This window comes from Sminthopsis crassicaudata, chromosome 2 (assembly GCF_048593235.1).
Source record: "Sminthopsis crassicaudata isolate SCR6 chromosome 2, ASM4859323v1, whole genome shotgun sequence".
In the NCBI taxonomy this organism is placed as follows: Eukaryota; Metazoa; Chordata; class Mammalia; order Dasyuromorphia; family Dasyuridae; genus Sminthopsis; species Sminthopsis crassicaudata.
In genome coordinates, this window is record NC_133618.1 from 144140735 (window position 1) to 144207418 (window position 66684).

The following is a 66684-nucleotide window of genomic DNA, read 5'->3' on the forward strand; positions in this document are numbered from 1 at the left end:
ATGTACAAAAATGTTTGCGGCAGCCCTTTTTGTAGTGGAAAGAAACTGGAAACTGAGTGGATGCTCATCAGTTGGAGAATGGCTGAATGTTATGGTATATGAATGTTATGACATATTATTGTTCTATAAGAAACAATCAGCAGGATGATTTCAGAAAGGCCTGGAGAGATTTACATGGACTGATGCTACATAACAACAGCAAGATTATACAACAATCAATTCTGATGGACATGGTCCTTTTCAACAATGAGATGATTCAGGCCAGTTCCAATGATCTTATGATGAGGAGAGCCATCTGCACCCAGAGAGAAGACTGTGGGAAATGAGTGGATCACAACATAGTATATTCACTCTTTTTGTTGTTTGCTTGCATTTTGTTTTCTTTTTCATTTTTTCCATTTTTTGATCTGATTTTTCTTGGTAGCATGATAATTGTGGAAATATGTATAGAAGTAATACACATGTTTAGCATATATTGGATTACTTGCTATCTAGGAGAAGGGATAGGGGGAAGAGAAGGAAAAACAATTGGAACACAAGATTTTGCAAGGGTGAATGTTGAAGATTATGTATATGTTTTGAAATTAAAAAGCTTTAATAATAATAAAAATTCAAAAAAGAATATTACCAATGAAAACAACAATAAAATAAATATAAAATATGGAAGAAAATTTTATATAAAACCCTTAGCATTTAACAAAATTGATAGACAATAAAAAAGGTATTCATTGCTCCTCCCTTCTTTTCCTCACCCAGGTATCATTCACTGATTCCTCTTTATAATAGATTTTAATTTATATTTTCTTAGCTTTATATATTACTAGAATTTCTCCCAGGTCCTCTGCCCCTGCCTCCTCTCATATACCTATACTTTTTAGAGTCTTTAGCATAAATAAGTATCTATTGATATTTTTTTCTGTATCTATTGAGAATCATGTGGATTGTTTGTTGTTGTTATTTTTAATATAACTGATTATACCAATTGTTTTCTTAACATTGAACCATCCTTGCTTTCTTGTATAAATCTAACTTGATCATAATGAAGTTTTTCTTTTTTTTTTGCTGAGGCAATTGGGGTTAAGTGACTTGCTCAGGGTCACACAATTAGGAAGTATTATGTGTCTGAGACCAGATTTGAACTCACTCAAGTCTTCATGACTTCAAGGCTAGTGATCCGTCCACTGCACCACCTAGCAGCCTCATAATGAAGGGTTTCTTAGATGAACTCCTATAGTTTGGCAGGATTTTATTTGAAATGTTTGAATTAGTGATATTAGTCTTTAGTTCTTTATTTGCTTTATTTGCTTAACCTTTGGTTAGGTATTAGAACTACATTTGTCCCACAAAAGGAGTCTATATTAGAGTATTTCCTTTCTGAGGTCTTATTATAGTTTAAGAATAATTTGTATTGTATTGGAACTGACTGTTCTACATTTTTTCTCTTTTCAAATTTTTTAATTTGTTTTTTTGTTAATCAGAATGGCTGAAGATCTGTCAATTTTACTAGTGTTTTCAAAGAACCAGTTTTGGGTTCAACTTTGATTTGTCCAAAACCAAAAAAGGATTATTAAAATTTTCTGTTATTGTAGTACTGTTTGTGTTTTCTTGAAATTCAATTAGTTTTTCTTTTATGAATTTAGATACTCAGTCTTCTAAAGCATGCATGTTTAATATCAATATTGGTTTGTTGTATGTGGTTCTTTTTGGCATAATATAGTTACTTTGTTTATTTTTTAATGTTACAAATATTTGTTTTTGCTTCATTTTATGGCATAATTTTAACTCCTGCTTTAAATAAAAATTCATTTGATATGTAGTAAATTTTGTTCTAGCCCCACATTTTATTTTGCCTATATCTTTTTAAAGCTGAGATTCTTGTAGGTGACAGATTGTGGGTTTTGTTTTCTTATCCAATCTGTCACTTTTGCAGATTTTAGTTTAAAGTAGGAGGAAAAACATCCCAACCACTGGTACTGTTCAGTGGTGGAAAGAATTGTTCCATGAACTCATGAGCTTTTCCAGTGTAGACTAAATGACCACCTGTTGAGGATATTGCAGAAGGAATTTCTGCTCTGCCAAAGGTAAGACTAGAAGGCTTATGAGGTCCTTCCCAACACAAATTCTGTGGTAGGGAGTTTGGGCAGCTGGATCTTTCAGTGGATAGAGCACTGAGCTTGGAATCAGGAAGATGATTCATAAGTTCAAATCCAGATAGTCTGCATACTTGTAGTTTGCCTCAAAAAGCAAAACACTCCAGTATAAGATCACAATAGGACTGGAGTGAAAAACAATTGAATTGAGAGGAGTAGATTGGGAGCAGAGTTCAAAAACTAACATAGAAGGGTTAACTATAAATAATGAAAGGGGAATATACATCAGGTGCTGGTCCTAAAGACTATAATCATGTTAATACATTATGTAATCATGTATTAATTACAAAGAATATAATTCTTGTGCTATGAGATACATTTTCAATTTTCATTACAATTTCTACTTGTTCAAAATATGATTTCTTTTGAGGCTGGAGCTATAGCTCTAATTTGAAAGTAAGTTTGTTTTTTTTTTTTTAAGTATAGTAAAAAGACTGATTCTGCTAAGTAGATCTTGGGTAAGTTACCGGAATCAGTTCTATTAAAAATTATCTATTAAGCACCTTCTAGATATAAGGTATTGTTTTAGGCAGCCATTATATGTTTAAATTTTGGGGTCCTCAGTTTCCTCATCTATAAAATAATAAGATGGAATTAAATGATTTCCATGGTCCCTATTCTAGAAAAAAAAATTAAAATGTTACAAAAACGGACTTCACACTTTCCCAGCTGTTCCCTGGTAACAGAAACCTCCAGTTTCAAGTGTTACATAAATAAACGCCATCTGAGCCCTTCTGATTAGTAACTACCTGGAGTTTATCTTGAATCTGAAGCTTGTTGACCATCTTATCTCACTTAAAACCTAGCAGAATTATTCAAGTCAACACTGGAATATTTTCCACTCAAATGAAATGGTACACTACTGATGCATTAGGTGAGAGAGCTAGCAGAGCTCTAGGCATCCTTGCTTCTGCCAAGATACAGAAGGAAGACATCTAGCATTTCTCTAATGTGCTGTATGTCAGCACAGTTCCATTAGTCCCATTGCACAATTCTGTTTGCCAAGAGATAAGCATGAGCTCCATAACAGTGACTCTGATGTTGATTCTCCTTTTCTTTGCCTGTCCAAAACCAGAGGCAGGAGACATGATGGCAGAGACTATCATTTAATGGATGCCCATTTCCTTCTTAATGTGTCAATGTTTCTACATTTATCCCTAAAGAGCTTTCTCTCCTATTCAAAGCTAATGATGAAGTTAAGGGTTAGTTCATACCTGAGCTACAATGTTGGATTTGGTCTTGGAAAAAATAGCTTGGGGCGAGGGGTGGGGGGGCAGGGGGAGTGGAGAGGTAGGAAGGCTACATACAAATACTTTGTAAATTCTTAGTTGCTTTTATTTGCTTCATCCCTGGGGTTACTCTGGCCCAAAAGAGTAACCCCAGGGATGGAAGCAAATTAAGGCAACTGCAACTAAGAAGTTACAGAGTTCTTGGGGCAAATTGGAGGATTCAGGAGTATCCAGCAAAAACAATAATTGCTAGTGTTAATAGATCCAGATCAGGTCCTTGGAACAGTAGGATCTAGAATCAAGAAGGAATAATGGTGATTTTGCACCCTAAGGATCATGGGGCCTTTGCATCTGACTTGAGGCTGAAATCTCCTATATCTGCTGTCCCCCCAATTAGGATGTAAGCTCCATGAGAACATGAACTGTCTGACTTTTCTCTTTGTGACTCCAGTGCATTTAATAAATTATATTTTACTCATCCAATAAGGCACAAATTCATAAGCACCTACAAGAACAAATTTGTTTGCTGCCCTTCACTGAGGACTTTAAGTGTTGTGTGCTCTGCATAGGATCAGAGAAAGCAGGTGGTGAAATATTAGCATGCATTTGAAGCTTCAGATCTTTATGACAATCTGAGGAAATGGGGGCTATTATCTCTATTTAACAGATCAAGAAACTGCGGCTGAGTTGGAAGGAGAGATGGTTATGATCAAAGAAGGGAATTTCAGAGTTAAGGATTAAGGTGGCTGAGCTATTGGCCATGGGAAGATGGAAGGTACAATCATCTCTATGATTGCTAAAGTAAAGATACTGGCTAAGGGAACAATATAAAACATCTCTCAGATGTGAGATGAACTTCACCTTCTGTTCCAGTCATCCCACAGGAATCAACTAAAGAGCTATTCTTCATGTTTGTCAGGGAAGGATGGATAACTTGGGAGAACTTCTATTTGTTTCAGTGTGATTGATAAATTGTTAATTGAAGAAGATATCTATGAACCTTAAATATCATCTAGTTCAAGCCCTTTATCTACAAATAAGAAAGCTGTTGGGAAAGTGATTTTGAAGAAGTCACACAACTCTTGGGCAGCAGTGTCCAGACTGAAGTCTTCTGATGCTGAATGGAAAGAACCTTTCCCCTTGCTGGAGGGAACTCTGAAATAAGATGGGTTCAAGACCTCTTTGGGAAATTATCTCTGGACTTTTCTTGGCAAAGATAATGGAATGATTTGCCATTTCCTTTTCCAGCTCATTTTACAGATGAGAAAACTGGGTTAAATGACTTGCTCAGGATCATTCAGTAAGAATCTGAAGTCAGATTTTAATTCAGGAAGAGGAATCTGACTTGCTATCTGCTATAGCTTTTGAAGAATCTGTCTTTCCTCAGAAAACATATTAGAGAAAATAAGAGAGCTCAGTAGCTGGTGTTTCCTACCATCTGGAGATGGTTATCCTTTTCCCACTGGAGAGAATATTATAAACATGTTTCAGCTTTAATCAGTATATGCTCTGGGATTTGCCCGATCTCTGTCTCTGGGAGCAATTCCAGCTGTTTTGTGAGTGCTATGGAACATAGTGACCTTGATTGTAGCTCCCTTTGAGTTAAAAAATAAGTAAACAAATCTGCCAGTCCATTAATTTCTACCAGTCTCCCTCAACTCAGTAATATCAGATCATAAGATTCAGAGCTTCTCAGGGGAAGTCAAAGATCAAATCCAATTCTTAATTTACAGCAAAGGAAACTGAGGCTCAGAGAAATTAAGTAATTTGCTTTGAATTACACAGCTATTGTGTGAGCTCTGTAACCCCAAGCACTAGAATCTCTAAATAACAGGCTTCAAACCCAGGCTCTCTGCTTCCAATCCATCACTGTTTCTACTATTCCTCATTAATGTAGGCAATTCATAAATGGCTAATATGGAAATATATTTTATGTGACTTCACACATTTCATTGATATATACTTGCCTTCTCAAGGGCTGGAGGAAGGGAGAGAATTTGGAAAATAAATTTTTTTAACTTATATTAAAATTTTTTTCACATAATTGGGAAATATTTGATGAAAAACATAAAAAGTGATATAAAAATTAAGGCAATCTCCATTTTTTCCTCCTTATCTGACTTCAATTGTTCTATACTCTTTAAGTCAGGATGAAAGCATAGTAGGCAATGTTGTTCTTCAGTTGTTACAATCATGTTGGAATTTTAGTGACTTCCATTTATGATTTTCTTGGCAAAGGTACTAGAATGGTTTGCCATTTTCTTCGCCAGGCCAATTTACAGATGAGGAAACTAAAGGCAAACAGGATTAAGTGACTTGCCTGGGGTCACACAGCTAGTAAGTGTCTGAGGCCACATTCGAACTCACAGAGTTCTTTTACTAGGCTACTTAACAATGTGGTGAATAGTGCTAGCTTTGAAGTCAGAGACTCCAAGTTCAATATCTTTCTGTTCCTCAGCATCTATTTGACCTCCTCAAGCTATTTAACATTTTTGGTCTCAATTTTCTAATCTAAGAAAATAAGGGGATTGAAAAATATAGTGTCTAAGTCCCTGACAACTCTAAATTTCATGAACAAAATCTAGACAAGGAGTCCTGGAGGTGTCATTCTCTAGAGAAGCATTCTTAACCAAAACAGTTCAGCTCCCTAGGCTTGTTTCATTCATTAATAAAGGAATAGACGGAATCAAGGTTAGATGATGAGCTGAAGGTCACATGGGTAGGAAGAGTTGGAGTTGGGTTCAAACACCTTGCTTCCCACTCCAAATCCCAGCTCCCTTTCCAATATACAATATGATACAATAATCATTCATGGAGTACCTTCATCCAATCAGTCCCTTTCAATCTCAAAGAACATTCATGTTAAAATGGAAGGGATCTCATTTTTTTTTTTTTATTCTCTATTCAATTTGCCCCAACCTGCTCTGAGATCCAGGAAGAAGTGAACTATTTGGTAAAGATCAGTGATAACAGGGTGCTCTGATAATTGTGGGGTGAGAGAACCAGGGGCTCTTTGAAAAATTCACTGAATCATAATCTGAAGAACTTTAAATGTGGGTGTATCCTAGAAAATAATCCTAGGCAACTAGGAAGGAAGATATTCTTTCTTTTCTTCAAAATGTATCCTATTCATGTCCATATTTGTTCAATGCTCACTGCTGGTCCCCTTAGGTTAGTAAGAACCAAAGGAGAGCCCTTTGATCTGACAGAAGATGTAAACTAAGTGATAAATCTGAGGAGAAGGTAACCTGCTGACAGGATGAAAGGCTCTTAAAGCCTTTTGGTCTGCCCCTAAAGATAACAAGACAAACTCTCCTTAAGGCTGGGAAATCTACAGCCAGCTTCATACAAACCTAACATGATGCCTTTGACAAAAGAATCAATATTTTGTTAACATTCAAGGTCTAAGCCAAGCCCTTGGGGCAAGAACTGAGCAAAGAGAGATGTTCACGGTCCTGTGTTGCCAATTTATTTCAGCTACTGTAAAACCCTTCATTCTCTCTGGCCTGTACCATTTGGGTACTGTGATGAACAGCTTCCTACCTGGGGAGGAAGTGCCCTAATAATTACTGGGTACCAGTTACTGGGGAGTAGGTCTATGGTGATATTCTCAGCACCAATGAGTGGAATGTAATCTCTCCTTAATTCCATAAAATCCATAACTTCCTTCAGAGCATAAACCAGTGCCATCTCTAGATCTTTCCTTGATTCCCATCGCCCCCCCCAAGTCATTCGTACAGTTTCTTTCACAAAACAGGTAGATGTAACCTTACCTGTAGATATCTTGTATTTCTCACCACTGCCACCCCAGTGAAGTACAATCTTTCTGAAGACAATTAAAACTTCTTCACAACTACATCTAAACAAAAGTGTAATGGGCTACTTAGTAGTAATAAATAATAACAATAAAATATCAATAACAAAAACTCCATTTGGTATAACTGATGGTTCCATGTATGGATGGTATGGTGCTGACTGATAATACTTGTATTTTTTTGGTGTTAACTTTTTTTCCTATAAAAAGTATTCTATGAAAGCATTCTGAGCTCATATTGGTCAGATCAGCCACAGTTGGACACACTAACTTGATTCTAATCTGGTGATGTCGTTTTAGTCTCTTTGAGAATGAAGAACAACAATAAGCATCAATAACATTTATATAGCATCTAACTTTGTTTCAGAAACTGTACTAAGCTCTTTACAAAGCTCTTTGAAAATCACAATAACCCTGCAGGATAGGTGCTATTATAATTCCCATTTTATAGTTGAATTATTAAATAAAGCAAATGTGCCTCACTTATGGCAACTACTGAATGGCATTATCAAGGTATATAGATATTTGAATATCCCATGATCCTTTACAAAAATATCCTAAGGCATGAAGGAAGCACAAATAAACATTAAAAAGCAGATATATAAACATCTCCTTTATAGAATATAAGGAAATAAAAATATTAACAATACTTGCTCAGTTAAATGATCTTATTTTATGAATACAAGTTTTCAGAGATATAATATCATAAAAATAATTATTTTAATGATAATAATGAAACAACGTACCAAAACTTACAGGACACGTAGTCCTCAAGGAAATTTTACATTTCTGAAAAATTGCATTTGTAAAGTAATTGAGATCATTTGATTGGGAGAGCAACCAAGAAGACTAGACAATAAATAAATTAATGACCCTAAAATAATTATAAAAGTTTTGAAAATTAGAGAAAAAGAAAAACTTGAAAAGAAAAAGAACAAAACAGAATTGGGCTGTTACTGAAAGTGAAAAACTGAATTTAAAAAACCATTAACCTGGTTTTTAAAACAGAATGAATTGGGGCAGCTAGTTGGTGAAAGAGATAGAATGCCAGCCCTGAAGTCAGGAGGACCTGAATTCAAATTTGACCTCAGATACTTAACATTTCCTGGCTGTGTAACCCTGGACAAGTCACTTAACCCCAATTGCCTCAACAACAAAAAAGAGAGAGAGAGAGAGAGAGAGTTATTTGTTACAAGAGTCTTTTTACCTCTGGTTTTAATTTATATGTATAATTTGTGTGTGGGGGGGGGGGAAGTTTGTAAAAGTACGAACCAAAAGAATAAGGCCATTGACTCACTTTTTTTAGATGCACAGAAGAGAAAAGAGAGATATTTGGGAGATATAAATAAGAACAGTTTTGAAAGTCACAGGTGAAGTACATTATATATATTTTTTAAAAATCAAGTGCTATGAAATAAACAGGCTTCTTTTTGTATCTTGATATAGCTATAGAAATCCTCCCTTTTTTGTCTTTTTAAGTTCAGAATTTTTTTTTTGATTTAAACTCAAAAGAAGTAAAACTCCAAATTTAAAAAAAAAAAAAAAAAAAAAGATGGTCACCTAAGAAGAGATAGTGAAATATACTCCCTCTTTCAAAGCAGAGGAGCAAAGAATTACTAGAATAATATATTGTATATACTATCCTATGTATTCACTCTTTAAGTTGTCTGTGCTCAAAGAAAGGTCCCAAGATTGAGGGGTAAGTTTGATATGACTAATATGAAGACAAACATCAGTAAAACATACTTAATCCAGAAACCTGAACCTATCTCATAAAAGATAAAAAAGATAAAAAGAAATACTCCATACACAACAAAATATTTATAGCAGCATTTTTTGCAATAGCAAAGATCTGGTAATAGATGTCCATCCATTGGGAAATGGCTAAACAAACTGTGGTACGTGAATATAACAGATTATTATGAATATAAATACAGAGATGATGTCCAGCCAAGTATTATAGAAAGCAGATTCATCCAATAAATTCATGCAATAAACATTTATTAAGCACCTATTATGTGCCAGGCACTGCACTAGGTATACAAAAAGAGACAAAAAAAAAAAAAAAAAAAAGCCAGACACAGACCTTAGGGAGCTTACAATCTAATGAATGAGCAAACATTCACAAATAGAACCCATCTATATCAACAGAAGCCTTCATGGTTCTGTAGCACACAAAATACAAATAGGCCTCAGCCCATATGTGTTCTCTGATAACTTGTGATCTCTCCATAAATGCCCTTCTGTGCATGTCCCTATGGGTACTGTCCCTATGAGTATCTCTTCCTCTCCCATGAAAACCAGTGAGAGAGCTTCCTCTATCTTTTTGGAGGTTCTTTTCACTTATTTGCTATTTTATTTTCAATACAAATTCAATTCAAAGCCTTTTGCTTTGAACTAATGTGTCTTCTAGTTAAACCAGGAAGAGAAAACACCTACAGGGAGTCATCAACTATGTTTTGGATTTGCTAATCCACAAACTGTGTGAGAACCAGAATAATTGGGGACTTATTAGTGAGAGTGCTTCATTACATCTGCATAAAGGAAAAGCGGGAAGCTAAAGGGACCACTACATCATTTTCAGGTTGGGTAATCTTCTAGCATATCCAGAGGTTCACTACAAACTAAGCTTTGCCTCTCAGTTAAAGTAGGTTTGATCTATACTGAATAGAGAACATCACCACCAGACCATCCCCACCACCCTCTCACCATGTTCATATTTAATCTCACCTACCTCCCCAGTTCCTGGGCCTAACAACCACTTGTTTATCTGCTTGCTGCAATTCCAAATAGTTCTTAGTTATTCTGCCTGTTCAGATAATTGAATAAGATAAAATTATGCTTCAGAAGTGGAGCTTCCTCTGAATTCCCAGATGGTCCACCTCTCAGTAGCTGCTAAATAGGTCACAAGAGACTAGATTTAGAAAGGAGGTCATTTGGCCTGAGGCTTCTTGTTGTGCCAATATTCATTATTTAGCTGAAGCTGTGAGAGGAGGTTCCCTGAAGGAAGAGCTCATAATCTAACTCTTTTTTCCTCTTCTTTTTATTTTTGTTTACTAATATGTGGTGTAAGAGAAGTTAGATTTCCACAAATATTGTCAAAACAGTTTGAAGAAAGAAGTGAAATATCTTGTAAAGATATCTCCAACCAAATCCATGTGTGAGTCAAAGAACTGGCTAAACAACAAAGTTTCCAACAAGGGGACCCAAGCCTAAACTGGCCCATCATCTAAGGTCACTAACTGGACACAAGCCTTTTGACTATAAATGGGTGAATAAAAAGGATTGTAAATCTGACCAATTGTAACTAATTATGATTATAAATCCGACCAATTCGAACCTTGAAGGGAGAGGTAAGGAACTGCACTAACAGTATAAAGCTGGCTCCTGCTTCTGCATTGGGATGTGTCACTCTCATGAACATACCTGCTTTTCAAGAGAATCATTGAATAAAGGATTTTTCTCTCAATCTAAAAGTGCATTGGTTGTTACACTACTTCTGGATTAGCTTGTGACTGGGGGAGCTGTGGGCAGTGGCAGTTCATCCCGACTTCTGGATTTACTCCCCAAGCCTGCTGAGTTCCATGGGGTCTTTTGATAACAATTTGGGGGCTCATCTGGGATCCCTCTCCAAAATTTCCCACAATGGTTCACTGGGGAAAAGATAAAATTAGGGCTGAGTAAATATTTGAGTGGTCTGAGATCATGGGAGTGTGGAAGATTTCCATACAAGAGTGCAGGAAAGATCTGCACATGGATATTTATAAGAAACTCTAGAGAAGGAGTAAAGAAGTGGGGCCCCAAAAGACATTCTTCTTCAAGAAATATTCCTCTGAAAGGTGAAAATAGGGAAGGAACAAATATTCTAGACAGAAAGAAAAGAAATTTAAAAGCAGTTTGTGTAGTTCTCAGTCAGCTAAATTACAAATGAAAAGATCTGACCATCTAGGATTTTTAAAAAGCACTATTTCTCTGTTTCAGTTCTTTGTCTCTATTTGCCTGTCAGACCATCCTCTGTAAAAATTCTTTCTCTTTGTGATTCAGACTTAAATTGATTTTTTTCTTAAAATTTAAGCTTTCAAGAGATAAAAATAGCCTCTAAACTTCTGTCCTTTGAAGGGACAGGGAAGTGGCCAAGGTCCCTGCTTATGAGATGGCATGTCTAGTCCAGCTTCTTTGAGAAATGGTAGGCTCCCCAAAATCCCCACCCTGAGTCCTGGAGTCAATCTCAGTTTCTCTCTAAATGGGGACCCCCTGTGTTTCTGATTACAGAATCCTAAAATCCTCATGGGAAATCAGGACTCTAGAAGGGCATTGTCTTTTAAGATAAGAGACATTCCCTATTTTCTCTCTCTCTCTCTCTCTCTCTCTCTCTCTCTCTCTCTCTCTCTCTCTCTCTCTCTCTCTCCAAGAGACAGTCTCCATAAGGCATGGGGAAAGAAGTTTTGCCCAAAATTATTTAGATATTACCTATATTCTGAATTTTTAGGTTTGTCTTGCTTCTCTCTTTAACAAAGAAATACATTTAAAAGGTAGAATTTATAAAATTTTATGGGAAATTAAAAAAAAAAAGAAAAGAAAAGTATACCTCACTAAAGGTTCGGGGCTGATCTCTACTAGCCTGTTTAGTGTGGTCAGTCGCAGGCTGGCTAATAAATGATGCTTTAAATTGAATAATCTGGTCTGAGCTGTCTACCTTGTGTTGGTCCAGTTCAAATGTTAAAATTAGAAACTGGGCGGAGCCAAGATGGCGGAGAAGAAACACACGTCTCTGTGAACGTCCTCACTCCCTCACAACCAATTAGATAAATTAAGTCTCAGAATTAGCTCAGGACTGACAGATACCACAAGGACTGGAAGCACGACTTACCAGCTGAAGAGAATCTGGAGTTTCAACAGGAAAGGTCAGTTCCCAGGGGAGTAATAAGAGAGACCAGCACAGACGGTGGGGTAGTGGCACACTGCGCCCATTGCGCTGGGAAGGGCTCTGGGATCAGAGAAGCCACTGAGGTAAAGGAATCTGGCACAGGCTGTTGGCTCTTCTCTGCTAATTATTTAGCAGTTCAGAAGAGAAAGCCAAAATATTTTAAAACTCAGATTGGCTTTCCCCCCTCCCCCCCACCCTGGAGGTGACTCAGCAGATCTCAGCACCAGGGGGTGTGGCCTCAGCTACCTCCTGAGAATAGTTAAGAGATTGACAAGTGGGCGGATACGGCCCAAGGCAACACACACTGCCTAGCTTAGCTGGAGGGAGTGGAACTCAGCTCCAGGAAGTCCCAGAGAAGCGGAACCTTTGAACTAGGGACCGCGGTTTCTGGCAGACACTTCCAGTTTGAGCACAGGGGCTTTTCATTTCACCTGCTGCAGACATCCACGCCCCACCCGGACACATAGGCTGGGCTTTGTGCTGTCTTATTATTCTACGCCCTCGGGCACAACAGTGCTAATCACCTCTGAGGCACTTCCAGGGAGGGGGTGGGGAACTCTCTCCCAGAGCTCTATCTTAGCTCAGGCACAGGGGCCGCTGCATCCATCCGGTCTGGGAGGAAGCTGGTAAAGAAGTAAATAATTTCTTACCCCAGGGACAGACCCCAAAAGATTTTTTAAAATATGAGCAAAAAAGCTAGAAAAACCATAGATTCCTTCTATACAGAGAAAGAGCGGGTATCCAACCCCGAGGAAGTTAACAGCAGAGAGACAGCAGATAACAACCTAAAGGGGAACGATCCCTGCCCCCCATCACATAACTCTCTCCTAGAAGAATCTCTTAAAAAATTGAGGGAGATTGAAGAAAAATGGGGAAAGGAAAGGGAAGCTATGATAGAGAATAACAACGTCCTGAAATTGGAGTTGGAAAAAATAAAGAATTCACAGGAGATGCAGGGAAACAAAATTTATGAATTAGAAAAGGTTAAAAAAACACAGGAAAGTAGGATTTCTGAATTGGAAAAGATAAAAAAGTCTCAAGAAAATAGAATTTCTGAATTGGAAAAAGAAAATAATTCTCAAAAAAAAAATTAGGGAAATGGAAAAAAATTCAATAGAGCAAAATAATTCATTTAAAAACGAAATTGGGCATTTACAAAAAGAACTAAAAACTGTGAAAGAAGAAAATAACTTCTTAAAAGTCAGGATGGAACAAATAGAAATGAATGATTCACAGAGAACCCAAGAATCAGTCAAACAAAACAAAAAAAATGAGAAGCTGGAGAACAACGTCAAATACTTACTGGGAAAATCTATAGACCTGGAAAATAGATGTAGGAGAGATAATCTGCGGATCATTGGACTTCCAGAAAACTATGACCAAAAAAAGAGCCTAGATTCTATTTTACAGGAAATTATCAAGGAGAACTGTCCAGAGATAATAGAAACAGAAGGGAAAGTAGATATGGAAAGAATTCATCGAACTCCTTCTGAAATAGACCCTAAAAAAAGAATACCACGGAATATAGTGGCTAAGCTGCAGAATTACCACACAAAGGAGAAAATCCTGCAAGCAGCTAGAAAAAAACAATTTAAATACCAAGGTGCCACAATAAGGGTCACCCAAGATCTGGCTGCCTCCACATTAAAAGATAGAAGGGCCTGGAACCTGATATTCCGTAAGGCAAAAGATCAAGGACTGCAACCAAGAATGAACTACCCAGCTAAGTTTAGCATCTTTTTCCATGGAAGAAGATGGTCATTCAATGAAACAGAGGAATTCTATATGTTTCTAAGAAAAAAACCAGACTTAAACAAAAAATTTGATCTACATCCACAAGACTGAAGAGAAACAGAAAAAGGTACACAGAACCCTTGAGAACTGTAACTCTGTTGTGGGTATATAAAAAATACTCAAGGATAATTTGATTTTACTGATATAAAAGAAAAAAAGGGGGGTGTAGTAAAGGGAAGGAGGTCGGTTCAGAAAAAGGGGAAAGAGTGATAAAAAGAGGGAAACTACATCCCAGGAAGAGGCATAGAAAATACACCATATCTGAGGGAACTTAGTGAGGGGGAGAATCATTGTGTGAATCTTACTCTCATCAGAAGAGGCTCAAAGAGTAAATAATTAACATATTTGTTTTTCAGAGAATTTTCTCTCACCTCATTAAAAGGGGGGAGAGGAAAAGGGAAAAGGAAAAGGAGAATAAGTGAAGGGACTTGGAGGGAGGGGGGAGGGATCCTAAAAAAAAAAAAAAAAAGAGGGAGGGTTGCGCGTCACAAGGGGGGTCTGTAAATTAAATATCGGGAAGGGGGATCAGGGGGGTCAAGGGAAAAAAGCATAATCTGGGGATAATACGATGGCAGGAAATACAGAATTAGTAATTTTAACTGTAAATGTAAATGGGATGAACGATCCCATCAAACGGAGACGGATAGCAGATTGGATCAAAAAGCAGAACCCTACAATATGTTGCCTACAGGAAACACACTTAAAGCAGGGAGATACATACAGAATAAAGGTAAAAGGTTGGAACAGAGCCTATTATGCTTCAGGTAAAGCCAAAAAAGCAGGGGTAGCTATCCTTATCTCAGATCAAGCAAAAGCAGAAGTAGATCTCGTTAAAAAAGATAAGGAAGGAAACTATATCCTGCTGAAAGGTAGCATAAATAATGAAGCCATATCAATACTAAACATATATGCACCAAGTGGTATAGCATCTAACTTTCTAAAGGAAAAGTTAAGAGAACTGCAAGAAGAAATAGACAGTAAAACTATAATAGTGGGAGATCTCAACCTTGCACTCTCAGATTTAGACAAATCAAGCCACAAAACAAACAAGAAAGAAATTAAAAAAGTAAATAGAATATTAGAAAAACTAGGTATGATAGACCTTTGGAGAAAACTGAATGGCAATAGAAAGGAATATACTTTCTTCTCAGCAGTTCATGGATCCTATACAAAAACTGACCATATATTAGGACATAAAGATCTCAAAATTAAATGTAGGAAGGCAGAAATAATAAATGCCTTCTTCTCAGATCACAATGCAATAAAAGCTACATTCAGTAAAAAGTTAGGGGTAAATAGACCAAAAAGTAATTGGAAACTGAATAATCTCATCTTAAAGAATGACTGGGTGAAAGAGCAAATTATAGAAACAATTAACAATTTCACCCAAGATAATGACAATGATGAGACATCATATCAAAATCTTTGGGATGCAGCTAAAGCAGTAATAAGGGGAAATTTTATATCTTTAGAGGCTTATTTGAAGAAAATTGAGAAAGAGATTAACGAATTGGGCTTACAACTTAAAAGGCTAGAAAAAGACCAAATTATAAACCCCCAACCAAAAATTAAACTTGAAATACAAAAATTAAAAGGAGAAATCAATAAAATTGAAAGTAAAAAAACTATTGAATTAATAAATAAAACCAAGAGTTGGTTTTATGAAAAAGCCAATAAAATAAATAAACCTTTGGTAAATTTGATCAAAAAAAAGAAAGAGGAAAATCAAATTGATAGTCTTACAAATGAAAAGGGGGATCTTTCCACCAATGAAGAGGAAATTAGAGAAATAATAAGGAGTTACTTTGCCCAACTTTATGCCAATAAATTTGATAACTTAAGTGAAATGGATGACTTCCTCCAAAAATATAGGCTCCCTAGATTAACAGAGGAGGAGATAAATTGTTAGGATTACTAAGTGAGAGTTATTCCACAAATTTACTAATCCCTGGACCTCAGCCGACTCAACCTCAGCCCCAGACGCAACCTCAGCTCCATTCAGGAGTGGTACTATAGAGAGTATAATCAAGATAATTGAGGAGCAGAGTTTACTTGTAACCTGGGTACAGATTGCTAAACTCTTGGCTGCATTAAGACGCACATCCCCTTGGTTCTTAGAGGAAGAAAAGATAGATGTAGATAAATGGAAGCTAGTGGGATATGAAATGAAAGAATTTCAAGCAAAAAATGGGCCTCGTTCAATTTCTGCAGAAGTATTTTATATCTACAACATAGTTCAATTAGCCTTAAACTATCAAGCAAGTTGTAGGAGAAGGAAAAGTTCTAAAAATGAACAGAGGAGGAAGTGTGAGGAAAAAAGGAAAGATCAAGATCTTTCCCTAGAGCAAGAGGATTTAAATGAGGAATTATGGTATGATTCTCTTGAAGAAGCTTCAACCCTGCCTAGAGAACAGATTATTGACAGGCCCACATCAACCCCACCTTCAGAGATGGAGGAAGAAAGAGGGGAAGAGGCAGAAACACAAACAGAATTGCCTGTGAAGAAGCCTAAGCCTATGACAAGATTAGAAAAAGCATTGGTTAAAGCTAAGAGAGAAGGACAGGATATAAGTGATTTTATACATGCATATCCTGTGATTGAAAATACTGACTCTGTAGGTAAAAAAAGGAGAAGATATGCACCTTTAGATTTGAATACAATTAAGGATTTGAAAAAAGGTTGTACCCTTTATGGGGCTACATCAGCTTATGTCAAAATGTTACTAGATGGTTTGTCTTATGAAGTCCTAACCCCGAATGATTGGAAATCCATAGCAAGGACATGTCTGGAACCTGGAGAAAATTTATTATGGCTTGCGGAATTTCATGAATTATGTAAAATTCAAGTCAGATGCAATTTGGAAATAGGAGTTAACACACAATTCACTTTTGAGCACTTAGCTGGTGAAGGTCAGTATGGAGAGAATTCGGAACAGATTAATTATACCATGACAATATATGAGCAAATTGCTAAGGCTGCAATAAAAGCTTGGGGTGTCCTTCCTGGACAGAAAGATCGTGGAGAGGCTTTCACTAAAATACAGCAAGGTCCCAATGAACCTTTTGCAGATTTTGTGGGACGTTTGCAAACTGCTGTCAAAAGAACTATTGGAGAAAATTCAGCTACAGAAATAATGACCAGACATCTGGCTAAGGAAAATGCCAATGAGATTTGCAAAAGAATTATATGGGGATTAGACAAAGATGCTCCTTTAGAGGAGATCATAAGACGCTGTGCTACAGTGGGAACAAATGCTTTTTACACCCGGACTATGATGAATGTGGAAAGGCAGGGTCCCTCCTGGCAAGGGACTTCTAGAGAAACTCGGCGATGTTTTCAATGTGGAAAAATTGGGCATCTAAGAGCTCAGTGTAGATATGGAGATACAGTGAGAAGACAGGGGGAGAGAAGACCTAAAACTCCATGTCCAAAATGTCACAAGGGCCTCCACTGGGCCTCCGAATGTAGATTGACCCAGGGAAATGACAGGTGGGACCCAGCTTCAGCCCCCCAAGTGGGGCATGATGGCAGCCGAGGTTACATCCAGAGAATTTTAAGACACGATCAATCAGCCAAAAGGCAATCAGATGGAAGAAAGGGATTGAAATTAGGAAAAATAGAGTTGTGTGCAGTAGAGACTACCGAGATACTCCCTGGAGAAGTGAAATCTGTTCCTGTTGAGCCTATGGATCCTTTGCCTCCAGGCACAGTAGGCTTGACCATTTCACCTTCTGAGAGTACCTACAAAACAGTGTCCATCCATACACTGATGTGGGAGACTGGAGAACGTGTATCTAATATCCCAGTCACTAACACAGGCAGACAACGTGTGATTTATCAACCAGGAGAAGTAGTAGCATCAGGCTTATTGTTACGGACCCCTAATAAGCAACCTAGTGATAGTCGCCTAGATTTTGACTCCAATGAACAAAATCCAGGAATATATTGGACAGCAGCTGTGACAGCTGACCGACCTATGCTTACTATTTATATAAACGGAATACCATTTGAAGGATTGGTAGACACGGGTGCAGATCGTACAGTTATTAGAGGTGCCAATTGGCCCGTTCACTGGCCAAAGATTAAAGCAGACACCTATATGTCTGGGGTGGGAGGATCAATAGCAGCAGAAGTTAGTGCTAGACCTTTGAGATGGGTATTTGAAGGAGAAACAGGAGCTTTTACTCCTTTTGTGGTTGAAAAAATCCCCATCAATCTGTGGGGAAGAGACATTTTACAGCAGATAGGATTACAAATAAGCACTTCGGCTTTTTAGGCAGGGCTGCTGTTGAAGGCCTACCTGCACTTTCACCAGTTCCTATTCAGTGGAAGACTGATTCACCAGTGTGGGTAGAACAGTGGCCCTTAAGAAGTGATAAAATTCAGGCCTTATTAGACATAGTGCAAGAACAACTTGACCAAGGACACTTGCGGCCTTCTCTAAGTCCTTGGAATTCCCCAGTATTTGTGGTGAAAAAGAAATCTGGAAAATGGAGGATGATAACTGATCTAAGAAGAGTAAATGAACAGATGGAAACTATGGGAACTCTTCAGCCTGGACTTCCATCTCCTACTCAGTTGCCAAGAGAATGGCCTCTATGGGTTATAGACATTAAGGATTGTTTCTATTCTATTCCTCTAGATAAGGAGGATATGAAAAGATTTGCTTTTTCAGTGCCTAGTGTTAATTTGGCTGAGCCTTATAAAAGATATGAATGGACAGTTTTGCCACAGGGAATGAAAAACAGCCCTACTATGTGCCAAATGTATGTTGCAGCTGCTCTTGCTCCAGTAAGAAAAGCCTTTCCAAAAGTAATATTGTTACATTATATGGATGATATTTTGGGATGTGCACCTGAGGAACAAATGTTAGAGGCATGTCTACAAAGGACCATGGAAACATTAAAGTACTACAAACTGCATATAGCTACAGAAAAAATTCAAAGACATGCTCCTTTTCAATATTTAGGATATGAAGTATATCCTAAGACACTCACAGTACAAAAGCTTTCTTTAAGAACAGAGAAGTTGAACACCTTAAATGACTTTCAAAAATTAATAGGAGATATCCAATGGATGCATCCAGTGTTAGGCTTAACTACCAATCAACTACAACCACTATATGACATTTTAAGGGGAGACAGTGCTTTAAATTCACCACGCCAGCTTACAAAAGAAGCACAAAAGGCTTTGAGAGAAGTTGAACTGGCTTTATCCAATGTGGTTGAAAGAGTCACTCAAAAACCCTTGGAAATATCAGTTTTTGCTACAAAAGAGGCACCCACAGCAGTCCTTCACCAAGGAGACAGAGTGATTGAGTGGGTGAACCTCCCAGCACAACCAGAACAAAGCCTTACACCTTACCCAGTGCTTGTGGCTAGGATTTTATTAAAGGCTATTAAGAGAGTAACACAATTATCTGGGATAAGTCCTGAAAAAATATACACATTCTATACTAACACACAGATTAATGTATGCTGTGAGACCATCCCAGAATGGCAAATTTTATTAGCCACCGCTCCAAATTTTGCACATGGATCTCCATTAAAGATTACCCGGCTACTACATAATTGGCGATGGATTTTTGAAGAAAAGGTTTCTAAGGTTCCTCTTAAAGGACCAACAATCTTTACAGATGCCTCCAAAGAAAATATTTGTGCCATATACTCTCATGATTTAACCATAAAGAGAGTAATCAGGACTCCTTTTCAATCCACTCAACAGAATGAATTATTTGCTATCATGCTAGCTCTCACTTATTACCCAGGAGACGTAAATATAATTACTGATTCAGCCTATTCAGTAGGTGTAGTACAAAGAATTGCCACAGCCCAAATAAAATTTGCAGCCTCCAATATTTATCAGCTCTTTAAGGAACTTCAAGAGCAAGTGAGAAAACATCCAGGCAAGATTTATATCTTGCATGTCCACTCACATAGTGGACTTCCAGGTCCCATTTTTGATGGAAATTCAAAGGCAGATAGCCTTCTAACCATGTTAGCCAGTAGTCCTTTATTTCAGGAAGCACAAGAATATCATTCTAAATATCATCAGGCTGCTCGAGCTTTACGTTTACAATTTGGAATCACAAGAGAGGAAGCTAGGAGCATAGTAAAAAGCTGTACAGCTTGTCTTCCTTTCCACGCTCCTACACTCCCTCCAGGGAAGAATCCTCGTGGTTTGAGACCCAATGAAATCTGGCAAATGGATGTGACCCATTATAAATCTTTTGGTCGTCTATCTTTTATTCATGTTGTGGTAGACACCTTTTCAGGATTCACATTTGCAATGCCAGCAGCAAAAGAGACAGCCCGAGTGGTCACTGAATTCCTTATACAGGCTTTTGCAATTATGGGTGTGCCACAAGCAATAAAAACAGACAATGGACCTGCATATACGTCCAAACATTTTACACACTTTTGTGCACAGTATAAGATTTTACATACCACGGGCATACCCTTTAATCCTCAAGGGCAGGCAATAGTAGAGAGAAGAAACAGAGATATTAAGACACTCCTCCAAAAACAAAAGAAAGGGGGAGCCACAGGTAGCCCTAGGGAACTTCTAAATTTAGTTCTCTATACCATTAATGTTCTAATTTTTGACAAAGATGCACTGGCTCCAGCAGACAGGTTTTATAACCCACCAGAAGGGCAGTGTCCAGTGAGAGCATCTCCACTGTCCTTAGATAATCGCCAGGTGATGTGGAGAGATCCAGAAAGTGGTGAATGGAAGGGACCAGATAGGTTAACTGCCTGGGGGAGAGGGTTTGCTTGTATTTCTTCAGCAGGAGAAGGAATCAGATGGGTGCCAACGAGTCATATTCGCCTTGTCCATCAGAGAGAGACAGAAAAAGAGAAAGGCCTCAAAATAAAGGAGAAGATCTAAGAAACATCTGACACTGAAAGAGCATGGATAATAAGAAGACTGTTAAAGAACTTTAAAAACCAGCAGGAATCATTGGACTTCCTCACACAAGATGAGACTAATGGACAATGGACTTATGGACATTTATAAATTTTCAATTTATGATTATGTTATATACTTCTAGCATGTGTTATGTTACTATGTTACTATGTGCTTATGTAATTTATGTAATTATCTGTAATACTTCCCATATTGATGGATTTATGTTTCAAGGTCATGACTGTCCTATGTTCTAAATCAAAAGAAAGGGGGAGATGTTAGGATTACTAAGTGAGAACTGAGGTTTTCTGGACAATTACAAGGTGAGAACTCAGGTTGACTTGATAGAGGGGGCAAGCTCATTGGCTGGGGTGGTTCTTCCCAGAAGCCCTTGCATTATCCCACGCCCATTCTCTGGGAGAATAAAAGAGAGGACTCTCAGAGAAAGAAGAAGACTCTCTGCATTACATCAGGCCTGACGGGGCTCTCTGCAGGAAGGGAAGTCACTTCTTTGGACAAGAGTTAACAGCAACTGCCTGGAGACAACGGTTCGTTACAGGAAGAAGAATCTGTCGGAGAGATTTGAGTAGACACAGCAGATCTCTTCCCAGAGAGTGATCCAGCAGCTTCTGGAGACGATAGCTCGTTACAATAAATTGCTTAAATAGTCCCATTTCAGAAAAAGAAATAGAACAAGCTATTAATCAACTCCCTAGGAAAAAATCCCCAGGGCCAGATGGATTCACATGTGAATTCTACCAAACATTTAAAGAACAATTAGCCCCAATGTTATATAAATTATTTGAAAAAATAGGGGATGAAGGAGTCCTACCAAACTCCTTTTATGACACAGACATGGTACTGATACCTAAACCAGGTAGATCGAAAACTGAGAAAGAAAATTATAGACCAATCTCCTTAATGAATATTGATGCTAAAATCTTAAATAAGATATTAGCAAAAAGACTTCAGAAAATCATCTCCAAGATAATACACTATGATCAAGTAGGATTTATTCCAGGAATGGAGGGCTGGTTTAATATTAGGAAAACTATTAATATAATTGACCATATTAATAATCAAATTAATAAGAACCATATGATCATCTCAATAGATGCAGAAAAAGCATTTGACAAAATCCAACATCCATTCCTACTAAAAACTCTTGTGAATATAGGAATAAATGGACTATTCCTTAGAATAATCAGGAGCATATATTTAAGACCTTCAGTAAGCATAATATGCAATAGAAATAAACTGCAACCTTTCCCAGTAAGATCAGGAGTGAAACAAGGTTGCCCACTATCACCATTACTATTCAATATAGTACTAGAAAGGCTAGCCTCGGCAATAAGAGCCGAGAAAGAGATTCAAGGATTTAGAGTAGGAAATGAGGAAATTAAACTATCACTTTTTGCAGATGACATGATGGTATACTTAGAGAACCCCAAAGACTCTGCTAAAAAGCTATTAGAAATAATTCAAAATTTCAGCAAAGTGGCAGGATACAAAATAAATCCACATAAATCCTCAGCATTTTTATATATCACTAACAAAATGCAACAGCAAGAGATAAAAAGAGAAATTCCATTCCAAACAAATGTTGAGAGTATAAAGTATTTGGGAATCCATCTACCAAAGAAAAGTCAGGAATTATATGAGAAAAATTACAAAACACTTGCCACAAAAATAAAGTCAGATTTAAATAATTGGAAAGACATTCAGTGCTCTTGGATAGGCCGAGCGAATATAATAAAGATGACAATACTCCCCAAACTAATCTATTTATTTAGTGCTATACCAATCAGACTCCCAAGAAACTATTTCAATGACCTAGAAAAAATAACAACAAAATTCATATGGAAGAATAAAAGGTCGAGAATTGCAAGGGAACTAATGAAAAAAAAACTCAGAGGAAGGTGGTCTAAGTGTACCTGATCTAAAGCTATATTATATAGCAGCAGTCACCAAAACCATTTGGTATTGGCTAAGAAATAGACCGGTAGATCAGTGGAACAGATTAGATACAAAGGACAAAAAAGGGTACATCTATAGCAATCTAATCTTTGACAAACCCAAAGATTCCAACATTAGGGATAAAAATTCATTATTCGGAAAAAACTGTTGGGAAAACTGGAAATTAGTATGGCAGAAATTAGATATGGATCCACACTTAACACCATATACCAAGATAAGATCAAATTGGATCCATGATTTAGGCATAAAGAGGGAGATAATAAATAGATTAGAGGAACAGAGGATAATCTACCTCTCAGACTTGTGGAGGAGGAAGGAATTTATGACCAGAGGAGAACTAGAGATCATTATTGATCACAAAATAGAAGATTTTGATTTCATCAAACTAAAAAGTTTCTATACAAACAATACTAATGCAAACAAGATTAGAAGGGAAGTAACAAATTGGGAAAATATTTTTAAAAACAAAGGTTCTGACAAAGGTCTCATTTCCAAAATATATAGACAACTGACCCTAATTTATAAGAAACCGAACCATTCTCCAATTGATAAATGGTCAAAGGATATGAACAGACAATTCTCAGAAGAAGAAATTGAAACTATATCCACTCACATGAAAGAGTGTTCCAAATCACTACTGATCAGAGAAATGCAAATTAAGACCACTCTGAGATACCACTACACACCTGTCAGATTGGCTAAGATGACAGGAACAAATAATGATAAATGTTGGAGGGGATGTGGGGAAATTGGGACACTAATACATTGCTGGTGGAGTTGCGAAAGAATCCAGCCATTCTGGAGAGCAATCTGGAATTATGCCCAAAAAGTTATCAAACTGTGCATACCCTTTGACCCAGCAGCGCTACTACTGAGATTATATCCCAAAGAAATACTAAAGAGAGGAAAGAGACATATATGTGCCAAAATATTTGTGGCAGCTCTTTTTGTTGTAGCTAGAAACTGGAAGATGAATGGATGTCCATCAGTTGGAGAATGGTTGGGTAAATTGTGGTATATGAAGGTTATGGAATATTATTGCTCTGTAAGAAATGACCAGCAGGAGGAATACAGAGAGGCCTGGAGAGACTTAAATCAACTGATGCTGAGTGAAATGAGCAGAACCAGAAGATCACTGTACACTTCAACAACAATACTGTATGAGGATGTATTCTGATGGAAGTGGAAATCTTCAACATAAAGAAGATCCAACTCACTTCCAGTTGATCAATGATGGACAGAGGTAGCTACACCCAGAGAAGAAACACTGGGAAGTGAATGTAAATTGTTAGCACTAATATCTGTCTGCCCAGGTTGCATGTACCTTCGGATTCTAATGTTTATTGTGCAACAAGAAAATGATATTCACACACATGTATTGTACCTAGACTATATTGTAACACATGTAAAATGTATGGGATTGCCTGTCATCGGGGGGAGGGAATAGAGGGAGGGGAGGTAATTTGGAAAAATGAATACAAGGGATAATATTATAAAATATATATATATATATAATAAAAAAATTAAAAAAAATAAATAAAATTAGAAACTTGACTGCAAATTACAAGAGATTCTTATCCATTTTTGGAATAGATTATGTCACATCTGAATTTCAAGACTATTTGGCTATTACTTATGAAAATTGTGAAAATGTTAATTAAGTTATTTGGGGTTATTGTCATAGTATTGAAATCTAAAATTGATAATTACTATGTGTGGGAAAGAAGGAGTGGTGATGATCCAAGAACAAAGATCACAGCAACTCTAAGGATGGGGGGGGGGGAAGCAGACTGAGGTCCCTTCCCCTAATTTGTAAACTTGTCAGGTTTCTTGAAACCATTTTGCTAGCAAGGTCAGCAACCCTAGAAAAAAGCTTGATTTGGGGCATAAAGAAATTTCTTCATTTTTGAATTTCTGAAAATTCTTAATTAGGATTTCAGGGAGTTAATCTGAAATTGAAGAATGAAAATTGTATATTGGTTATTTGCATGGTTTTATTTTAGATCAGTTGGCCCAGAAAGGTGATAGCAAAATCCATCCTTCCCCCATTGGGTATGACTGCTTCTTAGCCCTGGCCTGAACCCTTTCTCCTGGGGAGGAAGTGAGAAAAAAAACTCATTCATTCCTGCTCAGCCCCTCCTCCTCATTCTGCATTCTCTGCAGGTTAAGTGAAATTGCTTTCATAATTTAAAGTGAAGTTCTTACCTTAAGTCTGGGGAACATCTACAATCTACTTAGATAAGGTACTGTATTAAGAGCTCTACTATTTAGTAATGCAAGAAACTTCTAAGAGAAATTTGTTAAGAGTTCTGGTTAACTATAAATTCTCTAAGAGAGGTTATTTCAAAAGCCATTACTTCTACCAAGGTTTCCATATCTCTTCAGCAAATTATTTAACATTTATTTAAGTGCATCATGGTCTCAGTGTTTAATGAATATGATAACAAATATGATCTATAGCTTTTTTTAAAAACTTAAAAGCAGGATTTTAACTTGACAATCCTGCATCTAGTATTGCCTTCAGACACATGTTAAAAGAGAAAGCATGGCATGAAAAATATTGGCACAATATCAGCCCTGAAATAGTTTAAGTTATGTACAATGACTTTTTATGCACAATGTTTTTTTTAGATCTGAAGCCTTTGATGTGGAATTTGGCTATTTGAGAGAAAATTTCTTGAGACATCATAACTAATATTATTTCTCAAGTTTGAACCCACCAAGAACTGGCTAAACAAAGTTTCTAACAAAGGCCTAAACTGGCCCAAATTGGCTAGGGTCAATGACAGGGCATAAGCCTTTTGACATATGGAATGGGTAAATAAAGAGAATTGTAAATCAGACTAATTGTAACTCAGATTATAAATCCTACACTTGTAACCAACTCTAACTAAAAATCCAACCAATCCAAACCTTGAAGGAAGGATAAAGATCTGACTAACAATATAAAGCTTGCTCTTGCTTTTGCATTGGGGTGTGTTTCCCCAGGGAATACACCTGCTTCTTATAAGAATCACTGAAAAAGGATTCTTCTCTACTAAAAACTCTTGAGAGTATAGGAATAAATGGACTATTCCTTAGAATAATCAGGAGCATATATTTAAGACCGTCAGTAAGCATAATATGCAATAGAAATAAACTGCAACCTTTCCCAGTAAGATCAGGAGTGAAACAAGGTTGCCCACTATCATCATTACTATTCAATATAGTACTAGAAACACTAGCCTCGGCAATAAGAGCCGAGAAAGAGATTCAAGGAATTAGAGTAGGAAATGAGGAAATCAAACTATCACTCTTTGCAGATGACATGATGGTATACTTAGAGAACCCCAAAGACTCTGCTAAAAAGCTATTAGAAATAATTCAAAATTTCAGCAAAGTGGCAGGATACAAAATAAATCCACATAAATCCTCAGCATTTTTATATATCACTAACAAAATGCAACAGCAAGAGATACAAAGAGAAATTCCATTCCAAACAAATGTTGAGAGTATAAAGTATTTGGGAATCCATCTACCAAAGAAAAGTCAGGAATTATATGAGAAAAATTACAAAACACTTGCCACAAAAATAAAGTCAGATTTAAATAATTGGAAAGACATTCAGTGCTCTTGGATAGGCCGAGCGAATATAATAAAGATGACAATACTCCCTAAACTAATCTATTTATTTAGTGCTATACCAATCAAACTCCCAAGAAACTATTTCAATGACCTAGAAAAAATAACAACAAAATTCATATGGAAGAATAAAAGATCGAGAATTGCAAGGGAACTAATGAAAAAAAACTCAGAGGAAGGTGGTCTAAGTGTACCTGATCTAAAGCTATATTATATAGCAGCAGTCACCAAAACCATTTGGTATTGGCTAAGAAATAGACCGGTAGATCAGTGGAACAGATTAGATACAAAGGACAAAAAAGGGTACATCTATAGCAATCTAATCTTTGACAAACCCAAAGATACCAACATTAGGGATAAAAATTCATTATTTGGAAAAAACTGTTGGGAAAACTGGAAATTAATATGGCAGAAATTAGATATGGATCCACACTTAACACCATATACCAAGATAAGATCAAAATGGGTCCATGATTTAGGCATAAAGAGTGAGATAATAAATAGATTAGAGGAACAGAGAATAGTCTACCTCTCAGACCTGTGGAGGAGGAAGGAATTTATGACCAGAGGAGAACTAGAGATCATTATTGATCACAAAATAGAAGATTTTGATTTCATCAAACTAAAAAGTTTCTGTACAAACAATACTAATGCAAACAAGATTAGAAGGGAAGTAACAAATTGGGAAAATATTTTTAAAAACAAAGGTTCTGACAAAGGTCTCATTTCCAAAATATATAGACAACTGACCCTAATTTATAAGAAACCGAACCATTCTCCAATTGATAAATGGTCAAAGGATATGAACAGACAATTCTCAGATGATGAAATTAAAACTATTTCCACTCATATGAAAGAGTGTTCCAAATCACTACTGATCAGAGAAATGCAAATTAAGACCACTCTGAGATACCACTACACACCTGTCAGATTGGCTAAGATGACAGGAACAAATAATGATGAATGTTGGAGAGGATGTGGGAAAACTGGGACACTAATACATTGCTGGTGGAGTTGTGAAAGAATCCAGCCATTCTGGAGAGCAATTTGGAACTATGCCCAAAAAGTTATCAAACTGTGCATACCCTTTGACCCAGCAGTACTACTACTGGGCCTATATCCCAAAGAAATACTAAAGAGCGGAAGGAGACCTATATGTACCAAAATGTTTGTGGCAGCTCTTTTTGTAGTAGCTAGAAACTGGAAGTTGAATGGATGTCCATCAATTGGAGAATGGTTGGGTAAATTATGGTATATGAAGGTTATGGAATATTATTGCTTGTAAGAAATGACAATACAAGGGATAATATTATAAAAAATATATAATAAAAATAAAAAAATTTTTAAAAAAAGGATCTTCTCTCCCTCTAAGAGGTTGTAAAACTTTTGGGGGTTTTTATTTGTAATTGTGAAAAATTGTATTTTTTAAATGCTTAAACTTGCTTTTAAAAAATAAAAAATGTAAAAAAAATTATAATTGTAAAAAATTTGGTTGTAACACTACTCCTGGACTAGTTTGCAACTGGGGAAGCAGTGAGCAGTGGCTCATGCCAGGCTTACTCCCCAACCCTGCTGAGTTCCACAGGATATTTTGATAACAACTATGTATCATTATTTTCCAATATCTTTAATATTTCTCTTTTACTAATCAGTCCATTCTCAACACAAAAGGAACAAAAAGGAAGAAAGCCCTAAATACCATATGCCCTTACCTAGCCATAGTCTTGCTGGGTCTGTATTCCAAAAAAGAGAAGACAAGGAGGAAAGGCACCTATGTGTACAAAAAATATTTATAGAAGCTCTTTTCGGGGACAAAGGGCTAGCTAGAAATTAAGGAGCCACCCATCAATTACAGGAATGGCTGAATAAATTCTGGTTTGTGACTGTGATGAAATACTATTATGCTATAAGAAATGATGAATAGGATGTTCTCAGAAAAATCTGGAGAGACTTCCATGAGCTGATATGAAGTGAAGTGTACTGTGCACAAAGTGATAGCAATGTTTTGGAATGATCAGCTGTGTATGTCTTTGTGACTCTCAGCAATACAATCATCTAAGACAACTCTGAAGGACTTTTGATGAAAATGTTATCTAGCCCCAGAAAGGACTGATGATGACTGAATGGAAACGTACTTTTTTTTTTTTTTTTTAACTTTATTTTTCTTGAGAGGTTTTTTTTTTTTTTTTTTTTTTTTGGTTTTTTTTTTTTTTTTGACTTGACTTATGAACATGTTTTGCATGACTACACATGTGTAACCTATATTGAATTTCATTCTCAATTCAGTGAATGAGGATGAAGAAAGGGAAAGAATCTGGAACTCAAAAGTTTTAAAAACAAATGTTAAACATTTTTTTACATGTATCTAGGGAAAACATCTAAAAAATAGATAAATACATTCTGCTCATAAAAAAACAAAAAACAAACGTAGTCTGGCAAAACAAATTCCCACATTGGACATGCTTCTCAAAATAGATTATTCTTTCTTTATTTTAAATCCATTAACTTTCTATTCAGAGGTGAGTAGTATGTTTCAAATTCATTCTTTTGGATCTGTGGTTTATAATTGTGTTAATCAAAATTCTAAAGTCTTTCAAAGTTGTTTTGCTCTATAATGTTGCATTTTTATCATTTTTATAACACAAAACATTCCATTGTATTCATTCATCACAATTTTTTTTAACCATTCCATTATTTTTGGTCATCAAAAAAAAAGAGTCACAGTAAGTATTTTATACATTAAAATTCTTTTCTTTCTTTGATCTCTTTGGGGTATAGGCCTAATAGTATAAAGCTGAGTCAAAAGATATGCATAATATAATAAGTTTTTGAGCATTGTTCAAATTGCTTTCCATCATGGCTGAACCAATTGACCACATTAACAGGGTATTAGGGTATTCCTGAAATCCCTCTAACATTTATCATTCTCTTTTTTTATCTTTTTCGCCAATTTGATAAAATGAGAATTAGTGATTTAGAGCATTTTCTTCATATGGTCACAGATAGCTTGGGAGTTTTTCCCCTTGGAAACTTTGATCATTTATCAATTAAATAATGAATCTTGTTCCTATACATTTGAATTCATTTCTTATATCTTAGAGATATGACCTTTAGTTTTGATAAAGATTTCATTTCTAAAATATATAGAAAATTAACTCAAATTTATAAGAATTCAAGCCATTCTCCAATTGATAAATGGTCAAAGGATATGAACAGACAATTTTCAGATTAAAAAAAAATTGAAACTATTTCTAGTCATATGAAAGAGTGTTCCAAATCACAATTGATCAGAGAAATACAAATTAAGACAACACTTACATACCACTATACACCTCTCAGATTGGCTAAGATGACAGGAACAAACAACGATGAATGTTGGAAGTGATGTGGGAAAACTGGGACACTGATGCATTGTTGGTGGAGTTGTGAACAGATCCAGCCATTCTGGAGAGCAATCTGGAATTATGCTCAAAAAGTTATCAAAATGTGCATACCCTTTGACCCAGCATTGCTGCTATTGGGCTTATATCCCAAAGAAATACTAAAGAAGGGAAAGGGACCTGTATATGCCAAAATGTTTGTGGTAGATCTTTTTGTAGTGGCAAGAAACTGGAAAATGAATGGATGCCCATCAATTGGAGAATGGCTGAGTAAATTATGGTATATGAATGTTATGGAATACTATTGTTCTGTAAGAAACAATCAGCAGGATGATTTCAGAGAGGCCTAGAGAGACTTACATGAATTGATGCTGAGTGAAATGAACAGAGCCAGAGATCATTATACATGGTGTGAGGGATAGAAAATCCTATCCAAAAATGACTACTCAGAGATCATTCATAGAAAAGCAGAATTATTTATTAGAATCTCCAGAAGCGGACCCCATCCTGGTCTGTGAGCCAGATTCACAGCAGGAGAGAGCCACTCTCTTGAAGATGTTCACAACTTTTACACATTTCAGACAAAGAACCTCCAAAATCCCACCCTCCATAGGTTGTGATTGGTCATATTTGGTCAATGGAATGAAGCTGACAATGTGATTTATAGCTTCTTTGGTCACATATAGGTTAATCCCTATTTGGGCAAAGGAATGCAGCTTAGGCCTTCACGTGACTGGGGCCTATAGGCCTGATTTTACCTTAGCTAGCAGTCTCTGATCAATATGTGCTTAATCTGTAAGTTCTTCACCATATCCTACTTTATACTTGCTCCACACATATATGAAGATCAATTCTGATGGATGTGGCTCTTTTCAACAATGAGATGATTCAAATCAATTCCAATTGTTCAGTGATGAAGAAAGCCATCTATACCCAGAGAGAGGACTATGGGGACTGAGTATGGACCATAACATAGCATTTTCATGTGTTCTGTTGATGTTTGCTTGCATTTTGTTTTCCTTCCCAGTTCCAATTTTTCTTATGCAGCAAGATAATTGTATACATATATTTTAACATATTTAACATGTATTGGACTACTTTCCATCTAGGGGAGAGGGTGGGAGGAGGGAAAAGGAAGTTTTGCAAGAGTTAATAATGAAAAATTACCCATCCATATGTTTTGTAAATAAAAAACTTTAATAAAAGAGAGAGAATGAAGATAAAAATATTTTTCAAAAAAAGTTAAAAAAAAAAAAAGGAAGAAGACCTTTATCTAACTTTGGCTACACAGAATTTTTTCTAGTTGTTTCCTTTTTAATTTTAGTTACATTGGATTTTATTTATGCACTTTTGAATTTTATGTAATTAAAAATGTCCATTTTATTTGATTATTTAGTCTAACTTTACTCCTATGCATAGGGTAAGCTAATGTCTTTCTTGTTCCTCTAATTTGTTTATGATGTGACTTTCAATATCTCGATCATGTAGCTATTTGGAGCTTATCTTGGTATGTGGCATTGGTGTGGTTTGAATGCTCTCAATTCCTGGTGGTCATGGGGTTAGTGGCAATAAGAGAGCTGTTACAATTTCCTTAATTGGCCTCAGCTTTAAAAGTGAAAGGATTAACTTATTCCTAAATTATTAGTTGCAAAATGAAAGTTTATTGTTGGATAGAAACCAGTTTGCCAAAGAATTGACTTCTATAGTTCCAGAGTTCTATTGAGGAAATGGAGTTTTGGCACGGAGAATGCTCAGCAGGCTAGGTCCTAGCAAAGTGCATGGGCCATCTGCAAAGAGCTTAGTTGAAGGAAGCTGTTATATTAGGTGTCTTGTAGGGGCTGGGACAGCCTGAGCTGATCAGACCAGGATTCCTGAATTGAATGAGAATTTAGAATTTCTATGGGAGTTGATTTGCACCTGAATAGAATTGCTTCTCTTATTCTGGAAGGATGGGCTGTGTCCCTAGACTTTTTGGAGCCTGGGAGATCCTGATCTCTGAGATCAGAAAAGGAGATACAATCTCAGTGATAATCTTAAAGGGAACAGTTTCCCTCCCCCTTCAGTATGAGGAATTATTCTAAACCTAATTTCTGACAGATTGCCATCTCATTTTCCCAGCAGTTTTTGTTACATGGAGAGTCCTTTCCCCCACACCTGAGGTATTTGGGTTTATCCAAGACTATGTTTGTCCTTCCTTTGGCATCCTCGTATCTACCTGATGAGAGTTAGGAAAAGGGGAACCCCTTTTGGTTCGGCGCAAGGATACATAGTTAAATGAAGTCTAGTGACAGCACAGAGTCCCCTGTAATTTATAGGCCCGAAAACCTAGATTGATAAAAAAGGTTTATTGTAGAGTTTGGAAGTAAGATTAAAAGGTAGGAAAACATCAGAGCCAGGGTGGCTCCGGTGGGCAGAAACCCTTGACATGACCAGTGTAAGGATGCCATGTTTGGGACCTCTGCAAAGAGTAGACTCCAGAGTTACCCCTTTTTATAATGGGGGCTCTTGGTGATCTTGAAGGTGGGTGGAGTCCCAGTCTACTGGCTGCTTTCAGACAGGGTTAGTATTGAATAGAATTCAATGGGTTTTTAGATAAGGAAGAAGCTGTTTGTGGGGGTTGGAGAAACCTGAGCAGATAGTGGGGGACTAGGAAAGCCCAAATTAGCTCAGATCCGGTGGGGGCTGGGAAAGCCTTGATATCATTGGAATTCAAAAAGTGTGCTTAAAGGGACCTCAACCCCCATCATACCCTCCACCCCAAAAGATGCCAACAGTATACTTCTCATGATGCTGAATTTAGTGCAGCCATTGGATCTACAAAGCCCACTGAAGTTTAGAATTTCCATGCTTAAGAGAGTCCTCCACTCTCAATCTTTCCCATAGTACCACATCTGGCCCACTTTCACTTTTCAGCAATCAATACTAACTCCAGCACTGTCCTCCTCCCCTAGACCGACCAACTCAGGACCCTGATAACCCTTTTGCATCCAACTGATGGAATATAGCTTCGAGGGGAGACAGCATAATTTTAAGGTCCCCTGACTTTTGGGTGCTTCTGTTCTAACAATTTGTCAGTGATTCTAAATCTTCTGTGATCCTGAGGCCCTCTGATCTAAGAATGTTATTGCTCTGTCAATGATTGTAAAAGTCTTCTGGCTTAGGAATATAATAATGTTTCTTCCCTTAAACTTTAGGAAAGATATATTACTGATCCTGAGACTCTTTATTGTTCTGACAATGTCAATGATTCTAAAGTCTTTTTGAAAAGGGTGTGATACTAGGCAGAGATGGGTCTGTAGGTTCCTCTCTCTCTCTCTCTCTCCAAAGTGCTAAGGGTGGGTCCTTGGCAAAAGAATTCCCCTACTCAAAGCTGTGATAAAGAAGGCTTTATTGATTAGGAAAAAACTCCAAGATGTCTTGGCGGGCAATATCAGCTTCAGGAGAGAAGCCGTATTGCAAAAAGCATAACTTGAAAACTTTATTTTATACACAGGATAATAGAACTATTTGTATCTGAAAAGACTTTTCTGCTTCTAGAGGATATGGAGAAGTTTGTATAGCAAAGGAGTTTCTCCAGAAACTGTTAAGTCTTTTGAAGTTTGTGTAAGAAAGGAATTTTTCTCCAGAGGATGTAAGGTTTTGTTGGTCATTTACATACTGGGCTGTTTGCTTTGCACTCATCATTCTGGCTTTAAGATAGTCCTAGTTCTGCTGATCAGTGACAACCATTGTGATAAAACTCCTCAGTTCTACCTTGAGGCCATAAAATTAGCATATTAATAACTTGAAGGTCTGGATAAATGTGGTTCCGGCTTCTGGTTCCTTGCTAAAATCTTTGGACTTTAGCCAGCTTCAAATGGAATTACAATAAACTTTGCTCCTTGACTTGCAAATTCTTTTGAGACACCTCAGGACACGGGTCTGTGACTCCAGCCTTTTAGGGTCCCTTCCCAACTTCAACACAACCATCCCTCCTCTTTTAGCAAGACTATAGGATAAGCCTTGATCTTACTCTTCACCACATCCATGTAGTTCATCTTTCACCTACAACTCAACCAGAATCACAGAATCACAATCAGGAGGGACTGTGAGCTTCTTCAGTCCAACTTGTACCCCAACTCCCTCTTCTTCTTTTAGATGTTGCATAATGTCCCTTCTTCTGTAAGTCAAAAAAAAGTCCAATCTGCAAGAAAAACTCCTGAGGCAGAACTCTGAGCCCATAACCATTTAATAAAGGCATCTGGTCCCTTTTAATAAATATGACCTCAGATTTTCCTCACAATTGAAATGCCCCTTCCTCCAGGGTCTTCCTTTTATAGTGCTTGCTACCAGGATAATAGAGTTAGAACAGGCCAAAAATAGAGTCTGATTGGTGGATAAACTTTGTCCTTGAACTTCCAGGAGGCTCTGCACAAAATATAGAATTCCATTGGTTGACAGACAGACTTGCAAGCAGATTTTAACAAACCTATCTTGACTTACCAAAATTGAGCATCTGGGTCATAAAGGTTGGGCTGATGAGAAAATGTCAAAATACCTTCTCTGAGTCAGCAGTCTGGTGGAAAAGCAGTCCAACCTAGGCAATCAGGGTCATTCATTGGCCAAATACTCATAGCCATTCCTCATATTGGGAAACAAGGCAATAATGAAGGGTGGAGGGCAACAGAATGCCTGGGGAACTTTCTAAATGGGTTTGGTCTCTTGCTTAGCAAGAAAAAGGGTGGAAATTTTTCTAGTTAGTTTCTTATGATTACATAAATGAATTTCTTAGTAAGGCACTTTCTGATTATGTAATATACAGTTTGAGGTTTTTCATAAAAGGCTTTAAATTCTAAAAACAATCATAGGAGCCAGCTCACACTTATGAACCTTTAGAAAATCTGTTCCAGTGGGTGGTAATCAATTCTGAACAAATAATAAGAGAATATTACAATGAGGGGTCTATTCTAATGAACTTTGATTATGTCATTTATTTCTAAATTACCCCCAGCCTTGGCAATCTAATCAAAGAGTTTATCCCCACCCAAACCTGAGTAGAACCCAATGGGGAGGAATTCAGGTTAGTCTAGACTCTTTATGAGGTTGGGTGGAGTCTGACCCTGATTGAAGAGAAAGTTCAACCTTCAATAATAAAATAAAATAAAATAATTTTTAAAATATAAAATAAAACAAATAAAAACTTTTAGAAATAAAACTTTTAAAATAAAATACTACTTCCAGTCTCCACAAATTAGTACTGAGATCAGTTAATGAGGCTTAAGTACTTACTAGGTACTAGTGATAAAACAAAAATGAAACACACCTAGTTCCTAGACTTTGGGGAACTCAGAAATAACAGTTCCTAAAGTACTTTTACATATACATTAAGTCCTAAATAAGATGGGGTAGCAACATATTATAATTTTGGGGTTTTAAGATACAAAAATTAAATTTTGTTTTAAAAATAATTTTTTAAAGTAGCATGCATGGATCAAGTCATTTTTTTTACATGGAATTAATTAGCATGGGTTTAATACACATCTTTTTTCCCCCATTTTTTTCTGAAAAGGAACATGGCATGGTGGAGGATTATTGACTTTGGAATCATGGGACCTAAGTTGGCCTATAATAAAAGTCATTTACTCTTGGAGCCTCAGTTTTGTAAAATGGAGATTATATATGTGTGCATATATATGTGAGTGTGTGTGCATATATGTGTATATATACATATAAAATCAGAATAATACGAATATATTATTTTATAATAAAATTATTATAAAGCTTTTAAACTGATGACCAATAACAATGTATCATTTGCAAGTCTTTTTAAATAGTCTTTGGTGTTTCTAGTTCAAAACAATAAACTGTTTCATCACTTGAAGATTTTTACTTTAACATATAAATGAAATAAACAATCCCATATATTAATTAAACAGTGACACTCTAAGTTCCTGTAAATCAGAACTATTTATCTCAAGGATAATGAAAAACACATGTAAATATCTATCTATATATTCTTTATTTTTCATTAAGAGTCTCAAAGAGACAAATTTGGCAAACAGGAAAGATTCAACGATCCCTTATAACAATACAGATTTTCCCATATGTTAAAATGCATAAGGCCAAGAATTGTTTTTCCATTTAAAGCAGGATTCTTCACAGATCTATACACTAGTATAGAAAAGGAAGTATAGGCCTGCGTTAAGCCATTCATTTTGGCTCTCCCAACGTGTAATAATAATAAGGGTGGGAATTAGGGTTGTTTTAAACAGGATATAGAATATAATTAATCTTGATGAGGTAAAGGCTATAATTAATGATAGTTGGAGAATAATTAGTATAGTTAGGTAGTTTTTTTTCCTGTTAAGGGTTCGTGGGCTAAATGGTTTTGGCTTGAAATTATTATTAGTGGCAAAAGTCAACATGATAGGACTAGAAGAGGTCCTGATAGAGAATCGAGTGAAAAAGATGGGTTGTAGTTGTAACCTAGGTCTGAGCTGTGATACAGAAGGGTTAAGCTTCAAATGCTAATTAAAAAGCTGTGTGTTGTGGTGTTAATTCAGATTCAGGACTTTTTTGAGTATCAGGTTAAAGGGATTAGAGACCCCACTATGCTTAGCCATAAACCAAGGTAATTAAAACAAAGAAATTACTCGCCAGAGAACTATGAGCCACTGCTTAAAACTCAAAGGACTTGGCGGTGCCCTAGACCCTCCTAGAGGAGCCTGTTCTATAATCGATAAACCCCAATACACCTCACCCCTTCTTGCCCAACAGTCTACATGCCGCCATCGTCAGCTCACCCCAATAGGGTTCAAAAGTGAGCAAAATCATGAAACCATAAAAACGTTAAGTCAAGGTGTAGCATATGGAGGGGGAAGTAATGGGCTACATTTTCTACTCTAGAACATAACGGAATGTTTATTGAAATAAAGATATGAAGGAGGATTTAGCAGTAAATTAAGAATAGAGAGCTTAATTGAAAATGGCAATAGGGTGCGCACACACCGTCCGTCACCCTCCTCAACAAAGTAACTTACCAGATCTCCAAAAGATTTGTAGATAGATTTCAATCCACTAATTTGAATGTGAAAAAAATACATCTTAATCATAATATAACTGATTTTCCTTTAATTGCTATATATTTTATTTTAGGCACTTAAAGCATGATTCTCCCAAGGGGATGATAGGAATGCCAGATTGACTGCCAGCGGGGTCTGTGATACACACAAAGATTAAGAACCTCTGTTTTAAAAGGACTGGGAGATTGGTTTGAGAAGTCTTCTACCAAGTATGTGAGCTGGGATTCAGGAACCATTACTTTGGGTTAACTGGCATGAGCAATACTGGACTCAGAGGTATAAAAATTGAACATAGTTGTCACCAGTTCAGGAAGATCATAGTCATGTTTCCACCCCCAATCCTTTCGAGCATTGCTATCATCAAAATTCATCGGCCAACTGTCAGCTAGAATGGAAAAAAATTACAAATCATCAGTATGATAGTGCAAATATGTGCAACATTTATGTGTTATATAAGCCTATTAATAAAATACGGTGCTGCTGCCAATCAGAATTCCTTCTTTCATAGGAACATGAAGACCAAATAATCCATCCTTAATAAGTAGTGATGTACCTTTTTGCTTGAAGACTCCAATAATGGGAGCACCAAACCCTATATAAAAAGGCCATCTTTCTATGTGTGAATCATTCTAACTGAATATATTTTAATAATAAACTAAAATCTGTCTTTATATTTTCCACCCATTGCTCCCAATTCTGCTTTCTGGAGTCAAGTAAAATAAGTCTATTTCTCCTTCCAGATGAACCCTTCTGATACTTTTCTGGATACTCTTCAGCTTACCCACAAGGTCCTTCCTGACACATATCATCTAGAATTGAATGTAATTATCTAGCTGTATTCTAACCAGAGTATAAAAAAAGGAGAACTATTATTTTCCTGTACTGGATAACACATCTCTTAATACTGTCTAAGATTATAGTTCCTCTAGATGTCATATCATGCTGACTTTATAGAGACTAAAACCCTAGAACTTTTTCAAACCAACTAGTGGCTAGCTATAACTTCCTATCATGTAGTTGGGAAGTTGATTTTTTTTTAACCTGTGTAAAACTGTTTTCTTTGGATCATGGTTTTTCCCATCCAATGTTAACTATTTCTTCTCACACTGTTTAGGATAGCAACTCAAAACATGAAACATATTTCTATTTGTTTGTTTAATATACAATTTAATTTAACCATAACCGGCTCTTAAATGTAACAAAATGCAAACCAGTCATTTGAAGTAGTACTAATAATATAGGGAATATATGATTCTAGTCTCAATTTTTTTTCATCATTTTACTTACCTTATATTGTAAAACTTTAGGGAGAAATATCACAGTTGTTACCTTTGACAGGTCATCCTGACTTCAGGGGTGGTGCTCTATCTCTGCACCACACTCCTTCCATCAGCACCTCTAGAAATTAGCTACAATGACCTTGAGAGGATGAACACCGATTTCTACAGCTCTCCACTAACTTAAAACTTAACTGTACCACCTAAAAACCATCTGAGATCCATGTGAAATATGGATAGATAAGTGCTAAAAGCAGAAGCTTAGTTTTGATTATTTTAATAATCACAGGTGTACTTACCTATGGCCTGGCGAACTGTATCTACATTATATGTGACCTGGAGCTCAGGTACATGCTTGACAACTTCCTGTGCCAGCTCTTCAGGGGTAAAACTCATGGCATTAATGTTGTAAGTCCTCATGGAGAGAGAATCTGCAGGAGCTTCCATGATTTCCAGTGTAGCTCTAAGACAGTCATCAATGTACATCATGGGAAGCCGAGTGTTTGGTTTCAAATTACATTGAAACTTGCCACTTTTTATAGCATCATGGAAAATCTGAACTGCATAATCTAAGAGAGAGTCACATTATTTTAGGAGATAAAGGGAAATTTATCTTCTAAAAAAAGTTCATGCTATCATTTAAATATTAAAATTAAAATCTACTTCAAATCACTCACAGAACAACTTATTGTAATATCAAATATATTACCAGGATTCCTGAGAGTCTGATTATACCCATTATTTGATAAACTTAGTCCATAAAAAACAAAACTTTTAATAAACTTCGTAAAATGTCATGTAAAACCAATTTTAATGCAGTATTACATTAATTAGTATAAAATCTGGCTACATTCAAAGAATAGCAGAACTCTAACAATGTCTTTCACACCACTACCAGGTCCCATATGTTTTCAAAAAGTGTGTTTAATTGAAATATTATGGGCAGAATTTGCAAATACACTATAGTTACTAATAGGCTTAAGCTAGATGGGTTCTATTAGTCTCATGTTAAGTATTTTTCCTGGGAGATGACAAATGTAGGCCAAAATATATATATATATATATGAGAGGAAGATTACTGAAAATTATTTGATATTGCTTGAAAAAATAATAAAGTAGACGAGATTTTAAAACAGGACCTAAAATCCAATAAGAATACTAAGGGTTCAATAAACCCAACAAAAACTGATTTTTTTTTTTTAAATAAAAGGCAGAAAATAGATTTAGACTAACATCTCACACTATAAACCACAATAAAACTCACAGAAGAAATAAAGGTCATACTATAACAAATGAGAGAAAAGTAGAAGAATATTTTTAACAATCATATTGACAGTAAAAATTCATAAAAAGAAAGAAAATTATTCATGATAAAACATATCATTGTAACTGTACCCCTAAAAGTGAAATACAACCTAAAAAAACATTGAAATGCCAGCTCATACCCAACCAATTGTACCACAGATGTTAATGAACAGGTGTATACTAATATAATAACAAAACAGGTATATGAATATATTACTAGAAGAACTAAGAACATTTTTCTATCAAGTAGTAAGTAGCCCAACAATGGTATATCACTACATTGTAAGGAACATGAACAATTCAGAGAAATGAGACTTGAACTTATACAGAACACAGAACAAAAAATCCAAGGAATATTTGGAATGATAATCATAATGAAATTGAAGTCAACTTTAAATGACAATAAAACTCAGACTATATTCTAGTTCTAATATTGGCTACAGATGAATTGAGGTTAAAACATAATTCCTTTTTACTAAGGAATGGTAAACTAAAAAAGTGCAAAGCAATATACTCTGTCAAAAATCATATAATACTAGGCTATTTTGTTTAACTATTTTTTAAGTGAAGGAATTTAAAGTGGAGCAGGATATTGCTTAGTGGGAAGTAGCTATTACATGAAAACAAAATATTATCAATGTAAAATTAAGTTCTCTTCATCTTATAGATGACAGTTTTACATTCCCCATGAAAGTTCTGCTACCAAGATAATTTTAATCTTTTAAATGAAAACTTTTTTTAAAAATTTGTTTTGAATACTAAGAAATAGAAGCAAACACTTACCAGTTGTTCCTCCACCAGGGTGGGAATCAGCAGAAATGATTCCAGGATACCTCAGGCACCGGAAGTCTAAACCATATCGGTAATGATAATACTAAGAAAGAAACATAAGAATCTTAAAAACCAAAAAGTTTTAGAGGAAGCTGGCAAAAAAATGACTTACTTTCCTAAGATGATACACAAGAGTCTATATTATTATCCTTTAAAATGTTCTAAATATAATAGTTCAGTTTCATATTCAATCTTCCTTTTCAATTGTTCTTTATATATTAAAATGTTGTGTCAAATTTCTAATAAAGAAAAAAGGAATGTAAAAGCAATTGGAACTCTCTAAAGACTTAACTTTTTTCTATGGTAAATACTAAAATTAAAGCAGTCTATCTTTACATCTTGTTTTCTCAAAAAATTTCTATGATAAATAAAATAACAAGATTAACTTTCTGCAAGTACCCCAAAAAAGAAAAAAGTTTTATAGTAGGAATCTGCCACCTTTTATAAGGAAGGACTAATACCGATTTTCTTGATGTCTAACAATTTATTACTGTGAACTGACAGAATACTGAAAAGGTAAAGTTGCAAACGTAAGCTATGTCAAGAGCTTAGAATCAGAATTTTTAGAGAATCCTAATCTATGTCATTTTGGGTATATGGAGATCATTTTCTTCATACATAAAATGAGAATATTAGATTAAATGACCTCTAAGATCATCCACTTCTTAAGTTTTCCAACTTTATTTATTTATTTATCTATTTATTCATCCATTTATTCATTCATTCATTCATTCATTCATTCATTCATTTATTGCTGAGGCAATTGGAGTTAAATGTCCTGCCCAGGGTCACACAGCTAGGAAGTGCTAAGTGTCTGAGGTCACATTCGAACTCAGGTCCTCCTGACTTCAAGGCTGGTGTTATATCCACTGCACCACCTAGCTGCCCCAAGTTTTCCAACTTTAAATCCTAATAAATTACATATAATATCAGATGTACTCTTTAAAAAAATTGCTACTTCTTGAAAAATAGTAAAATTGTGGAATAGACTAGATAAGAGAATTTAGAATCCAAGAGGCCTATACTGAAGATATACATTTAAGTCTACACACAAGCTTTTATTAACATTAATACTTTATCTTCCTTAAATATGAATCATTAAACATTTAAATACTTCAAAGTTCTTTGATTTATCTCACTAGTGTGTATATTTCCTCCACCAATATAGATCACAACCTAACTATAATTTAGTAAATAATCTTCAAGATTTGCTATAATTCCTCAAAAAAAATTAATTGATTGTATCAACTAACTTAATGAGTAAATTAGCTATGTAAGTTTTTTGATAACATACAGCCTCTTGGACACTTGAAGCTTTTCCAAATTGCTAAACTTATAGCTAGTAAAACTTTTAAGTAACCAAAGTCACCTTCAAACCTAGGAAGCATTGGAAAGGGCTTCAAAAACAATTTAAAATATAAATGGAAAAAAAAAAAAAACCTAAGAAGAAAGTGCTCTAAAGTGTTCTACTCATAGAATATATCTGAGTCAGGCAATACTTACTTCTCCTATGAGCTCTGCATGAACCTTAGACACTCCATACATGGTTCTAGGTCTCTGAATACAGAGATCAGGGGTTGGATTCCGTGGGGAAGAAGGCCCAAAAGCACCAATTGTACTAGGCACAAAGAGTCGCAGACTATGCTCTGCTGCAATGTCCAGGACATTATGCAAACCTGAAACAAATAGTATTTATCAGGATTTAAAGAAACTCCATATGACCAAAGAACTAGAAAAAATGGTCCAATCATATTGGACAAAATCCAAGCAAGCTTACCGGTAATATTTACGGTTCTTGCCAAGGGTACATTCGCTTCCCCAATAGCACTTAGTAAGGCACTATAGTGAATGAGCCATGTGATTCGATTGTTGACTACTAATTTCCCGAAGGTTCTTATAATCCAAGATATCAGAATAAATAAATGGCCCTACAATGGAGGCAGAATTAGTATGTCATGACTGAATCACAAATATTAAAAAGGACCCAAGGACACATCTTGTCTTTTTCTTCATTTTTATTGGGAACCCTTTCACACCCTATAAATTTCCATTGCTAGTTAGTTGTTAGTTTTTTTTATTAAACTCAATATTATGGGTATTTTATTAAAACAATTATCAAGCAGCTCATGATTAATAATGTAGAATGTTTATAGCAGGCGTTTTCTTTCTCAAATGACAGGGAAGAGGAAGAAGGGAGAATAAATAGATTTTTGTTGATTGGAAAAAAATTAAATTTTCTTAAATAATGTGTGAGATGAATAAAAGATTACTGCTTTGCAATTATTATTATCTGCTGCCTAAAACTTCGGAACTTTATTCAATTGAGTTTTCTCAGCTGCCTTTCTCTGCTTCTTCCAAATTTTTCAATAGCAGCATTTATTCTCTTTTCTGTCACTTTTTTCCCCATAGGAAGAAGCATCCTTATCCCTAAACCCTACCTTTGATTTCATCCCATTACCTCCAATCTTTTACGGGATCTTGCTCTAGTAATCTTTCCTTCTTTCACATTTATACTCAAGTCTCTCTTCCACTGGCTCCTTCCCATTCAACATGCTTAGGTCTTCCAAACCCTAAAAGTGTTGTTCTATCCTATTCAGCTACAGTCCCATCTTTTGCTTCTCTTTCACTGATAAACTTCTTGAAAAACCAATCTATATCTCTTTCCTTTACTTCCTCACCATTCATTCACTTAAACCCCTTCAAATCTGACTTTCCTCCCCAACATTTCACTGAAGTTCCCAATGATTTTAAAATAAGGATGCCTTGACTTTTCTGTAGCATCTAAAATGACTGGCTCTCTCCTCCTCCTTTTCTGAATAGTCTTTCTTCTGTCCTGGATCTTCTACTTTCTGTCTCCTCCACTTAATGATTAAGTAGTCATTAAGGAGTCTCCCCAACTACTAAAGATAGGTACTTTAAAAGTGTCTATCCCATCCCTTTTTTCTTATTGGGGAATTATATATATATATATATATATATATATATATATATATATATATATATATATATATATATATATATATATATATCTTTCCCTATCTTTCCCTAAAACCCTGCTAGTCTTTTTGACTTTTCTATTTGTCAGAAGCATCACTCTACCTAGTCTCCCCAGTTCAATATATGTACATATTCTTTCCTTATACTATATCCTTATTCTTTCCCTTGATAATCTGATTACCTTTCTGCATATGATCCCCAAACTTTTTATCTCTAGCCTAGATGCCTCTTTCTGTTTCAGAATGATACTTTAATTGCTTACATAGTACTTCATTCTGATATTCCAAAAACACCTCAAAAAACTGAGTCTATCTTTCCCTAAAACCCTGCTAGTCTTTTTGACTTTTCTATTTATATCAGAAGCATCACTCTCCTAGTCTCCCCAGTTCAAAGTCTTGAGATTTTACTTAATTCTTTCTTTTTCATTACTTCTCATATCCAAGTTCTGTTCAATTTAATTCTACCACTGAAATATTGTCTGTATATATTTCTTATTCCCTATGCCAATATTCTATTTAAGGGAGCCATTACTGCCTGGACTTCTACAATTGACTCCTCATGTATTTTCCCACTTCCACATAATCCCTTTATTTTTTCTTCCCTCCTATTTCTTACAGCGCTTTATCCACACTTCTCTAATGAACTTTTAAACTATATTTTATTGTAATAGTTTGTCATATCCCTGCACCTAATTGTAAGTCATAATCATTTTTATCTTACTCAGAACTTAGCAATATTCAACATGCAGTACTTGATACAGAATAAATAATTGTTGAATTTAATTAAAAAAGGAAAACACAGAATTATTAAATTACTTCAAATGCTGAAACTCTTAGGAAAAAATAGAAGACTGTATACTTGAGTGCAGAAATACATAACTAGAATGAACTAGAAATTCAGAGAAATGCATCTCCTTTCATGGCAAAAATGGGAGACTAGGAATGTGGAATATTTATCTTTTGGTAATATTTAACCCATTTCCTTTCTTCATCTTTATTATAAGGGATGGTCCCTAAGTAGCAAAGGAAAAGGAAAGTAATATTTGGAAATATGGTAATATGAAAACAATAGATATCCAGAAAACTAGAATAATTTTTTCCAAAAAAAAAAAAAAAAAAAAAAAAGTCAAAGAATATAAACAGGTACTTAGTTCATGAAGTGTTAAATCCATTTTCACAGAGTTAAAGAATGAATTTACATGAAAATAGAGAAGATTCAGTTAGTAGTTGATATAAAGACTTCTATGAAGTTAGAGAATGTGGTTATCATAGAATGGAAGTAGACAAAATGTTCGTGTTGAACAGTTTAGGAACCATCAAATCTATAAACAAAATTACTGAGTTTTATGCTTCCTCTGCCATTATTTTATAAAAGAAACTATTTCCTTTTTTTGCCTTTATTTTTACTAAACTCAGATTCTACAAAATAATTTTAATTTAATCAGTTAAAAGAATTAGAGATCATAAAATTCATTAGTTTTTAATCATAAAACTTTACTGAGACTGAACATCAGCCAAGTTCAAAAGAAATGTCTTGTTTTTGTAACACTTAAACAAGCAGCAGTACTACAAAAGAATTTCATAAAATACATAACAAAAATGTGTCAAATTTTCAAGGTCTTTTTATTCTTTTTTTAAAAATTATTTAATAGTTTTTGACATTTTACTTTTGTAAGATTTTGATTTCTATTATTTTGCCTTCTTCAATTTGACATAGGTTATAAATGTACAAATACATTAAACATATTTCACATTAGTCATGTTTCCATTAATTCTTAAAATTAAATTTGTGTCTCAAAATTCCTAGTTCCGTGTGGTTAACCACATAGACCATGAGAGAAAAACTGCCGAATAGCTCCTATTCTCCCCCTCCAAAATGGTCTTGCCAAGTCTCTTACCACTGTAGTAAACATGATCGGGAGGTTTCCTAATGTCAGACAAGATCACATTGTCCTTTCCAAATTGTTTCCTGGAAGGAAAACCAACTAGTTAGCATTGTAAATAAGTATTACAATTCATCTGCCACTCACTATTTTTCTGCCTTCCCCTGAATAACTTAATCATTACCTATCTCAAAGGAGCAAACTATCCTCAATCCCCTATCTTTTATTTTCTCTTTTTCCTCTTCATCATCTTTATCCTATCCATGCCCCATTCCAACCCTATAAACTTTTCCACTGTGCTCTGGAATTTCCATTATTTGGAATTGTTCTTCTTATATCCCATCAACTTGTATTCATTGAGAGCTGGCTTCCCACAGACAAGGTCTATACACTATAATCCTGATGGCCAATCATTACAGAAATATTCTTTTTTCCCTTTGCTTCTACTTCTATCTCTCCTTTTGTCATAATGATTGAACAACCTCACTTTTGATGTTCATTCTATACAAATATTTCACCCCATATGATCATAATGGTTATTACATACTAGCACACTAACACACTAGCACATTTTCAAAAAATCCAGCACCTGACTTCTCTACAACTCCTTGGAGGATTTCAGTTTTCATGAAAATGCTCTTTTATATTCCCTAATCTCCCAGTTCTTCAATTTACTCAAATCCTGTTATTGCATTTCATCTTAGGGATATTAATGCTTTGGATATCATAGCTACTCATAAAATGTTCTACTTTCTCTTCACTCAAAGGAAACTGCTCTCTCCAAAATTACCAACTGTTTTTTAATTATTAGATCTAATGGTGCTTTCTTAGTGTCTCCTCTTCTTTCTTGACCTATAAGCTGTATTTGACACTGCTCGCCATCTTTTTCTTATGGATATTCTTTCCTCTTTGGATTTTTGTGTCACTACCTTTTTTCTGGTTCTCCTACATGTCTTATCACTCCATTTCAATCTCTCTTTTGCTGGCTCATCATAGACATTATGCCTCCATAACTGATCAGTTTCCAAATACTGCCTTTTTCTATCTCTATAATATTTCTCAAATCTGTCCCATTTTTTCTATTTACCCTGTTTTTACCTTAGCACAGGCTTTCATCACCTCTTGCCTTTTGACTACTAGTCTCCTAGTTTGTCTCCCCATTTTAAGTTCTTCACCATTTCAGCGCCTCCACTATGCTGCTGCTAAAATTACCCTTCTTAAACACAAAATCATGTCATTCCCCTAATCAACTAATGAGGAACTTCTAATTACCTTTAGAATAAAATGTAAACTCTTTTCTTTTGGGGGGGGGGAGGTGTAGAGGTATAGAGAGAAAGCTTTTAAAATCCTTTATAACCTGCAACAGCTAAGTAGCCTAGTAGATATTTAGAGTCTGGGTCTAGAGTAAGGAGAACCTGGTTTCAAATCTGATCTCAGACACTTCTAGTTGGTTGACCTGAGCAAGTCACTATCTTTGCATATTCACTGGACAATACTCACTTCCCTGTGTTCCACAGTGGACACAAACTTACCTTCTAACTGTTCCTTTCATATGGCACTCCATCTATAATAATATCCAGTTTGGTTGTCCCTTCACCATCCCTGAAATGCAAGCTTTCCTCACCTCTGGGTCACAGAATCCTGGCCTTCCTTCAAGACACAGTTCAAACATCATCACTATTACACTAAGTCTTTCCTGATTCCAAATGCTAGAATATCCTCTCTCATATCTACCTTTTAATTACATTGTAATTATTTTAAAATTTATTTTATATATTCTTTTACATGTAGATAATGGATCCTCCAATACATTTATTTTATTTTATTATTTTTGGGGAGGCAATTGGGGTTAAGATTTGCCCAAGATCACACAGCTAAGTGTCTGAGGCCAGAACTGAACTCAGATAATACATTCATTTTAATAAGAACTATGAATTTTAAGATCTTTATTCTTTATTAATAATAATTATCTTTATTGATTTTATTATTAATGAAATTTTATTATCCTATTATTTTATTATTAATAATCTTTCTCAATAATAGCTATCATTTATATAGTGCTTTAAGATTTGCAAAGCCCTATGTAACAGTCATATGTATATATAACATATTTAAATATACAAATATTTAAATATCTATAAATTTAAATATATGTAATATAGATTATATAATTTAAGCCTCATAACAATTTTGAAGAAGACTCAATTATTATCCTTATTTTACATATGGGAAAATTGAGGCTCAGAGAAGTTAAGTGAGTTGCCTGGGACACACAGCTAAGGGTTAGGAGGCATTTGAATTTGGATCTTCCTGATTTCAAGTCCATCACTCTGTCCACTCTGCTGCCTAATGACTTCATCTAAAATATTCCATTCCCACTGTGATGAATAAAACCCTCAAAAGACAAGAGTTTCTAGATAATTGGTAACCAATTTGCAAATTAGTGAACCTATAATCAATAAATTAACAATCACCGATTTCTTTTGTCAACCAAAGGTACAAGAAAGTCTGAATCATCTTAAATCAGGTATGCACCTTCTGACAGAATTCCCTTGACAAATGAAAGTCAACCCCAATTGGTGGACATTTAATTTCAGCTGCTCCTCCTGACAACTGCTCTAAAATCTAATGGAAAGGATCAAGGATAGGGAGTTCCTCCCCTAGGCAAAGGTCCAGCCAGACTGGATTCTCTTCTACACAAAAATTATGTTTTGATGTTGGGTGAGGTCCTTGGGAACTAAGAGTAATCTTATCATTCAGCCATGCCCTTAACAGACAGACTTATCTTTTCAGGAGTTGGGTTTTAATAGAAATAGAAGGAAAAGGACAGATTACCGATTAATAATTATTAATATAACATTTTTCTTTTCATTTATTTATTTTTAATAATAGCTTTTTATTTTCAAAATATATGCAGATAGTTTTCAACATTGATCCTTGCAAAACCTTGTGATTCAAATTTTTCTCCCTCTTTCCCCCCAACATTTTCCCCTAAATAGCAAACAATGCAATATATATTAAACATGAGTACTTCTATACATAATATATTAATGTTTCTCACCATGCATAATTATCCAGTTCTACTCTTCCAGCTCCTCTTCTTCCTGCTCTATACCTACATTTTCTTCAAGTCTTTATACTTTCCTTCTTTTTTTTTTTTTTCCATTTAGATAGAAGCAAACCAAAATAACAATATCAAGCAATTTATCTAGGACAATAAACATGAGGAAAAAAATGTTACCTAGCCTGGGTTAATTTCTTAGGTTTCTTTACCTCAAAAGTTTAGCAAGTCCCACACCAAGTTGTCCAAGACCCCCTGAAATGAAGAAGGAAAAATTGAAAATTAAGTTGAAATTCAATCAACTTTTAATTACTCTTGTGTGAAATACATGCATGTTGGTACATTAAAAAGCAATAACCACAGACCTTATCATAGACTTGGTTTAAGTTTGTCAAGCACTTAACATTTATTATTTCATTTGACACTGATATCTACCATGTGAGAAAAATATTAGTTAATATTATTTTAATTTAACATTTAAAGAAATTTCAACTTAGAGAGATTAAGGGACTTGCCAAAACCATGCAAATATTAGAGTTGGGATTTTAACCCAGATCTTCCAGATTCTAAATCCAACTGACCTTGACCCACAATTGACAGAAGAAACAATTCATAACACTTTCTACTTAAAAGAATCTACATTTAAAACACTTATCTCCTCCAATCTAAGGTAAATATCAACCACATAGGTAAACTTGGGAAACTAGTCTAAATTCCTAAACACTTAAGAATGGAAAAGCAAGGAGATCGGGAGTAGAGCAAAAAACGGGACAATCTCCTAGAATGTCATACACATGCACAAAGTGGCATCATTATTTTAAAGCGTTATGATTTTCCAGAATATTATCCAATGTACATTCCAAAGTTAAATATTAAATGTTTTGTCACTGTACAAACAGAAAAGCAATGTTCCTTGTTCTCACTCTAAAAAGGGCAGACAGCCCATATTGGAAGTTTAAGCTTCAGATTAGATGGAAAAAATCAGTAATTCAGAAGGTATGGTAAAGCAATCATTGTATCTTTTTTTGTTAAGCATTTGACAGTATTAAGGACTTTCTTTTCCAGAGCTTCAGAATATGTAGCTGTTGAGAAGGCAGGGGTTACAATAACTCTACAGAGAGTCAGTTGCCAAATAGATGGGAAAGGAGTTGGAGGGAGGTAGTGTCAATTTGGCTTGAGATGCCAGTATAGTGATGAGATTAAAGCTTAACCTGAACCTGCTCCAGGAAGCTAGCTGAGACCAGGCAAAGCAACTGAAGCCAAGTGGAATGAAAGATATTGAGTTTCATTTTGGACTTTTGGAGTTTGAGATTCCTGCAGGACATTTAGTTTGAAATATCAGTTGACAAAGTCAGTGCTGAATTTGGGAGTTAAAAGAATTATAGATTAAGTTTAGCTGGGTTCTTTCCTAATAGTGTGATCCTGGATAGTTTACTTGCCCTTGAATTTCAAATTTCCTCATCTAAAAAATGAGGAATTTGCTTTGTCTATTTCTTAAAATTGCTAAGGAGATCAAATGAGGTGATGTAAATATAAATGTTTTGTGGAGGATGAAGAATGTGTTCATTTTGTTAATGTTTAGTGATGTCTGACTCTTCATAACCCTATTTGGGGTTTCCTTGACAAAGATACCAGAATGCTTTGCCATTTCCTTCTCTAGCTCATTTTACAGATGAGAAAACTGAGGCAAATAAAGTTGATTCATTTGCCCAGGTCACAGGAAGTATCTCAGGCCAAATTTGAACTCAGGAAAATGACTTCAGACCTGGCACTTTATTCACTGCACCATCTAACTATACCCCAGAATGTGGGGGAAATATTAAATATATAGTAATATACAAATGCCAAACAAGAATAAAACAAAAGTTCTCAAAACCAACCTGTTATTAGTACTCGTGGATGCTCTTTATCAGAAAAAGGTACCAAATGAAAACTGGCATCAGATGGAACTTGGCGAGGTGAAATAGCCAGAAACCGAACAGGCACAATGGCAGTCGGACATCCACAAATAGGTCTTTGTAGCACCTGGCTGACCACTCGATGCAGCAAAGGAACTGGCATTTTTGCTTTTCAAGTATCCCTGTGAGAAGAAGCAGAATTGGTAAATATCACAGACACTTTCAATTAATACTTATTTAGCTATTGGCCTAGGATAATTTGCTCAATCACTGCCCAGAACCTAAAAACTAATTTATTAGGAGTTTAAAGGATTGGAGGTTTATCATAAAATATCATATGCTAACCACAAAAAGGGGGGTCAAAGTGTAATGGGTCACTATATGAGGAGTTAGGACTTAAAGTTACACAAAGGGGATTAAATAGATCCTTTGACTTGAAACTTATTTTTTCCAATTTGTCAGTTCCTCTCAAACATTAAATCTGAGTTAGTAAATGTTGAATAGTCACAAAAAAAAAACCTAATAAGGAATGCTACAGGATAAAACCGTCTCAAATATCTTACCTCTTAATCATCTCCCCCCCCCCCTAAAAAGGGAAACTTGCTTAAAGCACAAACATTATTCCTTTAATGGAAAAATAAACAGATGGGTTTATGAAAAGATTCATATGCTTAAGGGATATGTGAATATTTTTACTGCTACATCCTAGAAATAGACTTCTGCATACTACAAAGACATTTTCTCATCCTTTCTAATAAATATACTTGAGTTTTAAATTCCCATTCAGACTGTATTTATATGTATAAAATAATTAAACTATTTCATGACTAATCCAATAATTCAGTCTATTTTAATTCTCAGTGCCAGTAGTGATATAAAGACAGAGAAAAATTATCAACTAAGCCATGCTACTTATTTCAGTGTCTTTCATACTAAGATTTTGGCAGTAGCAAATTATATATTACATATGGGAAAGATTGTTTTTATAGATTTTTGGATCGTTATTTCCTATTCAAAAATGTAATTAACTATAAATATTTCAACTAAAAATTTATACAGCAATCATAATCCCAAATCATTTCATCCACTATTAGTCTTTCTACCAAATAAAGATTGAACTATATAAGGCATTTGATCTGAATCCACACAAAAGGCTAAAAGGGAATTTGTGCTCTATGGCTTTTAACATGGTAGTGATATGACTAAAATTAATGAGGTAAAATCTTTTTGTTTTCAGTTAAGAAAAAAAATCACATTTTCCTAGTGGCAACTTGCTATAACAGCAAAATATGAACCTTTGAGGTACAAGCCAACTTTTTTTCAAAGTTAATTCTAGTTCCATTTAGTCCCTTCTTCCTGTAGCCTCTCCTGAAAAGGTTACCTTTAAAAAATCATGTAATTTAATCTACAAAGAATAAAAAAAAACTGCACATAATTTAAGCAAAGTCCTACATGAACACCTTTCATAACAAAATTTATTTTGTAAGTTTAAGATACACTATGCTACAATATGAATTCAAGAATGTATGATTTGTCAGAATTTTAACCATTCTGGCTTTACCTTTATTTCTTCTGCAATGATGGCAATACTGACAAGAGGGAAAGATTTGTGTAAGTTAACTACAAATTGGACTAATCAGAATTTTAGAGTGAGAAATTGCCTATACTAAAGGAAAAAGGAGTTGAAATATTAAATGTTTAATTAAAGTTAATTTACTATATTATCTGAAAAAAATCAAAATAATCAAGTAAAAGTTATTTTTTCACAAATAAATGGGCATTTATTGAAACAGAATTTTTAAAAAGTTTTTTATTAAACTGATTTGAGTTAAAAAAAAAAAAAGGAGGGGGGAAAGACCAAGGCTTCCAATAGTCAAATGAAAGTGGTCCTATATTCTCAAATGTTTACATATAAAAGTCAAATTCTAAACTTGTATTAGTTCCTTTTAGAATAAAAGGGGTTATAATAGTGATACTAAATCTAGTCTTATTAACATATGCATACCAAATATACATAAACAAGTACTTTGAAAGTCAAAATATGAATATATTCACATATACCATAAAGTCAACAACTGCCCCTTCCTAATATTCCCAACAAACCTGCTATGTGTCAGTACTTTTTCCTCAGTTGAGAAAACTCTGTACTATGGGATTTTTACTGCAAGCTCTTTCAATAGCCAAATTGCCCAGGATTCTTTACATCTGCTTCATAGAATCCCTCATTTCCTTTAAAACACAACTAAAGCAGTACCTTCTATACAAAATGTTTCTTGAGACCTTCACCTGTGAATTCTGGCTCCTGCTCCAATGTTCTCTCGTTCTCTCCTCTCTTCTCTTCTCTTCTCTTCTCTTCTCTTCTCTTCTCTTCTCTTCTCTTCTCTTCTCTTCTCTTCTCTTCTCTTCTCTTCTCTTCTCTTCTCTTCTCTTCTCTCTCTCTTCTCTCTCTCTTCTCTCTCTCTTCTCTCTCTCTTCTCTCTCTCTCATATGTATTTATCTTCTATTTGCACCTATAAAATCTAGTCTGTAAATACTTGTACATGATCTATCTCCTAAAAGAATGAAGGCTTGAAAGTAGGGATTTTTTTTATCTGTATCCCCAATATTTGCCTGACTCACAGCAGATGCTTAATAAATAAGGGTTGACTGCATTTTCCAACAGCCAATTTATGGCTTATAATGGAAGAGGTTCTACAAACTATAGTTGCTAAAGAAGTTAGCCTAAATTCTTGTTTCATCTACAATGCTAGTGCTAAGAACAGAAAAACTTCCAAATGAGTAGAAAACTCCAATAAATATTCAACATAAAACCACAAAATTTTGTATAAAAATTGTTTTAGAAGTCAGCTCAAATTTTAATCTATTGATTCCTTTTACAACACTAGCTCATCATAAATCCAGCAATTAAAATACTCCATTTATACAGTCTGAACTTTCCATTAAAAATCATATATTGCTGTGCTGCTGGTAAGAAAATTGAGAAAACTGTATTCACCTTGGTCAGCTAATTCTTAAGGATCCTGTATCCTGCCAACTTCAACTTAGTAATAATTGAGCAAAAACGTGATCTATGCTGCCCCTTGGTGGAAAGATAGGCAAAAGATGTCAATGTGGATTTAAAAATTATTCACACATGCACAATGTAATTTTATATTATAGTATTATAGCATACACTTATATGAACCACAAATTGTTTTTTAATTTACTTGAAGTAAACAAACCTTCCTTTTATGCAACTCATTTACAAACAGGATTTAAGTCACAAAATCCACCAAATCTTGTAAGTAAAAAGTACTCCTAATAATGATCCAAGTTGCATTTTTCCAGAACTATGTTTATAAGATCTCAAAAAATGAATGACATAAACTACAATAGTAAGTCTACCTCAGCATGGTATGACAATTACTTCCTTCAAAAACTTCAAGCTTTAAAAGAGTAAGTCAATTCTACAAACAATAACAACATAAACAAACCTTTTTTCATTTTTTAACTATTTTAATATTTAGCAGCTTTTTTTTTTTTTTAATGAGGCTGGGGTTAAGTGACTTGCCCAGGGTCACACAGCTAGGAAGTATTAAGAGTCTGAGATCACACTTGAACTCGGGTCCTCCTGAATTCAGGGCTGGTGCTCTATCCACTTCACCACCTAGCTGCCCCAAAATTCAGCAGTTCTTAACCTAAGATCTGGGAATTTTTGAAAAATAATTTTGGTAGCTTATTTCAGCAAATTGGTTACTTTTATAGAAAGAAAATTATAATATTGTATATTTTCATATGTTTTGTATATTGTGCATCACATGAATATTATATACAAAATATTATAATATTATGTATTTTTTAATGCACTTAAACACATTATTCTGAGAAGGAATCCACTGACTGCTAAAGGTCAATAAAGCAAAAAGAGCTTCTGGTTTGTTTGACTACTTTTTTTTTTTTTTTTTTTTTTTTTTTTTTTTTTGAGGTAATTGGTGTGATTTACTCCAGGTGACACAACTAATAAATACCTGAATCTGGATTTGAACTCAGATCTTCCTGACTTCATCCTTTGCTCCACCCAGCTGATCCAAGTTGCTCTTTTAAATAGATTCCAAAGCAGTGGCTGTGGAGGATTAATTAAACAGCTTTCTTATCCCCCTAGCTCTCTTGGCATTTTTAAAAGTTTCCCAAATATATTTCACTACAATTGGCCTTAATATAATTGAATGTCCTTGCAAATGGGAAAATAATATTAGAATAGGAATTGTAAGTTACAAGTCACTCTGTTGTAGGACTGTCTCTGGACAAATTTAAATTGTGGAAATTTTATGAACCAGCAGGGTAGTTTTAACTCACTTTATTTGTTCAGTTATTGTTATTTATAAGACTTGTGATGCATAAGAGCACACTTTCATTAAACTTTTAATATTTGTTTCTTCCTCCCAAACATACTCTTAAAAAAATTAATGGTTTAGAAGCTATTGTCCAAAAATAAATTTAGAAAGAATTTATTATTCACTTTTTTTGAAATAATGAGAAACTTCAATAATTTGCCTTTTAATCTAAGTCTAAATTTTCTTTAGCAGACAATAGTAAAATAAGGAGACTTTATTAAAGTCACATGGATAAAAGATGGGGGTGTTTTATATATAGGATGCAGAAAATTTGTATCTTCAAATTCTGCTACTTTCCTCATCTCAAGTTTTAGTTTTAATCATAATATGAATGACACAGTTCTATGAAGCACCCACAATTTAATAATGCAATGAACTGACTGAGCATTCAGCTGTAAAATTCAAGATATCTGTGTTATACCTTGTAGTATTGAATAAGCCATGTACAGGAAGAGTCCAGTCCATGTATTACTTGAGACCTGCTCTCTATAAGGGGAACAATTCAAAGCATTGGCTCACTACCTCCTTTAACAATGGATGAAAGACATACTGTAGATAAATTTAAGATAGTCTTGATGGAGAATGCTTGGGTCAGGAACAAGACATTACAATTATACTATTTATTTAATTAATGTTCCAAGTCAGATCTGGAACTCATCCAGACAATCTTTAGCAATGTGAATAGAAAGCTCAGGTGTTCATTTTTCAAGCTCTTTGTCCTTTCCTTCTGTTGCATGCATTCTATTGTAGAATACAAAACAAATATCTTGATATTGGTAAGAATCACAACTATGCTATTTACAATTCTGTTTTCATAAATACTTTGCTATTGATAATTTCTATTATTGAGGACACTGTTACAATAAATAATCTTGTTATTGCTAGTTAAGGTGAAACTTAAATGTCATATGGTCTATGTATTAACCCTGGAGTGTATATGGATTTTACCAGGTAGCTGGTGTTAATGTAATAGTATCTTAAAGAGTATATAAAGCCTAGCTCTCAGATTTATAAAAGAAGATTGCAAAGCATCTCTTCTGCCTGGCCTCAGATATTCACAGATTCACACTCTCAGTATTCACTGGAGCTGAACTCCAATAATATCTAGAGTAAAAAAAAAAAAAAAAAAAAAAAGCTGATTTCAAAGATTTAGTTCTGAATCCAAATCAAATTCATTTATTAATTACTAATATTAGAGTTCAGAGAATAATATAATAAAATGTAGCCATAACTGTTTTCTGGTTGCTTTCACCTTTCCAAATCACAAATATTTTGATTCCTCATGTACATTTCAAAAAATTGATATAATTAAAAAAAAAACTTTGCCACATCCCAGATTGTTAGCATTTACTATGTTTTTACATCTTACAGTACCCCAAGCACCCAAAAAACATTAATACATAGCCCCCAAATCATGAATATTATTTTCTACAAAATAATGCAACAGAAGGAAATGACAAAGAGCTTGAAAAATGAACATCTGAACTTCCTATTCATATTGCTAAAGATTCCCTGGATGAGTTCCAGGTCTGACCTGGAACATTAATTTAGAGAATGATTCTTTTGATATCAATACTATCCAGATACAATATAGGTTCTACCTTTTCTTCTATCCTTTTAGCCATCAATGCTGATTTTTATTGTTGTTGTTCAGTCCTTTTGTTTCAGTGTCTGATTCTTCTGTGAGCCCATTGGGGGTTTTCTTGGCAAAGATACTGGAGTGGTTTGCCATTTCCTTCTTCAGCTTATTTTTACAGATGAGGAAACTGAGGTAAACAGGATTATGATTTGCCCAGGGTTCTAGTTAAGTATCTGAGGTTGGATTTGAAATTGGATCTTCCGCTCCAGGCCTGACAATCTATTCATTGTGCCACATACCTGCTAATTTTCTAAGTGCTTAGTAAGTTACTTGCTGAAATGATAACCTATGAATAATCAGTTTAAAGAACTCCTATTTTTTTTTTTAGTTTAGCTTGAAAATCCCTCTTATACTTTTTTATTAAAGCTTTTTATTTTCAAAACATGCATGGATAATTTTTCAACATTAACCCTTGCAAAACTTTGTGTTCCAATTTCCCCCTCTTCTTCCCTCCTCCCCTAGATGGCAAATAATCCAAAATATATTAAATATGTTAAGTCCAATATATGCATACATAATTATTTAATTATCTTGCCGCACAAGAAAAATAAGATCAAAAAGGAAAAAAAGTGAGAAAGAAAATAAAATTCAAGCAAACAACAAAAAGTGAAAATGCTATGTTGTGATCCATACTCAGTACCCACAGTCCTCTCTTTGGGTGGGACAGATGTCTCTCCTCACACAAGATCACTGGAACTAGCATCAATCATCTCATTGTTCAAAAGAGTCTCATCCATCAGAACTGATCATCATACTGAGTGAAATGAATAGAACCAGAAGATCGCTGTACACTTCAATACTGTATGAGGATGTATTCTGATGGAAGTGGAAATCTTCAACATAAAGAAAATCCAACTCACTTCCAGTTGATCAATGATGGACAGAAATAACTACACCCAGAGAAGGAACACTGGGAAGTGAATGTAAATTGTTAGCACTACTGTCTATCTACCCAGGTTACTTACACCTTCGGAAGCTAATACTTAATGTGCAACAAAAAAATGATATTTACACACATATATTGTATCTAGGTTATATTGTAACACATGTAAAATGTATGGGATTGCCTGTCATCTAGGGGAGGGAGTGGAGGGAGGGAGGGGATAATTTGGAAAAATGAATACAAGGGATAATGTTATAAAAAATTATTCATGCATATATACTGTCAAAAATTATAAATAAATAAAATTTAAAAAAAAAGAACTGATCATCATATAATCTTCTTGTTGCTGTATACAATGATCTCCTGGTTCTGTTCATTTCACTCAGCATCAGTTGGTTTAAGTCTCTCCAGGCCTTTCTGAAATCGTCCTGCTGGTCATTTCTTACAGAACAATAATATTCCACAACATTCATATACCTGATGGGCATCCATTCAGTTTCCAGTTTCTGGCCACTATAAAAAGGGCTGCGACAAACATTTTTGCACGTGGGTCCCTTTCCTTCCTTTAAGATCTCTTTGGGCTATATAGCTTGAAAATCTTTGAAGTTACTTTAAATGCAATTAATTTTCTTAATTATCCTTGGTGATAAAAGTTTACTGAGTACCCAGGAGCCGCCCAGTGTGCGAAGATATCAAATGTGACGTTTTGGCCTCTTCCTCCCAAAAAAGTTCATTGACAGGGGTGAGATACCCACGTTCACCTATTACATCTAGGTTTAAGGACGAAAGGCCACTATCCTACCACTATACTACCACGTGAGGCCGCACCTCCTGAGAGCAGAAGGAAAAAACCAAGGAGTTGAAGAAGGAAAACACTGCCAAAAGGAGTTAGATTCCTCATCTGTAAAAGAAGGAAGTGCACTAGGTAACACCTGGAGTTCCAGCAAGCTCCATGAGGGAGGAGGGAGGGGCAGGAGTCGGTGACCAGGAGACTAGAGCCTCAGACACCTAACCACAGAATGAGCGCCCACTCCTCAGTTGCGTTAAGTCATTTCAGTCCTGTCCCACTTTTCGTGACCCTATTTGGGGTGTTCTCAATAAAGATACAGGAGTGGTGTGCCAATTCCTTGCCAACTTTCTCAGTTTATCTCCCTGTAAAATGGGGACAGAAACCAATCTTCTGCAAAGGGCCGTTTTAAAGAGACTCCCACGACCTCCAAAGAGACTACGCGCCTAGTTAGACTGCTCTCGTTCTGCTATGGGTAAGCCAGCTAGCCCGGGATAGTTTTATTTAAGAGTGGACTTCTTTTCTCTCTTTCCGGTGTAAGAACACTGGAAGGATGGAGGCGCTTCTGACCGCTCCCTTGGCTAGGGCGTGGGCGTTTTGGGGAGCCCGAGTGTCTCCAGGTCTGAGAGTACAGCCAGATAGAAGTCAGCCCCGCCCGCAGTCCGGTTCGGAGACAGCGCGAGCTCCCGAGACCCCTAACGCAGCTTCTCCCCTAGCCCAGCACCCTGCACCTGCAGAAACAGCCCCGGGAACGCTCTCCTGAAAAGGCAGGCGTTGAAACTTGGTCCAAAGACGCTCAGGGTCCCTACCTTTTGTAGACCATCGCTCGGGACTGGGAGTATTCAAAACCCACCTTCTCAGCCTGTCTCTTTGGACGCCGCTGCCTCCCTCGCCAGATGCTCTAGAAAATATTTGGATTCGCTACGTCCACCTTGTCGGCCAGTCCTTTTCTACGCTGCCCTCTCCCCAGCCAGGAGTTCCAGCGATAGGATTCGGGGGTGGGACCACTTGCTCCGCCACGAGAAGCCGCGCAGCTCGGAAGATGAAGCGAGGGTCTCCGGCCGCGCTCCTCCTGCTAAGTTTTCCCTCACCTACCCGTCCCCGCAGTCTTTCTCCCGGCCCCCAATCTTCTCTGGGGGCAGACCTACCACGGGCGTGACGGGGCACTTACACCTGCTCACTATTTGTCCTTGCGCAGCGTGTGGGGACTGAAGACTGGTTTTCGGGAGTCACCTTCCCTGCCCCACCTGGTTTCTTACAATTGGGAGGAACCATCGACGTGTTCTAGCCCAACCTCCCCTCCCCTGTACACAAAAATCCCTTGAAAGAGGTTTATGCGTTCTCTGCGTGGATACTTCCAGTGATAGAGCTCACTATTCAAGAACGAGTCCGTTTCCATATCTGAATTTATCTCCAATTTATCCTGTATCCTGTTTGTACGTAGTTGTTTTCATGTGTCCCCCATTAAATTGTGAGCTCTTTGAAGGTAAGAACTATCTTTTGCTTTTCTTTGCATTCCCATTGTACCATTGTATTGGTACAATGAGGTGCCTGCACATATTAAGTGTTTAATAAATCCTTTCCCACAAGACAGTTAAAAAAAAAAAAAAAAAGTTCTTTTTCCTCATCTGCTGCTTTGTAAATTCCACTGATCGGTCAAATTTGTCTTGTGGGACCTAGAAGAAGAAAAAAAAAAAAAAGTCACGTCCCTCTTGACATGACATCTCTTCAGATATTTGAAGTTGTGGATCGAGATCCTGACTTTACTTCATCTTTCTTACTTTAGGCAATTACTGAATATCAAAGCAGGGCAAAAAGCCTCTTCCCTCAGGGAGCTCGGTTTTTTTGTTTGTGTATTTATTGTTGTTGTTTTCTAGTTGTACGTGTACATTAATTTTTAATACACATTTCTTTATAAAACGTGTTGAGAAAAAAATCAGAGTAAAAGAGAAAAACCTTGAGGAAGAAAAAAACAAAATAAGAAAAAAGTGAACATAGCTTGTATTGATTTACATTCTCTTTCCATAGTTGTCTTTCTGGATGCAGATGGCATTTTCTATCCAAAGTTTAGTGGGATTACCTTGGATCACTAAACCACGGAGAAGAACCAAATCTTTCATAGTTGATCACACAATCTTGCTATTACTGTATACAATGTATTTCTGGCTCAGCTTGTTTCGCTCAGCAAGATATCTCCAATGCTTGTATAAGTCTTTGGAGAATTTTTGCTGTGAAATGAGTGCCCTGATCTGAACAGATCCTCCACCATCCCATACTGTAGTGTGTTTTCTAGAGCCCTCATGCTGGGGTGCCAAAATATACTGTCTGGACTAGATCTCGGGAGGATCTTGGGACCAGCCCGAGTCCTTGGCTTAGTGGAGGAGTGAAGAAGGCAGGAGAAGCACGAGGATGGTCAAAGATGGAGTCTGTTATTTCAAGTCCTCTCAGCCTTTAAGTACCTTAGTATGATTACAGCATTACAGCATATTGAACATGTGCCGATTAGAGAACCAGTACATCACCACACACACTGCACATGTGTTAACTGTAAGCACCCTGCTAAATGCTTCTTTACTGTATGTATCCCTTGCTTCTTCTCAGGAAGAGTGAGAGCACCAAAGGGGGGTGGGGAGCCAAACCAGACATTGTCAGCCTGTTCTCTCTAGGCTGAAGGGTCTTATACCTCACCCAGAGTTCCCCCATTATCTGCGGCCTTTTACACCATACCTTGAACTTATATTTTCCAATAAAATTCTACTCACCATAGGAGCCATTGCTTTAGACAAAAGGAAGACCCTCACTCATGAGGTCAGATGGTCCACTATGACCAACACGTATTTGAGATGGCATTTGAGATGACATCCCAGTGACTGCCTTGATGCAGATAGCACAAGACCTGCCTCATGCCTGCTTTGGTCAATACCTCTCTACCATCAGGAAGGAACCATCAGCCCTTGTCGTTCTCCTGAGCACCCAAATGTTGGGCTTTTAGCTTTTCTCCTTAGTAAAGGATGATGGAGGGGGATGGAGTGGCAGAGTAGGGATTAAGACCATCATTCCCTTAGCAGAGTGTTCTCCACCCCCAGCTCTCATTGCCTCCTCCACTGCAAGGCAGTTACCTCAAGCCTCGAAAGTATCTCCTGATTGATGTCCCTTCACATGCACTATTGCAATAGTCTTTGGTAGTGCTAAACTCTGGAGCATCTGCTTTAGGAGAGCTAAGTGTGCCAATTCCTAACCCCTTTCCTCCCATATCTTCCCAAATATGTGTGCCATATCCCCAAGCATATTTGGAGTCAGTATAAATGGTTCCCTCTTTGTCAGTTAACAATTTTAAAGCTTGATTTAAAGCATACAATTCACAAGTTTGCACTGACCAAGATTTGGGAGGATTTCCCTCCTGTATCAATGCACTACTGTCCCCATCAATTATGGCATAAGCATTCAGCCTCTTCCCTTCTATCATTCGAGATGACCCATCAATAAGACAATTTATTCCTATTTCCAATGGGGACTCTTGTAAATCCTCCCTTGGTTTGATATTTTATCAAGTTCAAACAGTCATGTTCGATATCCCCATGTTCCCCTACAGAAGCAGAGAGAAACTCTGCCGGGTTCAAGTTATGATCTTGAACTAACACTAAATCATCCTTTTCAAGGAGCATAATTTTGTATTTTAAAATGTGGGAGTCAGTCAGCCACCTCCCCGCCCTTTGATTCAGAATAGTTCTCACATGGTGAGGTACACTATCAAGGAGCCCCCAAATGTAATTTTGCGGCTCTCTTCTACCAGCATAGCAGTGGCGGTTGCAGATTGAATACAGGTGGGCCACCCGTGAGCAACAGGATCCAGCATCTTTGACAGAAAGGCCACTGGGTGTTGCTGCCCACCTCTAATTTGAGCTAGCACCCCCAAAGCTACATCATCTATATTTACAAACAAATGGAATGGCTTTTCAAGAGAAGGCAAAATAAGTACTGGTACTGATATCAATGTTTTCTTAAGGTGATCAAAATTTCCCTCGCTCTCTGGGTTCCAGTTTACCCTTTCTGGTTTTTCTGCAACTAGATGACTATACAGAGGTTTAGTCAGAACTGCCTAAGAATCAACCCAACTTCTATAATACCTTACTAACCTAAGAACTTCTCTAATGCTTTCTTTGTTTCAGGTTTCTCTGTTTGTACAATCCCTTTTATTCTCTCTGGGTCTAATTTCTTCTGTCTTCTGCTAATTAAGTGGCCCAAATATTTCACCTCCCTTTCCACAAATTGTAATTTATCCTGTGAGACCCTGAGGCCTTCCTTCCCTAGGAAATTTAGAAGTTTTATTGTAACTACTCTTATCGATTCCTGTTTCTGTCCTGTTACCAATAAGTCATCTACAAATTGAAAAATTCTTGTCCTTTAAGGGAACTTCAAAATCTTCTAATGTTTGTTCCAAGACTTGGCCAAACAAATTTGGAGATTCAGTATCCCCCTGGGGGCAGGACTTTCTATCTATACTGTTGTTTCCCATCCGTTTGAGGGTCCTCCCACTCAAAAGCAAATATATCCCTACTTCCTCATCCAGGGGTCAACTCCAAAAATCATCTTTTAGATCTACTACACTAAACCAAGAACTATCTTCAGGTATTTTCCTAAAATAGTATAAGGGTCAGGAACTACTGGATAAGAGCATAGAACAACTTTGTTTATTTCCCTAAGGTCCTGTACCATTCTACACTTCCCATTCTTCTTTTTAACAGGAAGGATTGGGATATTAAAGGGGTATATTACATGATTCAATTAATCCTGTAAATAATAAATTGTCATTTACCGGTTTGAGAACTCTTCTACCCTTCTAATGGGACAGTTTGACCTGTATCACAATAGATGAATTCTTTAATTTTATTTTAATTGTTTGGATATTCAACCTCCCAGGATTCATTGGGGAGGCCCAAACTTGAGGGTCAATTTGTCCCTCATCCTCTTCCTGTAGCATGCACATTCTAATGGGTAGCACCAGAGATCCCTGTAGAACTAAGCTGATGGAGAATTTTGTCATCATATCCCTTCCAAGAATATTTACCCTAGCCTCTGGAACCAAAAGTAAACATTCCTGTGTTTTTACACCTTGATATTCTAATTCTACCCCTTCAATTAATGGAATGCTAAAATTCTCCCCTTTTACCTCAGCAATAGTCAAATTCTTTGCCTTCTGGCAAGTGAGTCTGAATCTACCAGAAATATCATCTCCTCCCACTGTGGCCCCCCCTCAAATTTATCAAAGGCTCTGGGTGGGATTTTTTGAGGAACCCCTAAATTCCCTAATCCTCTAATTCCATGAGAGAACAAACTCGCTGATCTCCCTTCCCTGGGTGCTGGAACTCTGTCTTCCCAGAAATCCGCTGGAGTCAGGATCGCTAAAAAGTCTTTATTCTTGATCTTTTAAGGTCAAGGTCAGGGGGTTAGGTCTCACACACATCTTCCTCAAACGCCAGGAGAGACTGACTCAGCGTCAGCGTCTCAATTCCTCTTCCCCCTCCTACTCCTCCCATACACGTCACTTCCCCCTCTTTGTCCCACCAATCAAGTCAGCACAGAATAGCTGGGGAGGGTCAACCTTCAAACAAGTTAATAGGGAACCTTCCAATTGGCAATTAGTCTCACGAGCTCCATTATCCAAATTCATTTTCTTAGTTCTAGCCCTTTACACCTGGGGACAATTCTGAGAAATGTGCCCAGTCTTCCCTCAGTCCAATAGGTCAGAGGGCTCCATGTCCAGCCACCCACTTGCCCATCTATATCCCCTGAAGGTCTGTCTCTCCTTGCTTCTGGAATTTCTTATTCCATCCCTTTCCCTGTCCTTGGGTAATTTGTATAGTTTGAACCAGCATTTTGGCTAGTTGATTCTCTCTTTTGTTTTTCCTCATCTCTCCTTACATATACCTTCATTGCTTCCTCCAATAATTACCCAATTGATTTATTACTCCATCCTTCTAATTTCTGTAATTTCTTGTTTATGTCTGGCCATGAATTGGAAATAAAATGAAGCTTTAACATACTTTCTGTAGCTGGATCTTCTAAATTAATTCCCAAATATTTCTGAATCCCTTCTTTGAGACCTTCTAGGAATCTGAAAGTGATTCATCCTTTTCCTGTCTAAACTCTAAGGCTTTATTAATATTCTGTCTTTTGGTAAAGAAATTTTTGATCCCAATAATAATTAGGTCCCTTAAATCTTGCATATTCTGTCTATGTGCTTGATTGTTAGTATCCTATCCTGGATTTACTAGCGGATATTTTTGTTCTGCAGTTGTCAAGGAGATGACGTCTCTCCCATTCTTCCATAGCTGCCTTTCTAATAGCTAATTTTTCTTCTGGGGTGAAGAGAGCAGCTAAGATATACATTAATTCTCTCCAGGTATAAATATTGGGTCCTAAAAACTAATCTAGTTGCTTGGAGACTCCCACTGAGTCTTCCATAATAACTTTTAATTCCTTCTCAAAACTCCTAAGTTCTGGCCTAGATATAGGGTCTTCTCAATGGCACTTCTCTAAGTGGGTACATTCGATCTTTTCCCACTTTTTCTGCTTTCTCTGCTTGTGTTTTGAAAGAGAGCTTATCTACATCTTTCCTCAATTGTTCTAATTCTCTTTCAAAATGTTTATATACTGGTTCTTTGTGGGCTCCTGCTGCCCCTTGGTTTCCCGATTTAATCAAGGGAGGCTGCTTTATTGGTTCCACCTGCTTAGTGTGGGGTGCTTGTGGGACCACTGGCCGAAGAGGAGCACAGGAGGTTGAGGAACTTCAATGAAAAGATCCCAGGGGTGAGATGGGATTTTCTCAGTCTCTGGTTCTTTTCCATCTCTTTTGTCTGACTTAAAAACTGCTGGTAAAAGTATCCCTGGAAGCTTGCATAGAGCTGATTCTTCTGGGTTGAGGGGACTTGTCCCGTTAACATACAAATTTAGTTGTTTACATGTCCAATTATCAGAGGAATCGTATTTTGGCCAAATTATTCCTCTGCCCCAGTCCTGTCCAGCCCAAACAAAACAGCATTACTTTATCATTTTCTTTTTCTCTTTCCCTTTGTACTTTGGCAATTCATTCCAGTTCTGCAGCAAGTTCCCTAACAGACTATTGGCTGGCACTCCCTGACCTGGTTCCTGGCTTGGGAACTTCAACTGCACTTTCCCCATGATTGGAGAGGACCGTACTCTTGCCCCAGTCCTTTTTTGGTAAAGATCACTCTTTACTAGCAGTCAAACAAGAGCTGCTTCGGTGAGTTCTTTCCCTTGGGATGTCTCAGCCTGACTACACACACACCTCAATTTAGTGAGAGCTAATCTCTCAGGTCTCCCTTGACCCAGCCAATCGATCCCCAGACTTCAGGAGTTACCTTGGGCTACACGTGTAAGCCTTTCAACCTCGTGCACGCACACATACAAAACACCAGGTTCCACTCTGCTTCTTTCTTCACTGAGTGTCTCTGGGTCTAGCAGGGAGGAGAAGCCACCAAACCCCAGAGACTTGGGGACAAAAGGTCCCTAGGCGCCTTTTTGTTCTCCAAAGCCAAGCAACCATATCAAAGTGAAGACAAGAAGTTTTATTAGAATCTCATGAAAAGCAGGCAGTCTACTCACTGGGTTTCTCAGAGAGAGGAAGCTGATTTTATAGAGGCTAACAGATGATTTAAATAGTCAAGAGAAAAAAATTTACAGATATTATTCACCCACCCATCTCCTGTTAATCCTCCTAAAATCATTGACAAACTCAACCTTTATTCCTTTATTTGTCTCTGGAATACACGTGGGCTTTTGTGGCACCAGCATCTTGGTTAAGCAATGAATTTTAAAAAGAAAGAGTCTGTTCTGCTTCAAAGGTTAATAATCAAGTCAGAGGGGTTAACAGTTTCTATAATAACTGAGGAAATTTGGTTTTACTTCAGGCTTTTCTCTCTTTTTAAATTTTTATTAAAGCTTTTTATTTACAAAGCATATATATGGGTATTGACCCTTGCATAATCTTTTGTTGCAAATTTTCCCCTCCTTTCCCACACTCTTCCCCCATCTGGCAGGTAGTCTAATACATGTTAAATATGCTGAAATACATGTTAGATCCAATATATGTACACATATTTATACAGTTATCTTATAGTGCAAGAAAAATCAGATCAAGAAGGAAGAAAAAGAAAAACAGAGAAAGAAAACAGAATCCAAGCAAATAACAACAGAGACAGTGAGAATGCTATGCTGTGTTCTACACTGTTCTTTGGGTGTAGATGGTTCTCTTCATCACTGATCAAATGAGACTGGTTTGCATCGTCTCATTGTTGAAGAGAGCCTCTCCATCAGAATTGATTATTGGATAATATTGTTGTTGAAGTATATCATGATCTCCTGGTCCTGCTCATTTCACTCAGCATCAGTTCATGTAAGTCTCTCCAGGCTTCTCTGAAATCATCCTATTGGTCATTTCTTACAGAACAATAATATTCCATAACATTCATATATCACAACTTATTCAGCCATTCTCCAATTGATGGGCATCCACTCAGGGCTGCCACAAGCATTTTTGCACATGTGGGTCCTTTTCCCTCCTTTAAGATCTCTTTGGAATATGTTTACCTCAGGCTTTTCTCAACCAACAAATAGAGAGATTAGCTAGTTTGTAGACTTCTTGAATATCTCCAGGCCATTAAATAATTAGGTTCTTCTCTAAGCAGTTCTCTCTTAAATGTTTTCTCTTGGAAAGTCTTTATTCTTTTTCTCTGAGTCTAATGATGGAAGCCTTGGTGCTGAGTCTTATTATTCTGAGAAGTCCTCGGTTTCCCATTTCACCCATGGTTAAAATCTTATAAAGTGTTATAACAATGTTTGTTACATTCCAGTCTGTTACAAGGCTTACT

At 36.2% G+C, this 66684-nt stretch overlaps 1 protein-coding gene and 1 pseudogene across 1 annotated transcript; one reads left to right on the forward strand and one right to left on the reverse strand.

The window, feature by feature from the left end:
* Nucleotides 1-36428: 36428 nt before the first annotated feature.
* Nucleotides 36429-36851, forward strand: LOC141559310 (18S ribosomal RNA; annotated as a pseudogene).
* A 37-nt stretch (nt 36852-36888) lies between these two features.
* LOC141555008 (L-threonine 3-dehydrogenase, mitochondrial-like) lies at nt 36889-59181 on the reverse strand. Its single transcript, XM_074287541.1, is given in 11 exon segments — nt 36889-37245; nt 38437-38706; nt 40226-40316; nt 41777-41949; nt 42051-42150; nt 42152-42201; nt 45168-45238; nt 48426-48468; nt 50094-50293; nt 52398-52621; nt 58647-59181. Coding segments are annotated over 9 exon segments (1119 nt in total). The 5' UTR covers nt 50275-50293; nt 52398-52621; nt 58647-59181; the 3' UTR covers nt 36889-37105.
* Between the last annotated feature and the right edge of the window lie 7503 nt (nt 59182-66684).